At 39.3% G+C, this 72089-nt stretch overlaps 5 protein-coding genes and 1 pseudogene across 6 annotated transcripts; 3 read left to right on the forward strand and 3 right to left on the reverse strand.

Annotated features, from left to right (window-relative positions):
- Positions 1 to 2390: 2390 nt before the first annotated feature.
- Positions 2391 to 2933, reverse strand: LOC143563617 (uncharacterized). The gene has a single exon (XM_077051113.1). The coding sequence runs from the start codon at positions 2931 to 2933 to the stop codon at positions 2391 to 2393; it is 543 nt and encodes a 180-aa protein (XP_076907228.1).
- A 1566-nt stretch (positions 2934 to 4499) lies between these two features.
- Positions 4500 to 7709, reverse strand: LOC143563597 (RING-H2 finger protein ATL52-like). The gene is made up of 3 exons (XM_077051098.1): positions 7048 to 7709; positions 6346 to 6443; positions 4500 to 5014 (listed from the first exon to the last, which is right to left on the reverse strand). The coding sequence occupies exons 1-3, from the start codon at positions 7204 to 7206 to the stop codon at positions 4714 to 4716; spliced, it is 558 nt and encodes a 185-aa protein (XP_076907213.1). The 5' UTR covers positions 7207 to 7709; the 3' UTR covers positions 4500 to 4713.
- A 12980-nt stretch (positions 7710 to 20689) lies between these two features.
- On the forward strand, positions 20690 to 22094 carry LOC143563598 (uncharacterized). The gene has a single exon (XM_077051099.1). It carries the CDS (start codon positions 21016 to 21018, stop codon positions 21817 to 21819), a length of 804 nt encoding a protein of 267 aa, XP_076907214.1. The 5' UTR covers positions 20690 to 21015; the 3' UTR covers positions 21820 to 22094.
- Positions 22095 to 45248: 23154 nt separating this feature from the next.
- Positions 45249 to 49357, forward strand: LOC143563599 (uncharacterized; annotated as a pseudogene). Its single transcript, XR_013140696.1, has 2 exons — positions 45249 to 45318; positions 47600 to 49357. The product of XR_013140696.1 is annotated as an uncharacterized LOC143563599 (transcript).
- Positions 49358 to 60400: 11043 nt separating this feature from the next.
- LOC143563607 (peroxisomal membrane protein 11D-like) lies at positions 60401 to 63055 on the forward strand. The gene is made up of 7 exons (XM_077051105.1): positions 60401 to 60647; positions 60746 to 60820; positions 60910 to 60984; positions 61091 to 61171; positions 61978 to 62052; positions 62561 to 62734; positions 62818 to 63055. The coding sequence occupies exons 1-7, from the start codon at positions 60456 to 60458 to the stop codon at positions 62851 to 62853; spliced, it is 708 nt and encodes a 235-aa protein (XP_076907220.1). The 5' UTR covers positions 60401 to 60455; the 3' UTR covers positions 62854 to 63055.
- Positions 63056 to 63721: 666 nt separating this feature from the next.
- On the reverse strand, positions 63722 to 67557 carry LOC143563606 (F-box protein PP2-A13-like). The gene is made up of 3 exons (XM_077051104.1): positions 67139 to 67557; positions 64961 to 65079; positions 63722 to 64266 (listed from the first exon to the last, which is right to left on the reverse strand). Exons 1-3 carry the CDS (start codon positions 67493 to 67495, stop codon positions 63849 to 63851), a joined length of 894 nt encoding a protein of 297 aa, XP_076907219.1. The 5' UTR covers positions 67496 to 67557; the 3' UTR covers positions 63722 to 63848.
- Positions 67558 to 72089: the final 4532 nt, after the last annotated feature.

Raw genomic sequence — 72089 nt, forward strand, 5'->3', positions numbered from 1 at the left:
GCAGTGGACCGAGTGGCATGAGCCGCAAGCGTTTTCACCTCAGCAGCCGATATCTGGAAACACGGGAAATGCTGGTTCAGATATTTTGAGTGATTTTGCATCATCTGTTGTGCTTCCAGAATATTGTGAACTCGGGGCGATAGCGGACGACATTGGTGGTGTTGATGCAACTGGATTATCTGATTTTGATGCTTCACTCTTTGATAATTAAGAGTTTAATTAAGGGAGTTAAACATGTAAATAGTAAACTATATATATATTTATATACATTATATCATGTTTCCCAACATTTCTTTTTATTAAGTTTGGGGTATGCAGTATGCAGTGAAAAAACTCAAAAAGTATGCAAGTCATAGATTCATAGTAGAATAAAGTTATGAAATTATATATATATAAGGTCTTGAAGGTCAAATGTTTGACCCCTTTGACTTTTCTATGTATGTAGTCAAACTTTAAGTTTGTCCAATTTATCACTTTATCCATCAAAGGTTTATGCTTTCAATCTTTCCTTTAGTTTAGTTTTGTTTTAGAACTATGGTCATTAGTTTTGTTTTACGCACATATAATGTATATATGCGTGGGCCCTCGGGTTGGCAAAAGTGAAATTGCATTAACTTTGATGTTATTTTACTAAATTAGTGAAAATAACGTTAAAAGTGGGGGAAGGTTAATCAGGCATCATGAGGTGGTGTTGATAGCCGAAAGACAAGGGTACATGCACCAATCGGTCGGTGTCCCGATGATTAAGTGTTATGTGTCTTATGTCCAAAGCTTGATGCAAAACTACTATTGAGCCGGGGGACTCACCGAAAGCAGCCTCTCTATTCCTACGGGATAGATGTAAGGCTGTCTACATTTTACCCTCCTCATACCCTACCATAACTTTGTTATTGATGGGATTTACTGAGTACGATAATGATGATGATCACTAGGTTCACAAACCTGGTTACCATTGTTTTGTGTAATATTTTGAAAAAAGGTTTTCATTCAGATTATTCATGAAACCTGTTCTATAAATTTGATTTCTAAGCATTTGCTAAAACAAAAAAGGGTCATGAAGAAAAAAACTTAATGAAATTTCATTATTCACTCATCATATTTTTAGTAGTTTTGTAATGAAATTTGCGAAAAAACACAATGATTGATAGTAATCCATGTTAATAATATGACTACTTATACCGTCCGTAGTGGACGTTTTGTGAAAGGGAAAACGCCCCAAAACTCAGTGGAACCACCCCCTTGGCGTTTTGGTGCCAACGTTAGCTTTCACTTTAGTTGTCAAGGACAACCTCATTATAACATAAATGTAACCTTGTATAACAGTATATTATCATACTTTGAATTACTAAACCAGGCTGAACATTTTTCATTCATTTGCTCAAACTCACAGAGTTTCAAGTGTAGACTAGGGGTGCAAACAAGTTGAGCCGAACCCGAGCTCGATCAACTAGGCGCGAGCTCAGCTCATTTAACTTATACAGAGTTCGAGCTCGAGCTCGGTTTGTTTCGAACTCTATTTCTAAAATTCGAGCTCGGCTGGTGGGTAGTTTTTCTAGCTCGGCTTGGGCTCGACTCGTTTATTATTTTTATACATGTATAAATAGATTAATAGATACGTTTATAAATATGTAATATAAAAAAATAAATTAATGACATGCTTGATTCACGCAATTTGTCTAACAACAATATGGGGTATTTGGAAGGCAACGAATGAGGCTGTCTTTAATGGGAAACCAGTTTACCTAGGTAACGTGGCGGGAGGCATAAAAGCATTGAGTTATTTATGGGTGAGAAATAGATCTAAATCAGAGACGATTACATGAGAAAAATGGCGAACTATCGTTTTATGATAGGGGGATTGCTCCCTTATGTGTTGTTGTATTGTCATTTTGTTTGTTTTATCAATGTATTTTGAATTCGTGGCCCGTGTTAGCAACTTGTCATTTTGTTTGTTTTATCAATGTATTTTGAATTCGTGGCCCGTGTTAGCAACTTGCTACACCGGTTTGGTGTTTTATGAATATTCATTTGTTGTTCAAAAAAATAACATGCTCGTTTAGGCTCACAAGCCGGCTCGAGCTCGATAAGTAGAGCTTGGGCTCGGGCTTGTTCATTAAACAAGCTTATTTTTAGGCTCGAGCTCGGACTCGTTTAAACTCTGTTCAATCAAGCTTTTTCACGAGCCAATCTCGAGCAGCTCGGCTCGTTTAAGCTCGGACTCGTTTAAGTCTTATGTTACATAGTCTCCCGCCAATTACTTCATGTACTCAACTAGCAACACTAGATCTCACATAATTGTGAAAAAATTAACCAAGAACAAGCAGGTGAATTTTACATTATAAATTTTCTAAGAGGCATTTCGTCGAACAGATGGTGGACATTTTGTTAATTCAAGAATGAAACTGATAAATGAGATCTAAAGCTCTCAATCTGTTTACATTACTATTACTACTCTCGTAATTAAACGATTCACTATCATAATCCATCCACCGCATCCTCTCACCTCCGGCTAACGACGTCGGCGATAACGATCGTTTCAACCGCTTATTATTATTATTATTATTATTAGTCTGAATCGAGCAATCCTTCATTCGTTCCTCCACTGTTTCAACCTCATCAGCAATTTGCATCGGTTCATCATCATCATGATGTTGGATGTTGTTATCCGTTTGTTGAGTGAGGAAGAGAGAGAGGTGGCGGTGAGCGGTGCGAAGAGATGCGTAAATGTTTGCGGTGGTGGTTGACGGAAGCTGTTTAGCTAGTACGGTGGCTTCCTCTAACGCCGTTACCAGGCTCGTTAGTTGTTGTTGTAGTTCCGTGTTCATTTTGGATATCTCTGTAACGGCGGTGGTAGTGGTTTGATAACAAAAGGGAAAGCTTGGAAAATTACCTAACTGATTGAGATGTACACGGCTACACGCCCGTTGCGACATGTTAGTTAGTGTTTGGTATGCATGAATTAAACGCATGTCTTGCTGTTTTTTTTTCCATCATGTGTTCATTTTGGATGTGTCTGTGACGGCGGTGGTTGGTTTAAGGGGTTGGCAAGGATCGGCTTGACGACCAAAAAAGATGTAATACTGTGGTACAATAGAATAACCCGATCGTAACGGTAAAATACATGTAAATGTAAAAAATGAATAACACCAAAGAGTGGTAAATTAAAAGTGGTAAAAATGGAGGGGAAACCAATGTTTTAAAAACCGGTTTTTTACTCGTACCAGATTGAGCTAAAAAATGGTACAATCGGTTGAACCGGGTTATATCAGGAGGTTCAACCGGTATAATAGTTTACCTTATAATTTCCTATAAATGCATATTCAACTTCAATAATAACACAAAATTAAATGATTACATAACAAAAAATAATCCATATTAAAAAGTAATAATACAAAAGCCTTCAAATTTATAAAATAGTCATGAAGTTTACACGTTTGAATGCTAATTGTTGGGTTAAAATTAAGTTTGAAAAAATATGGGCCGCAAATATCAAAAAAAATTCGGACTTAAACCGGTTTGCCGGTAAAACCGGTATTTTAGAATAAACCGCCGGTACGATGTTCTAGCAAACCGGCCAAAAATACCGGGCTCAAAATACCGGCCCGTTGTAAAAACTCCGGTTTAACCGGTTCAACCGGCCGGTTTAAACCGGTTTTTAAAACACTGGGGGAAACAATTAAACATAAATAGTTTAACATACAATAACAATTAGACTACTCATAAGTACCATAATATTCTTCTCACAAACGTGTCTAGTCCGCTGTCACATTAAATTTTTCTCATATTTATCAGAAACTCATTTTATTAACGTTACAATACTCATTCTTTCCACGAACATTCTATTATATCTAGTTATCTACACACACAAAAAAAGGAATTTATTAAAGGGATCCATCATATCCGCATTTGAGGAGCCCTTAATGGCATGCGCCGTGCGACTAGTTTGTGAAGATTGAAGTGGAGCCCCAACGCTAAGTCACTAACCTCTTGCATTCTTCCCACAAATGGGGTTGCCACGGTAAACATGCAGGTTTAAAAACACATGTGTTGCGGAAAGCCTTTCTAATAGTAAAAAAAATTAAAATAAAATATTTTAGCGTGAAAATTCAAATATAATATTTTGGTTTTTACTTTTTGTTTACTTCCTATTTCAGTGTTCATTGAGATTCTATACTCTTCGGCCATCAAACATTTGTTATAATAAAGGTACCTATAAGGCTATAATGACACTTGTAATATGATTTCTATAATAGTCACCTGTTACTGACTTGTTATACACTTATACTCTCAATCTTTAATACCTCTATTAGTAAATTATATTCATATATATACATTTACTGTTTTTGTAGTCCTACCAATATGGCAATATGAATAAACAGGTGTTTTTTTAGCAATTTCATACATATCTTTGTTAATATTATATATACTAAAAAGATAGTCAAGACTTAAGAGCAATGGTACCTGCCTATTGCATTGAACAGTTCTCTTTTTATTTATATACAAACTAAAAGAAACTAGAGAACCAGTAATCAACTAATCATGCTGTTCATGATATTAGCAACTGATTACATGCTCCCATAACAAGTATTCATTGTGTTAAATTGGACAAATATAAATATGTCAAGCAATAATATAAAAAAAAAAACAAAAGACAACCATATACACACTCCAACCCAATGCAATCAAGAATGATGATAAACATCACTAAATGTGTCATCTTCCTGCTTGATCTGATCCTGATTCTACACCTCCCATGGCTGAATCTTCTCTTTGACTTTGACTTCGACTACTTCCTTGACCGGGGTGCGGTAGCAGCCACTGGCGGGACTGCCCAATTGAGAGCTCCCTTGAAATCTCGGGGCTGCCTGTGGCCACAACCGATAGACGACACACTGGGCAAGTCGATTGCTTTCTTAGCCATAAATCTATACATGAAAGATGATAACTATGCCCACATTTTGGCATGATTCTTAGCACCTCTTTCTCTTGGTATTCACCTAAACATATTGTGCACCTGAAATTTTTTAAAGACAGAATTACAAATTTTGTCCTTTAAACATATGCAATTTATGGATCAAATCCTTTAAAAAGTTTATTTGCATGTGGTGTCCTTTACATGGCATGTTTGTTTGATTTTCGTCCTTTTGACTAACTGGCATCCAAAACCCCGTTGAGTCTTGACATGCGAGGGTATTTAAGTCTTTTTACGCATACTATATATAGTATTTATAATTAAAAAACAAATCATATTTATTATTAGAAAAAGAAACTAAATAAAATATGTTAAACAAAAACCCCGTTAAGTCTTGGCATGTTTGGATTTAACTGAGTTTTTGGACGACAATTAGTGTAAATGACAAAAAGCAAATGTATTTTGTTATATAAAGGACACCGCATGCAAATAAATTTTTTAAATGACCTGATCCATAAATCGCATATATTTAAAGAACAAAATTTGTAATTTTTGTCTTTTTTAAAAGAAGTTAAAAATGTCACCTTTTGGTGGTCCTAACTTCTAACATCTAAAGATGTTATCCCAATTGTGGGATGTTAACTTGTGATCTCGGCTGGCAGTTATGACACGGGTGGTTTACAATTTACATGACACAACGCAAAACGGAGTTGAACGTGTTAGTGTTTTGGGAAACAGGTTCGGGTCATAAACAGGATGACACGTTAATGACATGTTTAAAAACATGTCTAAACGGGTTCAACCCGCTTAACCTGTTTGTGACACGCATAACACATTTAAGTTATCGTGTTAAGAAAATAGGTAGACACGACACGCTTATGATCCGTTCATCAAAACGACAGTTTTTATAGTTTTATTAACACACAAATATGTTACAAGTTGTGATTTTTGGTAATTTTTATATTATCATGTTAAATGTGCGTTATTATTTCTTATAACAAAGAATCGTGTTAAACCTGTCGGGTTATTGAACTGTTTACCTTTAGTCAGTTTAACCGAGTCGCGTTATTGAGCTGTTACCTTTAATCATGTTAAACGTGTCGTGTTTTTAAACTGTTTACCTTAAATCGTGTTAAATGAGTCATGTAGCCACTAGCCCGTGTCAATGCTTTAACATTGGCACGTACACTTAGTTAAATGTGTTGTGTTCAGGTTCATTAGTTGTGTTAAACGTGTCCTGTTCAACCCGTTTAACACAGCATGACACGTTCGGACGTTCACCATAATATAATTTTTTAAAAGTTTGTTTACACTGCAAATTATTACAGCCTTGGTAACTAACTATTCGCAACTTGAAAATTTAAAAACATATTTTTATACAATGCAATAAAATGAAATTTGGTTGTGCAGTGGGTTATTAGGACCAAACTTACTGGGCATCCTCCATGGAACCGAAGGCTTCGCGGTCAAATTTCATAGTGGGAATGGCTGCAACCACAGCTGGTTCAAGGCCTACAACCCGGTGCTCATGCTGTCATTATATTTCCAAATGGTTAGGTTATAATAAAATCTTAATAACACACAAAATCATTTACAAGTTCCAATAAATGAACCAATCTAAATAAAGAAATCAGTTAGTTATTTATTCTAGTTGGTCAAAAATTCAAATTCTAATTCAAGTAAATAACAAACAACCTCAATAACTTCAAACATCCAAGGTTATTTGGAAGCACATGTTCATTAGTTCATGTGACATATTAAGAAATGTGGGTGAGGTTATTGTACAATAATTGCTTAACATACGATAGGTACGCGACACGCTCAAAGGCAAAAAAACAAAAACGCTCAAAGGCAAAAATACTAAAACGCTCAGCCAAAAACCTAAAACGCTCAAAAATGGTTTTCGTGAAGAAAAGTAAAAAAATTGATCGATTAACGATCCAGAACTGTTTATTTCGGTGAACCAATGATAAATTGGATATGTATTGACGATTTCGAGATCTTGTGATGTGATTTCGTGGATCGAGTTCATGAATATAAGTATTCTTGTACCTAATGTACGTTAAACAATTATTGTATTCTATATTTTCTCTAAGAAATGTGAAGTACAACTTTTTTAAGAACAGAAAGCATACCCTTTCAAGGTCAATCCTCGAGTCAATCTCGAACAACTGGCGTGATTCGTACCGACGAAATCGCCCACAGAACAGTCTAGCACAGACAAATACAATGAAAAGGGCACTCATTGCAAAGCCTATAACTGTAGTGATCAAATTCATGGTTTTACCAAACATCTAATTACTTAAACTTTTTGGTAAATAATTTAATAAAAAAAAAGATTAAGAATTAGCAAAACCCTAATCACGAAATGAGATTCAAGATTAAAACTTTAATTATATTCAATCAAATTCCATTAAAAGAAAATTAATGAAAAATCAAGCCCAGAAAACAAATCAAGATTAAGACTTTAAGATCCAAGAAAATCAAGAATTGCAAAAAAAGATAACATTTTGACAAAAGACATGATTTTTAATACTTTTTATGCAAGAATTCAAGAAACCCAACAATAAAAAAAACTTAAATTTGTTAAATTTGTGACAGATTTAACTGAAAACCCTAAAAAGAATAAAACTTGACCAAATCTGATCAAACCCCAGATCAAGAATCACTAAAAATATGATGAAAGTTTTAGAATTTGAAGGACAAATAACACACAAATATGGAATCAGCTTCTCTTTGGATGGACTCAAAGATAAAGAATGTGATGGCCATTGATTGATTTGAAGAAGGCTTGCTCATATGGACTTGCATCTCATGTGGGGTCCACTTCAATGGCTGTGGGACCCACTGGTGAAGTGTTGCCTGGACTTTTTTTTATCCAAATTTAGAATTATCCAATCAAAGCAAAACAAAAGTACCAAACATGTAGATCAGTAGATACATGTAGCAAAATGGGTTATATAATTACAAATAATAGAAAAGGAAAGTTAAAAACTTAAAATACACTCCATGAGTGAATAAATTCTATAAAGATGCCCCAACATATGAATGACCTGAAAAGTGAATCTATGGCAGCTTTCATTGTTTTTAGGTATTTAATTTTAAGTTTAATCTTAAGAAAATATAATAGACACGGTGTTGCAAAAATCCTGACTGCGTACCGATTAATCACTACTGATAATTTTGGGATAGTCGACCAATTAATTGGTCAATGATCAAATTAAGCCAAAGTCGTGATTAATATGACTAGTTGGCGTTTTATGTTGAGGTTATGGCCAAAATATGTGGTTTTCGAACTGCCAGATTCAACGGTTTCCAATTAGATTATGCCAATTTCTGGTCAAAATGTTTGTGTTTATATATCAATCAATCATATATCAATCATACCCAGTAAAATCCCACCGACAGCAAAGCTATAGGTAGGGTCTGGGGAGGGTGGGATGTAGGCACACCGTACCTCTATCCAAAGGAATAAAGAGGTGGCTTCCAGAGAGACCCTCGGCTCTAAGTACATGTGTATGAAGCAAAATAAAGGAAATCAAAGTTTAACAGTTATATAAAAACTACTACTAATTATAATAATATTAATAATAAGGTCACAGTTTAACAGCAATATAAAAGCTAATAATAATAATAATAATAATAATAATATTATATGTAAGGGAAATACCATTATGGTATGTGACCTAAATAAGTTAAGTCTAAGCCCTAAGTTATTCAATTCTCTCTAAAAATCCTTAACTTTAATTCTACTTCTCCACGAATTCCTATCCTCAACCATGTCCTCGGAGAGGTTTAGGTCTATCAAATCATGCCTAATCCTCTCAACCCAAGTCAATTTAGGTCGTCCTCTACCCCTTCTCCCCTCTATAGTAATGTTTTCTACGGATCTAACAGGATTCGTCGTCTGTCTTCTCTTTACATGTCCAAACCATCTCAATCTCCACTCTCTTATCTTGTCAGCTATGTTCGCCACCCCTAATCTCTCGCGAAACACAACGTTTCTTATTCGGTCTAGCCTTGTGTGCCCACACATCCAACGTAGCATTCTCATTTCTGCTACCTCCATCTTCCGCACTTGTGCCTTCTTGATGGCCCAACAATCTGTTCCATATAGCATTGCAGGTCTAACTGCCACCCTATAGAATTTTCCCTTTAGTTTAGTCGGGAAACTCTTGTCGCACAATATACCTGTGGCTGCCTTCCATCTACACCATCCTACCTGAACTCGGTGGGTCACATCACTGTCTAATTCCCCATCGCTCTGAACAAATGATCCTAAATACTTAAACTTCGTTACCTGCGGGACCACCTGCCCTTCAATTGTGATCTGTGCGTCTTCATTGTCGTTTATCCCACCAAAATCACAGTGTAGGTACTCCGTCTTAGATCGGCTAATCTTTAAACCTTTTGTCTCTAAGGTTGTTCGCCACTCCTCAAGCCTCATGTTTAGATCTTGTTTTTTCTCAGCAAGTAACACAATATCGTCTGCGAACATCATGCACCACGGGAGAGTCCCCTGAATCGACCTTGACAACTCATCCAAGACTACTGCAAAAAGAAACGGGCTCAATGCTGACCCCTGGTGAAGACCTACCTCTACAGGAAAGAAATCAGTCTCCCCCACTGGCGCACGGACACTTGTTTCACTCCTGGTATACATATCCATAATTATCTCTATGTATTTCCTGGGCACTCTTCTACCCTCCAAGCACTCCCAGAGCACCTGCCGTGGCACACTGTCGTAGGCCTTTTCTAGGTCAATAAACACCATATGTAGATCACGCTTCTTCTCCCTATACTTTTCCATTAATCTTCTTAAAAGGTGTATTGCCTCTGTGGTGGAACGCCCCGGCATGAAGCCAAATTACATATATAAAGGTGTATTGTGTATTGCCTCTGTGGTGGAACGCCCCTCTGTGGTGTATTGCCTCTGTTTGTGTTTATATATAAAACTAAAAATTACATATAAAAATGTGTTTGTGTATATAGGAGATTGAAAATTATAAAATAAAGTCCGATCCAATTAATCATGACTAATCGTCAGTCCTCACCCCACCGCCCCACTAGGCTATTTCTACAGCACAGATAACATATTAATTTATAAATTTATGTAAGTCTATATATGTTAAGACTTTACTTATTTTAAAATATTTTGTTAGATGACACGCATTCGGATCGGGTTTAGGGTTAAGACTGGTTTTACCTCTGTCTCTTTACTTAGACAGTAGATACTAGATACAGCCATACAACCAAAGACTTCTCTTTTGATATTATGAAAACATTCTTTAAGAAATATTATTATTATTATTATTATTATTATTAATTAGTTAATGGCAAGATGTCAGTTATAATATTTATATTGAACAGTTGTATTATAAAATTTTATTTAATGTGTATAAAATTGATTGTTGATGTTTTGATGAGGCAAAGGTGGAGACTTTTTAGTGATTCTTGATTCCATCAACATGTTGTATAAAATTTTATTTATCTAGATTGCTCCAAGGTTGTTCCCCAACATGTTGAAAGTCCCTTTAGCTCCAACTTTAATTCAAATCAAGTCCTTAAGTTTGCATCCTCAAAAGTATATATTTCTTACTCATTCTAGACTATATTTTTCAATCTTGTTTGGATGAATCAAACTCTAGACTATATATATTTCACTATATATTTCACATTTTTCATGAAGTTTGATCGGTTCCTTATATATATGAAAAATAATTATTTTATAAGTTTCAGTTCAACCGAATACTCAAATATCAACGGTGCTAGACTAGGTTCACGTTAAAATATTTAACTTATCAATAAAAAATCAGAAAGACAAAAAGGCGTAGACCAAACCAACCGTAAGAGATTAACAATAAACGCGTTAAAATAAAAATTAAATGAATTTTAGATGTTTTTGTAAACCAAGTTCTAAACTTGCAATCAAAGAAAGAAAAATATTCAAAAGCAAAGACAATTATTTTAAGTCAAGATTCTTAACTCATTATCTATACCTTATGACTTGGCCATTGGGGATTCCATCCAAGTGGGACCCATATTTGATTGGAGCCTACTTTAATCAATTGATTTTGGAGGAATTGTATTTATTCAAATTAACATGATGGAGATTGGGAAAAATACAACCAAGCACATACACATGTTTGTTAAACTAATCAACTGATTTTGGAGGTATTAATCAACCACTATTGATATGATGTCATTTGATGGTGAAGGTGATGGTATACACCTATACGAGGGATACGCGTATGCATATCAGCGCTAGGCGCACATATACGAGATAGAATGACTTGCATGACAAAGGGATTACGTATACATTGAGTAAAAACGCCGATGTTGAATAACAAAACCCTTTAAATAAAAACATACAATAGCAACGAAAGCTTGTAAAGCGAAATAAAAATCTGACATGTATAAATAAAGGCATTTATACCAAAAAGAGAACTTTTACATATGAAAAGCTTTACATTTTTCTTTTATGTAGATAGTATATTATAAATTTATTAAAAATTATTCATTACTCGATATTAAAAATCAAATTATAATTCTATTTCCCTCTTGAAGTCCAAAGACGGATACAAAACTTTTGGTGTTTCAGAAATTTTACCTATTATTTGCTCAACAAAAATACAATGTTTTTTTTCTTAAAATTTAGTTAAGTATTAAAACATAACATTTTAATTGGTTGCAAGAATTCTTAAGACAAGTTTTAACGAAAATATTTTTTAAATTACGAACATTTAACTTTCCCATTCTCGCAAACTTTATATTAAATATTTCTTAAAATTATTTACAACAGATTGATTTTATGAAATAATTAAAACTTGCTTTAACATTTTTATATTTTTGTTATTGTGAATGCTTGAATAAAATTTCAATTCCCATATAAAACAAATAAAATGATCCAGTTACAATATAGATGCAGACAAGTGGGCAACAAGCTGCGCCGACACCAATTTTGAATGGCAAAACCGACCCAACTAATAACAAACTTATCGTTCTTCCGCGTCATTGAGTTACTGTGCACAACCCATTAAACTCTTTTTAGAAACGTAGCAACGTCGGGGGTAAGAGACTCAGATGTATCGATAACAAAATGAATGAATGTGTGTTGATTAAAGTTTTTAAACATTGGGCTAATTAAAGTTTTTAAACTGGGCAAAACATGTTTTTGGGCCAAGAAGAAACTGGGCGGAGCCCAGACTAAATCCGGATAGAAACTTATTATACCACACGTCCACACGTAGTTAAATTATTTAATAATTTAAATCATGGGCTGAACACTTGGTGTTTAAATATATTACGTTAACGGGTGTTAGTGTTTGAGCCATGAACAAGTGAACAACTAGTTAAAAGCTTGAATCAAGAATAGATTAAATAAGTTTGTTTAATAAGCGAGCATAAACCCGAGCGGCCAAGCCTCACTTAAATTAATAAAAGATAAAAAAACAAGTTGATAACTATATAATATATACTATGTTACACATACAAGTTTTGTTTTTATTATATTATATGTATATAATAATTAGTTAATATAAAAGTAAAGGAGTCGACTCAAGCTCAGGCTCGCCTTGTTTACTCCTCTACTGAGATCTAAGCATGCTTAGACATGGATCCCTCCTCTTGTTTATGACAAACGTTTAAAGAAGTAGATGGTATTTAAGTCATATATTTCTTATGAACCAAAATTATCTTCTACTTATGGTCGATATGTGGTTTACCCACGATGCTACAAACACATCCAGGGATTCATCGTTCTCAACGAGATTGCCCCGCCATCTATAAACACACATGAGTGGCCCTTATACAACATAATTGGAACCTCGTAACAACCCATATTGATTGTTTACTATTAAAAACACAAAAATTTGTTTCCTGTTATCCCGATAAGAAGTTGTAAGTGGGCCCACGAACTATGTAGATGCTCATAGTCTCAAGAGGGAGGGGGGGGGGGGGGGTATCTGGGCTGATGGTAACCTCAAATACGACTTTAGTGACTGTTTCACCTTCACTCGATAAAACCGTAAAAGTCTCGTACAAACTATTAAACAAAAAAGTTTACTATTAGATTTGTTCCCACAACGGCAAGCATCAAACAAGTTGAGGTGATGAAACTTTAACGTGCTGGATTTCTCTAAGTAATCTAAATAAATACATTTGGATGTTTCCTTTGTGGTAATCTTGTTAATTAAATAATTAATTAGTTATAAGGTCGACTTTAGATGATTATATAAAACAAAAAATATTTTGTTTTGTTGTATTGCCACTTGTTATAAAATAAGTCAATTATTTAAGCAAATATTAATGATGTCATGAAGAGAAGCACACAAAATTCTACTTTATGTACAACAAGTCCATACAATAAATATTTGACTTTAAGCTTAACTAAAGGTTTATGTGAACAGGTATCATGTTACCCTTTTATTAGACAAAACTATTAACTGTTTCTTTGATATTTATGTTGCATGTATATATGGTATGAATCAAAAACCATAACCCTCACTGAACAACTTTAGACATAAGACCGCGATAAGTTAGTTTTACGCGTCTTGTGCTACATGTTTAATCTAGATGATGGTTTGTTCTTGATTTATTCGTTTTGTTTGTTTGTAGTTATTTACAGTACAGATGTAGGCAAATAGTGATGTCGAACAAACAGTAGATACAAATCGTTTTGTATGAACTTGCATAGATTTATCAAAAGAGTTTGTGTACTTAATGTCGTATGTGAACTAACCTTTAGTTATAAGTGAGATTCTAGTTATTATGATAGATAAATAGAATTCTAAGCGTCGTAAACTTGTATTGAGTTTTTTATATCCACTTCAACAGCTCTACTGAAAATGAACTCTCGATCTATCTAGTTTCACTTAGTTTCACTGAAGGTTATTAGCTATGACACGGTGAGTCGAACTTCACTAACAGTTATTAACTATTAATTATTAAACTAATTTATAATTATATTTATATTTAAGAAGTTCTTATAAAAGTTATAAAAAAAAGGAAAATGAAAGGGGATTAAGTGAAAGAATATATTTTGTAACGTGTAACATGTCATTATCATACATACCTCTTGTTACAAAAAAATAAACGTTACCAAACAAAAACCATCATTTCCAAACTAGATGAATGAGAGGCCAAGGAATCTAATGGTCACACTTAAGTGAAACTAACCCTAGATTACTTTATTATTACCAAATTGCCATTTAGATTTGATGATTAAGTATGTCAGTTATTCTGTATAAATGGTTATTGAACACGTATTAGTTGTTATCGGTCATGATTATCTCAAAACCATATGACCAGACTCGGGCGATACCTAAATATAGGTTGTTAAAGTTAAGAAACATCCGAACATCAAAGAAACCGACACATGTAGGATTTTGGGGTTCGTCAGTGCGTAAACGAACCGGGCGTTTTTTCTTTTAAATTAGCGTACGATCAGGAGCAGATGTACTGTAATTTGTTCATTTACGTTCACGGTTCTTTTACAATTGTTTATGTTTATTTATATCCTTAAATGTTTGTTAAATATTTTTTAAACATGAGTAAACTGTAGTTTTCGTCCTTGTTGTTTGTCTAAATCTGTGGTTTTAGTCTAATAGTTTCAAATTTGCGTTTTTCGTCCCTATGACTTCATTTAACTGGCAAATTAACCTCACCACACTAACCCCGTTAAGTCTGGTCGTTAAACCCATGAGGGGGCAGTTTTGTACTTTTTCTCCCCAAATAAAACCCAGCCTTAATTCTCGCAAGCCCTCTCGGGTGAAGGGTTGTGGTTTACTTGGGGAGAATAAGTACAAAACTGCCCCTTCCATGAGGTGCACGCTAGTAGGTTTAACGACCACACTTAACGGGGTTAGCGGGGTCGGGTTTAATTGCTAATAGAATAAAACTACATGGACAATAATCACAAATTTAAAACTATGAGACTAAAACTGCATATTTGAACAAAACACGGAGACGAAAACCACAGTTTACTCTTAAAACGTATTACTGAAACGGTAATAAAGTTCATTTTAATAACATGACTCACTTAGCAAGCTAAATGTTAGTTCCTAGATATTTACATCCGTCTATGTTCTTGAACTGTTTGTTTACAATACAAACAAACAAAAGCTAACGATCGCGGGTCATTTTTCGCTACAAACGAGCACGAAGAAAAACGCGCTCGCTTAATTTTTCTTAGTCATTAGTAGAGTTGTAATCCTCATATTATTTTAGTGATTCATTTGACAATGGGTATTTTGGGAAATAAGGTAGAAACAACACAAGAAACAAGAAGGTAATTAAGAAATAACGTAGGATATTTAAATGGCGACTCAACGTTCCGATTCCGTTAAATCATTTATAAGCCGACAAACAAAGACCGCCTGTTCTTTGTTGGCTTCCTTCTGATCATATTATCTTTGGTTTTTAATCGGCTTACTGGCCTCGGCTCGGCTTGCTCAGTTCAAGCCGTGGAAACTTCGGATCTTTAAACTATAAGTAGTTAAGATGTTTCATTTAATATGTTTTACGAAAAAGCAATTAACATGTTTTTTTTCATTTCAATCTGTAGGGGTATGGTATTAAACCCGGTTTACAATCCTAAATTTATTATATTTGGGTTGTTTTATTATATGGGCTAATACATTTGTTATTGGGCTGAGGAGGTTTGTGGAGGTAGTCCTAATTGGGCTAGGCCCATTAGGGTATCATGATGGTGGCCATGAGACTCTATATAAGGAGGTCTTCACCTCCTTATCATGGGGTCATGCTCAGTAGGTGCCACCACCAGTTTTTGTGTCTGTGAACAAGAGATCTTGAAGATCTCTTAGCGGTCACCTCCACACCCCCAAAACGCCACTGCAGATCGCGAGCAGCCGGAGGAGAGGATCAGCAGACCAGGATGCGGTTCATTCATCTCGAAATCCGTGGAAGCTCCGTCATGAGTCAGGTCAGATTCCATTTCGTGCTTCGACATTGGCGCCATCCGTGGGACGGCAATGAACCTCACTGGCCTCTCTTCTCGGCCCTCCGATCCGTTCATCAAAATCTCAGGAAGAACCACCGAGCTCTTGGGGAAAACCCTTAGATCTATGTTTTCAGATCTGGAAAATACTTCCAGATCTGGAAGATGCAGGAGGAAACCACCAAGCTTTTGGGGAAAATCCTTAGATCTGTGTTTTCAGACCTGGAAAATACCTCCAGATCTGGAAGAAACAGGAAGAAAATGAGCTTTTGAGGAAAACCCTCAGATCTGGGTTTTCAGATCTGGGTTCGTCCGAGCAGCAGCCACACCTCATATTCATAGGTTTATAAACCCTATCAGATCTGTTGGTTTTACATAAAACCTACCTGATGTGGATATTCAAAACCTTTGGGTCGCGCGCGCGCCCAGGCAATTACTCTGCGCCACAGCGCGCGCGCGCGCCCAGGCGATTACTCTGCGCCACAGCGGGTCGCGCGCGCGCCCCCAGACATGAAGGCAGAGCATGCTCAAGCAATAAGCATGCTCAAGCATCAAGCATGCTCAAGCAGCAAGCATGCTCAAGCATCAAGCATGCTCAAGCAATAAGCATGCTCCAGCAGCAAGCATGCTCAAAGCATCAAGCATGCTCAAGCAATAAGCATGCCCAAGCATCAAGCATGCTCGAGCAGCAAGCATGCTCAAGCATCAAGCATGCTCAAGCAATAAGCATGCTCAAGCAGCAAGCATGCTCCAGCAGCAAGCATGCTCAAGCAGCAAGCATGCTCAAGCAATAAGCATGCTCAAGCAATAAGCATGCCCAAGCAATAAGCATGCTCAAGCAGCAAGCATGCTCAAGCATCAAGCATGCTCAAGCAATAAGCATGCCCAAGCATCAAGCATGCTCAAGCAGCAAGCATGCTCAAGCATCAAGCATGCTCAAGCAATAAGCATGCTCCAGCAGCAAGCATGCTCAAGCATCAAGCATGCTCAAGCATCAAGTACGCTATCAGATCTGTTGGTTTTACATAAAACCTACCTGATGTGGATATTCAAAACCTTTGGGTCGCGCGCGCGCCCAGGCAATTACTCTGCGCCTCAGCGGGTCGCGCGCGCGCGCCCAGGCAACTACTCTGCGCCACAGCGGGTCGCGCGCGGGCGCCCAGGCAATTACTCTGCGCCACAGCGGGTCGCGCGCGCGCCCAGGCAAATACTCTGCGCCTCAGCGGGTCGCGCGCGCGCGCCCAGGCAACTACTCTGCGCCACAGCGGGTCGCGCGCGCGCCCAGGCAATTACTCTGCGCCTCAGCGGGTCGCGCGCGCGCGCCCAGGCAACTACTCTGCGCCTCAGCGGGTCGCGCGCGCGCGCCCAGGCAACTACTCTGCGCCTCAGCGGGTCGCGCGCGCGCGCCCAGGCAATTACTCTGCGCCACAGCGGGTCGCGCGCGCGCCCAGGCAATTACTCTGCGCCTCAGCGGGTCGCGCGCGCGCGCCTTAGGCAACTACTCTGCGCCTCAGCGGGTCCCGCGCGCGCGCCCAGGCAATTACTCTGCGCCACAGCGCGCAGCAGTTTTGCATTCGCGCCACCGCATACAAGTTTTCGCATACATGTTTCGCACTTCCTTTTACTAATTTGAGCAATATGACAACATTATATTGACATCAAATTAAAAAGAAAGCGAAGTAAAACATACATGCGTGAGCTCCAAGCTCAAACGCGTTGACGAGTCTTAACTCTAAAACGTCAGGGCCTTAGCCCAAAAATATGAGTCTTAGCTCAAACTTGAAGGCTGGGAATCCTCACAATTTCCCATACGGCTCCGCGCCATAGGCTGGGAATCCTCACAATTTCCCATACGGCTCCGCGCCATACTTAAAGGTTGGGAATCCTCAATTTCCCATACGGCTCCCCGCCATACTTGAAGGTTGGGAATCCTCATAAACCCGTTGGCCACGCGCCAGTTTTTATTATCATTACTTTCATTGCCCGTAAGACGCCCCGCGCGCAGGTTTCCATTATTATTACAGCCCGTAAGACGCCCCGCGCGCAGGTTTACATTATTATTACAACCCGTAAGACGCTTCGCGCGCAGGCTACTGTTATTATTACAGCTTGTAAGTCGCCTCACGCGCCAGCTCAGTTATTATTACAGCTCGTAAGTCGCCTCACGCGCCAGCTCAGTTATTATTACAGCTCGTAAGTCGCCTCACGCGCCAGCTCAGTTATTATTACAGCTCGTAAGTCGCCTCACGCGCCAGCTCAGTTATTACTCTTAGCTCGTAAGACGCCTCTCGCGCGCAGGCTTTATTATTTTCAGCTCGTAAGACGCCTCTCGCGCGCAGGCTTTATTATTTTCAGCTCGTAAGACGCCTCTCGCGCGCAGGCTTTATTATTTTCAGCTCGTAAGACGCCTCTCGCGCGCAGGCTTTATTATTTTCAGCTCGTAAGACGCCTCTCGCGCGCAGGCTTTATTATTTTCAGCTCGTAAGACGCCTCTCGCGCGCAGGCTTTATTATTTTCAGCTCGTAAGACGCCTCTCGCGCGCAGGCTTTATTATTTTTAGCTCGTAAGACGCCTCTCGCGCGCAGGCTTTATTATTCTCATCTCGTAAGACGCCACTCGCGCGCAGGCTTCATTGCTCAGCTTGTAAGACGCCTCTCGCGCGCATGCTTTATTACCCAGCTTGTAAGACGCCTCTCGCGCGCAGGCTTTATTTCTCAGCTCGTAAGACGCCTCTCGCGCGCAAAGCTTTATTATCCTTATAACTCGACACCACCATTATCTTAAGGATCACAACGCGTCACCATCATGGAGAAAATCTCCCAGACTCAAGACAATAAAGATAAGACCGAATAAAAGGGAAAAAACCGCCCTAACACCTTATAAAGTCCAACGCTCCACCTAAGCGCTTGCGCACCCAGGAGCAACGCTGGACTTGGGGGGCTTGTAGGGGTATGGTATTAAACCCGGTTTACAATCCTAAATTTATTATATTTGGGTTGTTTTATTATATGGGCTAATACATTTGTTATTGGGCTGAGGAGGTTTGTGGAGGTAGCCCTAATTGGGCTAGGCCCATTAGGGTATCATGATGGTGGCCATGAGACTCTATATAAGGAGGTCTTCACCTCCTTATCATGGGGTCATGCTCAGTAGGTGCCACCACCAGTTTTTGTGTCTGTGAACAAGAGATCTTGAAGATCTCTTAGCGGTCACCTCCACACCCCCAAAACGCCACTGCAGATCGCGAGCAGCCGGAGGAGAGGATCAGCAGACCAGGATGCGGTTCATTCATCTCGAAATCCGTGGAAGCTCCGTCATGAGTCAGGTCAGATTCCATTTCGTGCTTCGACACAATCATTAACTACTTTAACACAATGACGGATCAAGGAAATTTTTGTTACGGGGTCATTGTCAAAATTGAAATCCAGGATTATAAGAAAAAAAATCAAACGGCATGGCCATGGCCGACCCCTGCTATTTATAACTAGTTTTTTTACCAGGCGCGTTGCGCCGAGACATCTAGAAAAACGCATGCATTGAAACCGGGGTCTTTATATAACCTGAGCGTTACGACGGTGAGCTGATGCAAATTCGGTCGGTATATGTTACATTCGTTATGGTATGGATATCATTAGTAAAATTTTAAAATTAATTCATTAAATTAACATATAAAATAACAAAATATTTAAAAATGTTTATTTAGTCGACAAACTTGGGCTGTAGTAAAACCCAAGCGTTGTGGGTCACGGACATTGAGATGGTAGCTCGACATGAATTCAATCGGTGTTTATAACGTTCGTTACGATTCCAGTACTAAAAAATGAAAAAAAAAATAAAAAATTAAGACAAGGGCTAATTGGGGTGGGGGTGGGTCAGTCTGTAAACTTGCGTGTTTGTAAAACCCGACCGTTGCCGGTCATAGATGTTGACGCATCGATTCTAGACAAATTTGGTTGGTTAAACCCAAACGTTGTCCGTCACGGACGTTGAAGCGGCGATGCTGCGCGAATTTGGTCGGTTTCATTCTGGTTTGTTATGCTATCGAAACTAAAACAACAAAAATAAATTAACGTGTATTCAGGTTCTATTAAGTTTGTTAAGGCAACTGAGCTAAAAACAAAATAAAACACCAACCAATATACTGCCGCCAAGTGCCTAATAGGCCACTTACAACACCCAAGTTCTACTCTATATATAGTAGTAATAGTAATTAGTAAAGTAATTGAATCTTATATATTACATGAAATATTAAGTGGCAAATAATGAAGATTTATGAGATATAATAAAACGATTTCATATAAAATATGATTGTAAAATGGGTTGGTTAGATGGAAATTAGTTATCCTTATTAAACTCAATTTGTTTCAAATCGACATTACGTTTAATTGTATATCACGAAAGATGGAAGGTGAAATAAAATAAACGAGAAAAGTATATAAGCTCATATAAGTGTGATATGTAACATTAGATATTTATTTATTGATTAACTATAGATTACATTGTTTACTTTGTCAAACAAATTGTTAAAGTTGTGCCAAAAATAAGAACATTATAAATTTCTGGTGAGAACTTTTAGGCAAAGTATTTTACTATTATAAATTTCTAAGACAATAGAAAACCTACAAGAAATTAATTACCAGTGATTTAACCTTATTAATTTTATTTTTGAAAATATTGATACTTATGAGCTCGTAAGTTACATTTTCTGTTTGTTTATAATATTTACAAAGTATTGATACATAATTATTCCTTTTGTCACTATTATAAATAGTTTAAATGATTAATTACTACAAGAAATATTCAATATATATTATATTTGTTTACTAATTAATTAGTAATTAATTATGAGTCTTCGATTCGGGTATATAGTATATACCTAGTTGTTGGGAGCCAAGCCAAAAGGTATTCATGCAAGAGGATATAAAATAATGAGGTATAATAAAACAAAAAATTGCAAATAATGGAGGAATATTTATAATGTATATAATATTATTACAAACACCATTTCATCAACGTTTATATATAGTTCTACACACATGCAACCATGAAACTACTTTCTCAACTCCTTCCAAAAACAAACAAATATTTTTTTATATAAAACCAAGTGATACAAGTTTTCTTCTTTTTCTTTTGCATATTTTGTATAATGACAATTGTGGCATCCGAAACTACGAAATCCGCAACCACTGCCACCGCTGTCACCACCAGAACTACCATGAAAACCATGAGAAAATTTGTTGGGGTTCGTCAACGCCCATCTGGAAGATGGGTGGCTGAAATCAAAGACTCGTCTCAAAAGGTGAGGTTATGGCTTGGTACTTATGACACCCCTGAAGAAGCGGCTCAAGCCTATGACAAGGCAGCTCGAGCCTTAAGAGGTGAACACACAAGAACCAACTTTGCACCTATGAGAGGTGCACTTAGCTTTTCTTCATTAAAAGCTAGGCTAAGTAAGAACTTACAAAGCATCATGGCTCGAACCAATGAAAATAAGTCGTCACCAAAAAGCAGGGTTAGCGATCATTTCACGTTCGCTAGTATATTCAACTTCAAAGGCAATTACCAATATCAAAACCAAAACCAAAACCAAAACCAAAATAACGTTGCTAGTGACATAGAAAAATTAGTGCAACCTAGTGTAGTCGTGCCATCACAAGTTGTGTCGGACCATGATGTTGCTACAACGTATAATTCATCATGGGAAAACTCAAGTGTGTCGGATTGTAGCAATGAATGGGCAGGGTTTTCGACTATACAACATGGTTTGGACTCAGATGGGTCTGATATCGGTGAAGGTGGCTATTTTGGAGACCAAATGATTGGAGAATGGATAAGCAGTCCTGATACTAGCGAAGGTGGCTCGAGAAGTAAAAGGTTTAAGGTTTCTTCGTCGGTTTTGGTTCCTCCAAAGTTTAGTAATCCGATTAACGAGCCGCCTTTTCCATGGTGATCGAAATCGAGTTTGAAATGAAACTAATGGGAAAGTCATGGAAATATGTCATGCACCCTTTTGTGTTAGCTTCAACATTTCATATGTTATGTTTGTCTATGTAAAAAGATGAAATGCAATTATGGTTTTTTTTAACCTCTTGATAATATAAATCAAATATTTTAGTATGCTATTTCAAAATTTTAAATTAAAATATATATTGTCAATGTTATAATATAAAGAACTTTGTAATGTTACCTAAAAGTGATTACGTAAACTTTTTTAATATTACTGCCACGTCATTTTTTAAAAAATATCACATTTTTGTCGATGGATTCTAATAAGACAATAATGTATTTTTTTTATATAGGTTGACTGTTAAGTTGTTAACCGGCTTCATCATGAACACTAGCTAACACACGAGATTTAGAGAGAAAAAAAATAATGAACTTTGAAGATGAATATAAGTAGAGTATGAACTTATTCCGGTAAGTTCAACATAAGTCAACAATCGGTTTAGGTAAGAACTAGTTTTTGGGTATGGTCAGGTATTTGACCGGGTTTTCAGTGTTTTTATCGGGTTTGTCAGGTCGGGTCTGTGTTTTGACTGGTAGAGGTGGAACAGGTTCTGGCAGTTCGGGGTCGGTCTAGTCCAAACCGAAGCCTAGTTCATACCTGTGGGTCGGGTGTGACCGGGTCGGGTCTGGAACCGATTTTTTCCCATCTCTAAATAACTCTTCATTAGGGCCGTCCAAACCGCTCGTCGCTCGAACTCGCTCGCCACTTGCTCGGAAAATGCTCGCTCGTTTTTACGCTCGATTGTAAACAAGCCGCTCTGCTCGGTTCGGTTTGCAAATGAGCCAAACAACGAGCAATGGTCTGCTTGGTTCGGTCCGGCTCTAATATTTTTAATTTATTTTATATATAATTATATATGAACAATTATATAAATATTTAGACAAAACACATAAGTATAAGCTTACAATTTTTTTAACCCCTTTAAATTTTTTCTAAACTGTCAATTTTATAATTTTATATGTTCTCTTGAAGTTTTTAAAATACTAAAAGTTTGTGTATATGGTTTTAAACTGAACTTTTTTCAGTTTTATACAAAGTAACTATGTTACTAGACTTGTGGGCTTCTTCGTTTATGGACTTCTGGATCTTTAGGTCGCTATACATGGGCTTGAGAAGTAAAGAACAGATTATTCCTATTCAAATCCATAGAATAGTAACAAATACAATCAATCATTCATTCATTCATTCATTCATTCATTCATTTGTATGGTTCTATACACAATGTTGTTTTGATACTAGCAAATTCCTATTGAGTCATTTTCAAAATCATTTATGATTCCAAATTATATTAGTAAACTTGGTCATATATTTCAAGTACTTTACCATATAGAAAAGACCCAACTCGTTGGGTTTGAATTGGCACGGGAACTTCTTTTCAATATAAATTAATATGACAGTATTTATATAATTATATATTATATTATATAGACAACGTAAGGTGGGTTCTTTTAGGATTGCAAGCTTAATAATGCTCGACGAGCAAAACTTGGGTTCGACTCATCTATATAATGAGTTGACCATACGTTAGAATTTGTTTAAACTCCATATAGTATAAGTTTTCTTAGCATCCGAGTAAATTGCTAGTAGCTCAACTCATTTAGAAACCTCCTATTAAATAAACTTGACTAATCAATATAATCATAGTCGTATTAGTGTTAAAGCCTCATAGGCCTAAGTATTGGACTCAAGTCGGAGCCCATTCCCGATTATTATCAAAATAAAAAATAAATAGTAAAAGTGATTATTTAAAAGTTTATTTATTCATTTAATTTATTAATAAAAATAATTAAAAGTAGTGTCCGTGCAGAGTGCACGGCTTTCAGCCGACATCGTATATGCACCGTCACCCAATATCCGAAGTCCCTAGAAACTCACGTACATTTATAAACCCACGCGCCATCAATATTATTATTATTAGTTCTTGACTTTGTTGTCTTTTTACCTCGTATTAATTAAATAAAAAATACATACGGAAATAAATAAAATGGAAAGTGTAAGACCAGGGCTATATTGAGCTGGTTGTGAAGTGTCGAGAGAGATTTGGTTTTGGTGTTTTATGGATTCATGTTCAGTTTCTATTCCCATCATTTAGTTTTGGTGCTACTATGTGATGAAATGAGACTAGCAAACATGTGATGTTCAATATTTGGATCTTTGAACTGAACGTGTTCTATCTCACCGGACTGTCGTGACTTCGAGGCGAATGTTTACATGTGTTGGCCTTAGGTGAGGGTTTTCCCGGATCGAATGGAAAGCATATCCCGATATGATGAATTTAACAAGTAGTCAATTTGAATGATTCGTTGGGCGTTCAAAAAAAAAATGTAAGAACAAGTGTTGTGGTGTGAATGAGGGTGAGAGTGCCATCTATTGTCCAGCTCAACCAATCTAGACGTCACATCACTTTCAAATTGGAGTAAATCTCTTTTGCTCGTCACTGGAGTAACGGAGAAAGAGGGCGTCAAAGTGATACAATCCAATCCACCCATCCATCCAAGCGGAGAAGAGGGGTATCATCTTTCTCCACAACACTCGATCTAAGAACATACAAACTGCTTTTTAAAAGTGAAAATACAAAATATAGCTACGTCTGTACATAAGGTTTGAAACAACTATTTATAATTTTTGACTTCAAATAACACACTTTAATTTATTCTATATTAATGAAGTTGCGCCTCTTTAAAAAAAAATTAGATTACTTTCTTTCAAAACTAAACTTAATAAAAATATACTAAACATAAATAGTCGACAAATAACGACAGCTAGTACCCAACCACAAACTTTCAAAATCCAAGCAAGACAAAAAATAATAATAAATAAAGCATCTACAAACTCACCCCTCGGTTGATGACATATGTTTCAGAAGAAACAAAGAGATTAATAAATAATATAAATTAAAATTTTAACTCGCTCCATTCATTTGAGTCAACTTGTAGAACACTAGAAAGTTGAATGACAATAGGTCTCTAACACGATTCAAGACAAATACTCTATAGCTACAGTACATGACCATTTAATGGGTCATCAAGAAAACATAAGCATGAAAGTTGAAGGTTGTATAGATGGGGTGTTGGGTTGGATGTGTGACGGACATGGTTAAGGTTGGATCGGATTAGAAATAAAGTTTGTACGGGGAATTTTAGGGATTACACGGTTTTCAGATAAGATAAAAGAGGAGAGATTTAAATGATCTGAACATGCGTTGAGCAGTCAGGTGACCACACCATTAAGAACTATGAAAATTCTCACAATAGATGGGATTAATTCTCAAGACATGCCCAAACTAACACTGTATGAGCATGTTAGACATGATTTGTTAGTTTTAATTCTCTATGTGGACATGTAAAGATTTTTAAGTGGGACTTTAAATTTATTTTAACTTTGTCTTGATATCTTGGCTTTTATGTATATTTTTTACTATGGTGGCTAGTAATATTTTCCTTTTCAATTATTTCTTCTTTCTTTTACTTGTATTACCAATATTACTGTTTGTTATCACTAGATTTGTTATCAATAGTCGAATACTTCAATTAACACCTTTTATGTTTTTCCCGCTTATATACGATGTATGTTATTCACACCTTTATACTATGAATGTTGATGTTTTGTAAACGGTGTGTCATTAAGTAAAGCCTCTTTATTTTCGTGATAAATAAAATATTTACTCATATCTCACTCTTCATGATGGGATCTTATGTATGTTTGCTTGTTTGCAAGTTACAATCAATTTTATTACTAAAAAACTAGTTTGGTAACCGGTCCGACTTAAAAAACATTGAGGACTAATGCTAAGGTGATTGTTACTACCACCATCACAAATTCACAACTACTACTGTTATTGTATTATTTTTAAATTTTCATTTTGTAACAACATACCTAATCGATGGTTTTGGTTTTTATATTTTAGTTTCGATTATTATAATTCTTTATATGCATGTTTGCTAACTATAACAACTTGGACTAGTTATATTGCTTAGAGCATTCACATCGTTTTCTCTATCTCCATGTTCATGATTTAATAAAAAAAACACATCCTATTATTAAATTTATTAATTTTTTTTCACACATTCACAATAATTTATAGAGTTTTGTTATTTTTTTCATATAAACCACTATTTTAGAAATTGGGATGTGAAAGTAAATTAAGTGTTTTTTGTAATTTGAAGATAAATTATTTTTAACAAATGAGACGTGAATGTTTTACATGATAATCTTTTGAGTAGATTACATGAATCTTCTGAGTATTCTATTTTAGATTTTTTTCACATTATGATTGTTATATGAGTCTATTTTAAATGTTTGTATGTATTTTTTATATTTTCAACACATATTTAATATCAACATATGAAAGAATTTTTTTCTTCTTGTTTTTAACATATAAAAGCAGCTAAATAATATAATTTATTAAACATTTAAATACCAGCCTCATTTGAAGGAATTTAAAAGATGTTCTTTTTTTTAACGGACAACTAAGTAATGTCGGGTACCCCGTACGCGGTCACTATTGGCTAAAGGTAGCCCGAGCCGGCCATTAGTTTGGACGAACGGAGCCCCTAGCGGTCCACCTGTTGAGGGATTCACCAGATAAAACCCGACCCCCACGCCCGCCAAACAGCACGACAGCGAGGAGCCGGTAAAACCGGGTGAGATCAGGACTCGAACCCTGGCAAGTCAGGGTCATCCCTCATATCTCCCATATAAGTTGATGGTAGTAAGGTTTAATCCCCTGCCTCTCACTTATAAAGTGAGTGCTCTACCATTGAGTCACAACCAACTTATGAATTTAAAAGATGTTCAAAATAATATTATTTAATAAACATTTAATATTTAAACAATTTTTAAACATTATAAATTAAGTTGAGTGGTCCCTACACCTTGTCATTGACTCAGAGTCTTGGAGGTGAATTTTTTAAAAGTCTCAACTATCACGATTGAACAACAAACTCCAACGGTCTGATCTCCTATTTGTCACTCATTATTGACCGTACGATCATTTTATGAAACACAACTAATTACCAACTACTGTTTACCCCTTCCAACTTTTTTAGAAGTACCCCTAAAAGTTAAAACCTTTTAGGTAAAATCATGTGACTTATTGTTTAATTACATTGTTCAAATAAGAAGTTTTATAAGTGTTAAGTAAATTGAATCATATAATAATAAATGTTACAAAAACTAATTAACAAACATGTAAGAAAAGGTAACCTGGAGTTGGAAGCAGAGGCGCGTGACCAAACTATTGCGCAGGTTAATACTGACAAATCTTTATTGGAGAGTGAGGTTGCGCGCCTGAAGAAAGAGCTCGATGCTGCGCGAGCGGAGAAGAATGAAGCCTTGGCGGCGGCGGCGTCTGACAAAGAAGAGCTAAAACAAGCCAAGGAAACTGTTGAGTTGTTAAACTCTCAGATCCCTGCTCTTGAGACGTCTGTTTCCTCCCTCGCGCAGGACCGTCAATGGCTGATTTCACAGGGTGTGACTCGTTGCGCTTATGCGATGAAATACTCAGACGAGTTTCAGACCCTTGTGATGGATTGTAATGCGGCGTCGCGCTTGGTGGGTCTAGCTGAAGGGTTTAAGGATGGTTATGAATATGGCATGATAAAGAAGAATCCATCCGACTACACTTATCAGCTCGACGTTGTCTGCACTGACATGGCTGAGGTGGGGAAGAAGTACCTGAATTCTCCAATCCCCATCCTTTAGCAGGTATTTTAACCTTAATGAGTTTACTTGACTTATTTTCATAATCTTTTGTACTCATACTGTTCCTTGTGACTTGCAGATAGCCGCGCTTGCTGACCAGCCCGATCTTGGCGCTTTAAAGAAATTACTTAATGAATGCGAAGGGACTGGTGGCAATGATGATGGCGCGGGCAACGCTACCTCTGCCAGCGGCTCTGGCGTGGCCAAAGGACCTACTTCTGACACTATCATAATAGAAGACGACGATACTCAAGGCGAACAGCTTGATTATGGTAAGTTTGGAAATGACGAGGAGCGGGCTGCGCCAGATGCTGAGGGAAGCAGTAATGATGAGGACGATGAAGAGGCTGATATTGATATAGAGACTTGAAAAGCCCCTCTTGTTTTTTTTTTGTATTTGTAGTTTTTACCTCATCATTTGTAAATTTGTAAACTTCTATGTTTTTGGAATGAAATTTTGTTTTTCCCTTATTCGCATCTTGCGCATTCCCAATTCATCTCTTTATATTGCATGTTTGTGCTCGTTGAATATAAGGTATGCTTACACATTGAAACTTGAACAAGGTTGTAAGGAAATTATTTTATTTAATCCTTAACAGTTGTCATATTTCAAGTTATTTTGCAATATTCTGAATATGCTGACACGTGCCTTAGCCTTTCATTGTTCCTCTTTTGCGCGACGTTATCGTGCATTTATTATAGGGAATTATGAATGAGTTTTTTAGCCTTTACGTGTCAGTATGTGTTACTCTGCTTATATCCATTATAATCCCATGCGCGGCCCCGGCCTGAGACCTTAACAACTATGCTTTGGTATGTGCTTTGCCTTAGTTGTGCTTAGGTATTTTTATGGTCCAGCTACGCAATACGTAGGATGGATGCTATGAGTAATTTGAGCTAAGGCTCATATCATTGGGCTAAGGCCCTGAGCTAAGGCTCATATTATTGGGCTAAGGCCCTGACGTTGTAGAGTTAAAACTCGTTAACGCGTTTGAGCTTGAAGCTCGCGCATGTATGTTTTACTTCGTTTTATTTTTAGTTTGATGCCAATACAATGTTGTCATATTGCTCAAAATTAATAAAGGGAAGTGTGAAACATGTATGCAAAAGGTAATAAAACGCAGAAAATAGCGCGTATCATTATTCATAATGGCTTAAAAAGCCTTGATTACAAACTTGACAACTTTTACATGAAACATTTTCTAAGTTGTGTTGCGTTCCATGCGCGCGGGATCTTCTTTCCATTTAAATCTTTTAAAGCGTATGCGCCTTTTCCCAATTCTTCCGAGACTTGATAAGGTCCCTCACAGTTGGGAGACATCTTTCCCGGGGGTATTGCGCGACTAGCTTCATTGTTTCGAAGGACAAAATCATTCTTCTTGAAGTGGCATTCTTTCTCGCGCTGATTGTAATATTTTTCTAGTTTTTTCTTGTATTTGGCTTCACTGATGATAGCCGCCTCTCTGCGCCCTTCAAGTAAATTGAGATCCAATCTCCTTTCTTGCTCATTACCCGTCTTACTCATCATGAGCACTCTGTAGGATGGGCATCCAATTTCTGCTGGAATCATAGCCTCCGTTCCATAGGTTAGGCTGAACGGGGACTCGCCATTGCTGGTTTTACTTAATGTCCTGTGCGCCCACAGGACATTAGGTAACTCCTCGACCCATGCATGGGACTCTCCCTCCAACCTTTTCTTCAGCCCATTCAGCAAGCTCTGGTTCGCGCGTTCCACTTGGCCATTCCCTTGAGGGTGGTTGTGACATCTGCCCGATCCGACCCGACCCAGGTACCCGTTTCTCTGACCCGATCTCTTTCTTTTATGATTTAATATTTATTTATACTTATATTTTACTTTTAATAATAATAATATACTTTTCCTTCCCGCCTCTTTCTCTCTCTTTCTTTCCGCCGTCCCGTCCCTCTCCTTCTCTCTTTCCGCCTTCTTTTCCCTCTTGTCGCCGTCCCGCCCTTACGCCTTGTTTCCCTCTTTTTCTTCTAACTCTTTGCTTGTCCTTTGTTCCTTCCCGCCTAAGGTTGTCTGCGCGGCTCCACGCGCCAGACTCCCTTACAAGGAATCCTGCGTGAAGACCACCTGTTTCAGCGATACGCGAGACGAACTCTTCTCGCAGCGCGCTAAGAATTGTAATTCTTCTCGCAGCGCGCTAAGAACGGTAGTTCTTCCCGCGACGCGCTAAGGATTTGTAATTCTTCTCGCAGCGCGCTAAGAATCGTAATTCATCCCTCGACGCGCGAAGAATTATAGTTCTTCCCGCGGCGCGCTAGGAATTTTAGTTCCTCCCGCGGCGCGCTAAGAAATGTGATTCTTCCCGCGGCGCGCTTAGAAATGTAGTTCTTTCCGCGACGCGTTAAGGTTGGTTCTGTCTGCCTTCGCGCTCGCGCTCTCTTGACCTTCTGTGTCTGCCTGTGCGCTCGAGCTTTCTCGCGCTAAACCCTTTGAGTTTTCTTCTGTTTAATCTAGCCGTTTGCTTTTGTGTTGTCTTATCTTTTGTGCTGTTGACCTAATCTGCTTTATGTCTGAAAAGTTACTTTCGGCGCAGCATGCGCACCAACCCCATTGGTTGGCAGAAAAAGTGACTGACATTATCTTTTGAGATCTGCTTTTTCCATGCTTGACCAGTACCTTTATCTGACCCGCCCATGCTTTTTACTGTTCCCTGTCAGCTTTTCCTTTGCCCCCTGCAGCTGCCATATCTTTCCATATCTTTTGCTTTTGGAATCTTTTGCTTTTTGAGATCTTTTTTTTCCCTTTTCTAGGGATTATGTCTCCTAGGGTTTTCCTATAAATAATAGTATTATTTTTCCTAACACTACACACACAAACACTTACTCTCTCCTATTTTCCTTGCTCTCTGCCGCCTCCCTCTCTTGCCTCCGTTTTCTCCTCTCCTCTGCCCTGTTTTCCGGTAATATATTATATATAATAACTTATTAATTATGCTAACTTATAATCAAGACTTAAATCAGATCATTAAAACAATAATCTTTAATTATAGGTTAACTTGTGCTTGTTTAAAGTTGGTTCTTGCTTTATCTTACACCGCATCGTTTATCAAGTGAGTAATCTCGTACCTAATCCCTTTTTGCTTTTAATGTTTTGGGATGTTCATGTGTTCATACAAACTTGAGTCTTAAACTTGTTTATGAACTTTAGTCGCGCAGTATCCCATGTGTTGAGGACGTTTACTTGGCTGTTTATTTGTATGTGTGTATCATTAACCGCTTTGTTCGGCCTATTCCGAAGTTTTCATGGATCCATTAGATGAACACGGGAGACCTATCGTTTACGGTTTTCTTTGTTTACACTTGCACAGATGTTTTCTCGTTTTTGTGCTCAATTGGGAGCACGGATTGAACTATGAACTATGAGCTATGATCTATCTAGGCTTGATCACAATCTGATTGCACCCTTGTTAAACACCAGACATACACGTGTTGCGCGCAGATTTATTGTTATCTATGTATTGTATTAAACTTGATTTCTCACCAACACGCAAGTGTTTGACGTTTATTTTAACACATGTTCAGGTTTGCAGTAGCTGTTTTGGAGCTTGTGGACACATAGGAAGTTTTCTTTATTTTGGACCTAGATTAAAATGTATCAAGACAAGTTATTGCTGTTCGAATATTATGATTTATAATATATTGATTTATGATGATTTATGTTCTCTTGTTCACCCTGCGCGTGCGCGAATGAATGTATTTATTAAATATTGACACCCAATAGTGTCACGAGTAATGAAACAATATGTGGCGCCCCGATGTATAATCCGCCTTTGGTCGGGGTGTTACAGATTGGTATCAGAGCTCGTTGACTTTAGGATAGGTGGTTAGACGTAACGGCCTAGAATACCTAAGAGTCCCTTCTCGCGCATGAGAGAAATCTCATGTTCGCGCGCTTATTGTTAATTACTCGTTATTTATGAATATGCTCGCACTTGCGCAGTATATGATTTTATGTTTTATTCCGCGATATTTCGATTTTTGTGAATTTCGATTTTTATTGATTTTACTTACATATTCGTTTGTTGGGATTGAAAATCCGAAAAGTCATGGTGATACATGAATAGTTGATTTTCAATTTCCATTTACGATTATGTTCTGAGGTTGGAGACTTGAAAAGTCATGGTGATACATGAATTGTCAACCTCCAATACTCATTTTCTTGTATGTTTTATGTTGAAGATTGAAAAGTCATGGTGATACATGAACCGTCAATCTCCAATACTCGTTTGCTCGTATATTTTAAATTGGGAATTCGGAAAGTCATGGTGATACATGAATTGTCGATTTCTGATTCGAATTTGTTACCTTTATTAAGTCTGCATTTAGGATCATTTATTTTACTTTAACTTTTGACTGTAACTGACTCCGTGAAACCAAGCTTTATAAGATTAAAACTTTGCGCTAAAACCAAGATATTAACTAAAATTAAAATTCTTATAGAATGCCTCCGCTATCTCGCCGATTTCAGAGAAGAGAAGCCTCGCGCATGCGTAGACAGCAACGTTCCCAGGAAATGGCCGCCGCGATAGCCCAAGCCTTGAGCCAAAACAATACCTCCAGTTACAACATTAAATCCTTTAACGCGGGTAACCCTCCAAAGTTCACAGGTCTTGAAGGAGCCACCGTGATGCTCCAGTGGCTTGAGAAGATTGAAAACACTTTCCTCCATACCCAATGCCCCTCAGACAGACGAACCCTATATGCTTCCAGTGTCCTGGAATCCAGAGCGCTTACATGGTGGAATGGAGTAGCTCATGCGCGTGGCGCAGAAGCTGCTTCCAGCATGCTCTGGGAGGAATTTAAGGAAATTCTTACGCGAGAATTCTGCCCTCCCAACGAAGTTAAGCGCCTGGAGGAGGAATTTTGGAACCTGAAGCAATACAGTGGCGAAGCGCGCGAGTACGCGACGCGCTTCCATGAACTAAGTTTGCTTGTCCCTCACCTTGTTACCCCTTCACGCCGAGCAATCGAGAAATTCCTTGGGGGTCTCCCCATGGAAATTCAAGATTCTGTATGGGCCAGAAACCCAGTAACCCTCTCTGACGCCATCGAGTTGGCCGCTGTGCTCAGCGACAACCATGTCAGAGCAGGAACCCTGTTCCTGCGGGGAACTGAGAAGACCAAACTCACCAAGACTGCCCCTGAACCAACAGAAACCAAACCAGAACCCTCAAACCGTAACAACCTCAAGCGCAGGCGCAAGGCCTATGCGCTTACCAACCCGCCCATTGTCCAGCAACCCACCTACCAACCTCCAGTTTACGCGCCTAACCCACTGTCAGCCTACCCAACTCCCCCTGTAGTTCACAACTATGCCCTAACCAATCCAGCACTCCCTGCCCCACCAACTAAGAAACCTTACACAGGAAATCAACCCCTTTGCCCAACCTGTAGACTTCACCACCCAACCCAAACCCCGTGTCGACAATGTAACCGATGTGGCCGCGTTGGTCACTCTGCTGAGTTCTGTAGAGTCCCTCCCGCCAATCCAATTGCGCCAACACCACCAGTTTACCCGCAGAACCCACAACCAACATACCAAAACCCACGACCCAGGTCGTGCTATAACTGCGGTGATCCCAGTCATTTCCGGAACGCGTGCCCGAGACTACAAGTGCAAATCACACAAGCGAATCCGGTGAACCAGATTTCAAACCAAGTGACGCGTGGACGAGCTTTTAACATAACCGCGCACCAAGCGCAAGCGAATAATGACGTAGTTAATGGTACATTTTTGCTTAACGGATTTTATGCTTCTGTACTTTTTGATACTGGCGCCGATCGAAGTTTTATTTCTCGCGCCTTCGAACAGAAGCTTGCGCGACCGCGCGATGACTTAAAAGAAGATTTTTCAGTTGAATTGGCTAATGGTGAAACTGTTTTAATAAACTCAGTGATTAAAGATTGTACGCTTAACCTTAACGAAAACGATTTTCTGATCGACCTCATCCCCATGCCTCTTGGAAGCTTTGATGTTATCATTGGTATGGACTGGCTTACGCATAATCGCGCCGAAGTTATTTGCGCCAAGAAGATGATTCGCATACCTCGAGAAAATGGTGATCTTCACATCTACGGCGAAAAACCCTCCAGTGGTCTTAAGCTTATGTCTTGCGCCGAAGCCCAAAGACTCATGCGGAAGAAGTGTGTTGCATTCTTAGCCCATGTGGTTAAACCTGCTGAAGAGAAGAAGCTTCGCGATATCCCTGTTGTGCGTGATTTCCCTGAAGTTTTTCCTGATGATCTTCCTGGTATCCCTCCCGCTCGTGAAGTCGAGTTCCATATTGATCTTGTCCCTGGTGCTTCCCCCGTAGCTAAATCTCCTTACCGTCTTGCACCCGCTGAGATGCAAGAATTGGCAAGCCAACTTCAAGAGTTGACTGCTAAAGGATTCATTCGCCCTAGCTCTTCGCCCTGGGGTGCTCCGGTGTTGTTCGTTAAAAAGAAAGATGGATCGTTTCGCATGTGTATTGATTACCGCGAGTTGAACAAACTCACCATTAAAAACCGGTATCCCTTACCGCGTATTGACGACCTCTTTGATCAACTCCAAGGTGCCTCTTGTTTCTCGAAGATTGATCTCCGCTCTGGCTATCACCAGTTGCGCATCCGCGATGAAGATGTTCCGAAGACTGCTTTTCGAACTCGTTATGGCCATTTTGAATTCTTGGTCATGTCCTTCGGTCTAACCAACGCACCCGCCGTTTTCATGGATCTAATGAATCGGGTGTGTAGGCCTTTCTTGGATAAATTCGTGATTGTGTTTATCGATGATGTTCTGGTGTATTCTAAGACCAAGGCCGAGCACGAGCAACATCTTCGGTTGGTGTTGCAAAAGCTTAGAGCTGAGCAACTCTATGCTAAGCTTTCCAAGTGTGAATTCTGGTCTGATGAAGTACAGTTTCTTGGTCATGTTGTAAACAAGATGGGTATTCATGTCGACCCATCCAAAATTGAAGCAATCAAGAACTGGATTACGCCATCCTCTCCTTCTGAGATCCGTTCCTTTCTGGGCTTAGCTGGTTATTACCGGCGCTTCATTTCGAACTTCTCGAAGATCGCTTTGCCTTTAACAGCTCTAACGCACAAAGGTAAACCATATATTTGGGGCTCGAAGCAAGAAGAAGCCTTTCTAACGCTCAAGCGTTTGTTGTGTGAAGCTCCTGTTCTTGCGCTACCTGAGGGTAATGATGATTTTGTCGTGTATTGCGATGCATCCAACCAAGGTCTCGGTTGTGTTCTTATGCAACGAGGCAAGGTTATCGCTTATGCATCGAGGCAACTTAAGGTTCACGAAAAGAATTATACAACTCACGACCTCGAACTTGGTGCAGTTGTTTTTGCCTTAAAGATCTGGAGACACTACCTTTATGGTACTAAGTGTATCCTCTACACTGACCATAAAAGCCTTCAGCATATCTTTGATCAGAAGGAACTTAACATGAGACAACGCCGATGGAACGAACTCATCAGCGATTACGATTGTGAGATCCGGTATCATCCTGGTAAGGCTAATGTGGTAGCCGATGCGCTCAGCCGAAAACCCTGCCAGCTTAACTGTATTTTGCCGCGCACGCATCTTCACTTTGCGCCGATTCAAAGCAACCTTGAATCGCGTATTCGTGACGCGCAGCGCGCATCCATCAGTAATGGTAACCTTCGCGCCGAGTTAGCGTGTGGCGCGGAAGCGCATTTTGTCCCTAATCTGAGTGGAATTCTCTGCTATCTCAATCGCATCTGGATTCCCTTTGATGAGAATCTTCGCGCTGATATCTTGAGTGAAGCGCACAAATCTCGGTATTCTATTCATCCTGGCGCTGATAAGATGTACAAGGATTTGCGCATAACTTATTGGTGGCCCGGTATGAAAAAGGATATTGCTGTGTTCGTAGCTAGATGTCTGACTTGTTCTAAAGTGAAAGCTGAACACCAACGCCCATCTGGTTTGCTCGAACAACCAGAAATTCCTACGTGGAAATGGGAATGTGTAGCGATGGACTTTATTACCAAGTTACCTTTGACAGCAAGCAAACATGATAGCATTTGGGTAATAGTGGATCGTTTGACTAAGTCTGCTCACTTTCTGCCCATTCGTGAAAACTACCGTGTTGAGCAACTCGCGCAGCTTTATGTCAAGGAAATTGTCTGCCGCCATGGTACTCCTTTGAGCATCATATCCGATCGCGATGGCCGTTTTATATCTCGCTTTTGGAAATCTCTCCAATCTGCGCTAGGAACTCGCTTGGACATGAGTACGGCATATCATCCTCAGACTGACGGTCAGTCTGAGCGAACTATTCAAACTCTTGAGGATATGCTCCGATCTTGTGTTCTTGATTTTGGAGGTAATTGGGATTCACACCTGCCTTTGATTGAGTTCTCTTATAATAACAGCTATCATTCCAGTATTGGTATGGCCCCATTTGAAGCACTTTACGGTCGTAAGTGCCGCTCCCCGATTTGTTGGAGCGAAGTGGGTGAAACTCAAATCACAGGACCCGAACTTGTTCAAGAGACAACCGATAAAATCGCCAAGATCCGTGATCATCTGCTGACTGCCAGAAGCCGACAGAAGAGTTACGCAGATCGTAGGCGAAAGCCTCTCGAATTTCAAGTTGGTGATCTTGTTCTCCTCAAAGTGTCGCCTTGGAAAGGTGTTGTCCGCTTTGGGAAGAAAGGTAAGCTTGCTCCTCGTTATGTTGGTCCATTCAAGATTCTCGCGCGTGTGGGAAAAGTTGCCTACAGACTTGACCTGCCGCCCGCGCTCAGTAATGTGCATCCAACGTTCCATGTATCCAATCTCAAGAAGTGTTTAGCTGACGAGAACCTTCACATTCCACTTGATGAAGTTCAAGTTGATGAATCTATGCATTTCGTTGAGAAGCCTGTTGAGATTATGGATCGCGAGGTTAAGCAAACCAAGCGCAGTCGTATCCCTATTGTTAAAGTTCGCTGGGAGTCCAAGCGCGGAGCCGAGTTTACATGGGAAAGGGAAGATCAAATGAAGATCAAGTACCCGCACCTGTTCTCTGCGCAACCTACTTCGAGATAAATTTCGGGACGAAATTTCTTAAAGTAGGGGAGACTGTGACATCTGCCCGATCCGACCCGACCCAGGTACCCGTTTCTCTGACCCGATCTCTTTCTTTTATGATTTAATATTTATTTATACTTATATTTTACTTTTAATAATAATAATATACTTTTCCTTCCCGCCTCTTTCTCTCTCTTTCTTTCCGCCGTCCCGTCCCTCTCCTTCTCTCTTTCCGCCTTCTTTTCCCTCTTGTCGCCGTCCCGCCCTTACGCCTTGTTTCCCTCTTTTTCTTCTAACTCTTTGCTTGTCCTTTGTTCCTTCCCGCCTAAGGTTGTCTGCGCGGCTCCACGCGCCAGACTCCCTTACAAGGAATCCTGCGTGAAGACCACCTGTTTCAGCGATACGCGAGACGAACTCTTCTCGCAGCGCGCTAAGAATTGTAATTCTTCTCGCAGCGCGCTAAGAACGGTAGTTCTTCCCGCGACGCGCTAAGGATTTGTAATTCTTCTCGCAGCGCGCTAAGAATCGTAATTCATCCCTCGACGCGCGAAGAATTATAGTTCTTCCCGCGGCGCGCTAGGAATTTTAGTTCCTCCCGCGGCGCGCTAAGAAATGTGATTCTTCCCGTGGCGCGCTTAGAAATGTAGTTCTTTCCGCGACGCGTTAAGGTTGGTTCTGTCTGCCTTCGCGCTCGCGCTCTCTTGACCTTCTGTGTCTGCCTGTGCGCTCGAGCTTTCTCGCGCTAAACCCTTTGAGTTTTCTTCTGTTTAATCTAGCCGTTTGCTTTTGTGTTGTCTTATCTTTTGTGCTGTTGACCTAATCTGCTTTATGTCTGAAAAGTTACTTTCGGCGCAGCATGCGCACCAACCCCATTGGTTGGCAGAAAAAGTGACTGACATTATCTTTTGAGATCTGCTTTTTCCATGCTTGACCAGTACCTTTATCTGACCCGCCCATGCTTTTTACTGTTCCCTGTCAGCTTTTCCTTTGCCCCCTGCAGCTGCCATATCTTTCCATATCTTTTGCTTTTGGAATCTTTTGCTTTTTGAGATCTTTTTTTTCCCTTTTCTAGGGATTATGTCTCCTAGGGTTTTCCTATAAATAATAGTATTATTTTTCCTAACACTACACACACAAACACTTACTCTCTCCTATTTTCCTTGCTCTCTGCCGCCTCCCTCTCTTGCCTCCGTTTTCTCCTCTCCTCTGCCCTGTTTTCCGGTAATATATTATATATAATAACTTATTAATTATGCTAACTTATAATCAAGACTTAAATCAGATCATTAAAACAATAATCTTTAATTATAGGTTAACTTGTGCTTGTTTAAAGTTGGTTCTTGCTTTATCTTACACCGCATCGTTTATCAAGTGAGTAATCTCGTACCTAATCCCTTTTTGCTTTTAATGTTTTGGGATGTTCATGTGTTCATACAAACTTGAGTCTTAAACTTGTTTATGAACTTTAGTCGCGCAGTATCCCATGTGTTGAGGACGTTTACTTGGCTGTTTATTTGTATGTGTGTATCATTAACCGCTTTGTTCGGCCTATTCCGAAGTTTTCATGGATCCATTAGATGAACACGGGAGACCTATCGTTTACGGTTTTCTTTGTTTACACTTGCACAGATGTTTTCTCGTTTTTGTGCTCAATTGGGAGCACGGATTGAACTATGAACTATGAGCTATGATCTATCTAGGCTTGATCACAATCTGATTGCACCCTTGTTAAACACCAGACATACACGTGTTGCGCGCAGATTTATTGTTATCTATGTATTGTATTAAACTTGATTTCTCACCAACACGCAAGTGTTTGACGTTTATTTTAACACATGTTCAGGTTTGCAGTAGCTGTTTTGGAGCTTGTGGACACATAGGAAGTTTTCTTTATTTTGGACCTAGATTAAAATGTATCAAGACAAGTTATTGCTGTTCGAATATTATGATTTATAATATATTGATTTATGATGATTTATGTTCTCTTGTTCACCCTGCGCGTGCGCGAATGAATGTATTTATTAAATATTGACACCCAATAGTGTCACGAGTAATGAAACAATATGTGGCGCCCCGATGTATAATCCGCCTTTGGTCGGGGTGTTACAGTGGTATACTGAAGTGAAGACCTGGTTGATGCGCAATTCCTTGAGCCAACTGGATATCTTCCTGTCGGTGAATTGTTTGCCATTGTCGCTCACGATTTCCATGGGCAGCCCAAAACCGCATACGATGTGGCTCCAAATAAATTGCTTCATTGCCTCGGCTGTGATTTTTGCCAGTGGCTTGGCTTCAACCCATTTTGTGAAATAGTCTACTGCCACTACCAAAAACTTTACTCACCCTGGCGCTTGCGGCAAGGGACCCACAATATCGATTGCCCACTTGTGGAAAGGCCATGCAGAGGTCACCGGAATCAAGTTGTTCTTTGGTCGCATGGTATTTGGCGCATAGCTCTGACACACTTTGCATTTTTGGATCTCTTTTAGCGCGTCCAAGTACATGCCTGGCCAATAGTAACCTGCGTTCATTGCCTTGGCGACCACCATGCGCGGGCCAGTATGTATTCCACAGATTCCTTCGTGTATCTCTCTGATCACATAGCTTGCTTCCTCAGCGTCTAGGCATTTCATGAGTGGTCCAAGATAAGAGCGTCGATATAACGTACCATCGAGCAGTTCGTAGTTCTGCGACTTGTGTCTTATCTTCCTCGCCTGTGCGCGATCGTCTGGTACCTTTCCCTCCTTCAAGAATTCCATTATTGGAGTTATCCATGATGAAGGTGTTGTATGAATTACAAGAACAGACTTCGCTCCCACTTACGGGTTGCTCATTACTTCCACCCTGACATCTTTGCCAAAATGATCGAAGCTGGTTGATGCCATTTTGCTTAGCGCGTCAGCAGACTTATTTTCACTGCGCGGAATGTGTATGATTCTGAAAAAGTCAAATTGTTCGGTGAGTTTCTTCGCCTGCTCTAGATACAGAGGCATGGTGTTCTCCTTGACATCATAAAGGCCATTGACTTGTGCTGCTACCAGGTATGAATCGACATGAGCCTCTAGCTTTTTAACTCCGAACTTGTGCGCGATGCGCAAACCAGCCAGCAGGGCTTCATACTCAGCTTCATTGTTGGTGCTCTTGAAATCCAACCTGATTGCGTAGGTATACTCATGATTTTCTGGATCCACCAAATTTGAGGTCTGCGCCGGACCCTTCGTTGTTTGAAGCTCTATCAGTGAATAATCTCCAAACGTTTTCTTCATTATTGGCTTGCGGGGGGTCTACCTCGCGCTGAGCTTCTTCGACTTTTCCTTCAGGGATTTCTGCGATGAAATCAGCTAAAACTTGTCCCTTGATTGCTGGACGAGGCTTATAGGTGATCGTGTGCTCCCCTAATTCCAGCGCCCATTTTGTCAACCTTCCTGAGAGCGCGGGACGTCGCAAGACTTGCTGGATGTTGTAATCAGTCAGGACTTCAATAGGATGACCATCGAAATATCTGTGAAGCTTGCGCGACGCATGCGTTAGTGATAAAACTAACTTTTCTATGATGGTGTAGCGCGTCTCAGGATCTGTCAGCACCCGACTTACATAATAAATTGGTGTTTGGATTCCCTTGCGATCCACCAATAATACTGCGCCAATGGCGCGCTCTCCTGCTGATAGGTACAACGTTAAAGTTTCACCAGGCAGAGGAGCTGTGAGCGCAGGCAGATTTATCAGACATTTTTTTATCTCACTGAAAGCTTGCTCGGCCTCAGGCGTCCATTTGAATTGGCTTTTCTTTAGGCAATTTCTCAATGTGTTAATGAATGGGGTAGATTTGCTTGCATGGTTTGCTAGGAACCTGTTAATTGATACCAATCTACCATTCAACTTTTGAACTTCCTTCATGGTGGATGGTGAGGGCATGCTGAGGATAGCCTCCACCTTCTCTGGGTTCACCTTGAAACCATCCTTGGTGACCATTACGCTGAGAAATTTCCCTTCTTCCACCCCGAATGTGCATTTGCTCGGGTTGAACTTCATGTTTACTTCCTTTAGGCGCCGAAGGGTTTCTTCGATGTCTTTGAGCATTTGTTTTTCCTCCCTGCTTTTAATCACCAAATCATCCACGTAGACTTCTAAGTTTTTTCCAATCTGCTCGTTGAAAATTGCATCCATGAGTCTTTGGTAAGTGACTCCTGCATTCTTCAAACCAAAGGGCATTTTTGTGTAACAGAAAACACCCTTGTCAGTTCTGAAAGCAGTCTTGTCTTCATCCTGTGGTGCCATTTGAATTTGGTGATAGCCCTTATAGGCATCCAGGAAACATTTGAGCTTAAATGGCGCCACAGAGTCCACCTTCGCGTCAATGTTTGGGAGGGGGGTAACAATCTTTTGGACACGCTTTGTTGAGGTCCTTGAAATCAATGCACATTCTCCATGACCCATTTCTCTTCTTTACCATCACAGGATTGGCTACCCATGTTTGGTATCGTATTGGGCGAATGATATTCGCGCGCAGTAGATCTTCTACTTGCTCATTCATGGCCTTTGCCTTCTCGTCTCCCATGACTCTTTTCTTTTGAGCAATTGGCTCTACAGACTTGAATGTGTTGAGAGAGTGATGCACCAGGTCTCGCGGAACCCCAGTCATATCAGAATGTTGCCACGCGAAAACTGACGTATACGTTGTGAGCAATCTTTTCATTCTCACCCTTGTGTCATCTGATATCGTAGCTCCGATTGTGATTGTTTGTTCTGGGAATTTTGGGTTGAGAATCCATTCCTCTGGCGCGTTGTTTGCCACTGGAAGCTTCATTCTCCCTTCTCGAGGTATACTTGTTACTGCGCATAAATGATCTCGATACACAAATGTTACTCCTGTTGGTGTTGGGAACCCCAACGCGCCATGCGCTGGTGACGGTATGGCGTTGAACTGAGCAATCGTTCCTCTACCCAAGATCATACTATGGCATGAAGTGGTGGGCAATACCAGGAAGTTGACAATTTCAGCTCGCTTGTGCTTCGCATCCCCCATAGTTAGTTCAAATTGTATCTGACCTAGGGGGTGAATAATTTCGTTTGAGACACCCGAGATTGGTGCACTCACAACTTCGAGCCTTGTTTGGTCTTCTGGATCCAATTTCCTGAAACATTGCTCATACATGATGTCTGACTCACTACCGGTGTCCACCAGGACTCTTGACACCTCATAATGAGCGATGTGTGCAGTGATGACTAGAGGACTGCTGATAGACGGGCCTCCTCTGATTCTTGGAAAGATTACTTGTTGCTCGCGCCAATCCCCTTGGATTTGCGCGCTTCTCTTCCTCGATCTTTGCCCCTGCCTTCCTCCTTCAGCTACACAGATTCTTTTGAATTTTTTACTGGCTGAGGCTCCGTCTGGTTGTTCATTCTCTGGTCTTGGGTTTTTTACTAGGTGAGCCAACTTGCCAGATTTCACATCTTTTTCGATCGCATCCTTCAAATGGTGGCATGCATCGGTGTTGTGCCCTGTGGATTTGTGAAACTCACAATATTTGCCACTGTTTGGTGGTCCCTTATGGAGTAATGGCCTGGGGCTTTTAAACTGGACATTCTCTGTGCTTAACACTTGCGAAGGCGTTTTGGTGAGGGGAGTCCATATTTTTGGTAGAGGTCTATTAGGCTCTCTGCCGCCTTCCTTCTTGTCACCCTCTCCACGATTAAGAATGTCTTTTTGGGGCTGGGGTAAACTTTGTTGCGCTTGCTTTTCTGCGGAAGAATAATTGGTTTGTTGCAACCTGGACCATACGGAGTTTTGTTTGCCCCTCCTTTCATTGTTGTGTTGTGCTTCTGTTTGATGCCCTTTATCTCTTGCTCTGTCTAGGGCAATTTGTTTTTCATTTCGCGCGAAGACTCGCGATGCTTCCATAAGCTTAGCCCAAGTGGTTGGCATGCCTTCTCTGCTCACGAGAGCTCTGCGGAGTTGATCACTGCGCGCACCTTGTATAAAGGCCACGCGCAAGAGTTGTTCAGTGATGCCTCCTATTGCAAGAGATTCCTGATTGAAACGAGTTATGTAGTCTTCAATGGTTTCATCGTTCCTGCGTACGCAGTGCATAATGTCATCGGGGTCGCGCGTGTGTCTGCGCTGCTGTACAAAGTGAGCCTGGAACTTTTCCAATAGCTCTTCGAACCCATCGATTTGTCCTGTCGGCAAGCTTTCAAACCAGACGCGCGCTGCGCCCTTGAGGCAGCGAGCAAACATGTGACACCATGTTGGCATCGTCCAGCTTTCTAGGTTTCCAGTGTTATAAAAACCTTGTAAGAAATCATCTGGATCTGTTGTACCATTGTACTTGCCTAAACCACTTGGCATCTTGGTTTTGTGTTGAATGGGAGCCTTCACAATGCGCTCAGTGAATTTTGAATGTTTTACCAAGATGGCTGGCCTATATGGTGTGGTTACGTCCACTTGCGCTTTCGCTTGTGGGTTGTATGGTGTGTATAAATCCATATCAGCTTTGGCCCCAGGTGCTATGTTCATGTGTGCGCGAAGCTGTGAACCTCCTGCATGAGTATCTCGCGTCTTCCTCATGCTGTGCACCTCTTCCTCGTCACTAATATCAGCGTGTTCGGTGTGAACAGAATGACCGTCTTCCGGCGCGCGCGCCTTTTTTGTCGTTCCCTGAATGGTTTGTTTATCAAATGCGAGCCTTTGTGTTAAGTCGGCTAACTTTTTGTGTTTTACCAGCTCATTGTATTTGTCCATTAAACGCCGTTGTTCGTTTATGAGCCATTCTTTAGGGTCATTGGTTTCAACTTCCGGACCTATTGGTCCTTTTTGTTTTGTACCAGTCAGATTTTGGAACGTGAGATCGGCTGGGGGAGTTTCAGTCTGGCTATGAGGTGTTGTGTTGAAGGGATGGTTACTGGTGGTGCGCGCAGCGTCACGCAGCGCCCTCAGAACCTGATGTCCCTCATTAACATCCTCAAGCTCATTATCCTCCAGAACTTGATCATTGTTTCGAACACCGGAAACCATGGTGAAGATTTTCAGAGAAAACTGATGAGACAGTGGTTTTGTTGCCGTTGTCCCACGGATGGCGCCAATGAAGAAGCGTGGATCGACTTACTTGTATTCGATCTACGTTCCTCGGGTATGAGTGTGCTATATCACCGGTGGTTTTCCGAGATACGAGTTCTTCCACCTACAAAACGAACAGCACCGTGAGCTTACCCCTCAGAAAGGGACAGAGGGGTCCTCTTTGGGGTAACCCTCCGGTGTGAGAATAAGATATTGTAGGAGAAGATAAGAATGTAAAAATGAGTAAAGGATTCAGAATGTGTTTTCTTGCTTGACCTCAACTGTGGAGGTGGTGTGGTATTTATAGTATTAGGGTTTCCAATGATTGGGCTCAGACCCAATTAGGGCATTTTTGGCCTCCTCCTATTGCTTCGCGCCACGTGTATTTAGGACACCTGGTGCTTTTTCATTGATTATTTTCTGACCAAGGTATTTTACCTGACCCATGTGCCATCACGTGGTGGCACATGGGTTTTGCTGAGTTGTCCACCCTTCATTGGCAGCTGTCAACATCAGCACATTCCTTATTCCTTAAAAGATACCTTCTGGAAGGTTGTCTGATGAGTACAATCATGGTTGTCCTTATCCTGATTTGGATTAGACTATTGTCTCATTTGTTGTGTTGTCCTTTATGCGCCTATCCCGGGGATGCGCAAGGTCTTCTCTTTATTCTCACGCGCAGATGTTTCATGCGCAGATGTGATATGCGTGAGCATGTGATATGCGTAAGCATATGTAATATGCGTGAGCATGTGATATGCGTAAGCATATGTAATATGCGTGAGCATGTGATATGCGCCACGCGCAGATATGATATGCGTGAGCATATGTGATGCGTGAGCATATGTGATATGCGCCACGCGCATAGGTTTTGGCTTTGTGTCTTCATGACATCCTGATTTCAAGCCTCTTGTCTATATCTTGTGGGTTGACCCGCCCCGCTCGATGTTAAGGCGGGTGCATACCCCTTCAAAACCAGTTTTTTTTTTTTGTTTTTTTTGGGGAATTTTTTTTTTAATTATTAAACACCTAGTGGGCATCTTTCAAAATTTTGTTTTTGAAGAAAATAGTGTTTACTGTATAAAATCTGTAAAATTTTATATTGTTTAGTCTCTGATGGTACTCTGTTAAGTAGAAAAAACTATGTTTTTGAAGCTTAAAAATGGTATTTCTTTAGTACAAAGCTACAATATTCAAATTCTGTTCAAATTATGCATTAAGAACTTGCATATTATTCTGTGGGATATAAGGGCTAACCTTAATCTTTGATGTGTTTTGCATTTTTATGTTTGAAATTGGTAGTTGAATCAAGTTTATGCTTTCTTTATTGGGAAAGTATTGTTTTTTAGCATAAAGTTCAAATTTTTGAGTGAAGATGAGTTTAATAAGCATCTTTTTTATTAAAGATTTGTGCTTGAAGTGTTTCTAGTTCAAGAATCCTCAACAACAACCTCTTACTTTTGCCAAAATAATTTTTTTTTATTTTTTATTTTTTTAATTCATGTTTACCTTAGTTACCTGTTAAATATTAATTAATCATTGATATTATTATTGCAGAATCAATAGCTTTGAATGAATTTTGGAGCATTTGAAATGGTGGTAGAAGACCAGTCACAGTCAGGTAAGCAATTGTTCTTGTATTAATTGTCAAGAAGCTTAATTTTCATTTTATGGGTCCTTTAGTAGTTTAACTTGGCATATATGTTATTAATGAAATTATAATCTAGGACCCATAAAATATATAAAAAGTGGAATAAAAGAATGAGCTTTTAATTGCTTGAAAAATACATTGATAGTTTGGTGACATTTCAATTTATAAAATACTTGTATTGTAGTGAAGGTAGATGAAGACTTCTTTAAGTCATCACGTCAAAGTAAAGTCTCACTTAAATTTCTTCACTTTTAGATAATTCACTTCGAAGATTTACGATTTTAAAACCGTTATAACTATTTGAAAAATTTGCAACTACGTCGAAAAAAACGAGTACTATTTCACAAATGGATATATAATTTTTTGATAATCTTTTGAATAGTTTCAAAGTAAAGTCTCCCTTAAATTTCTTTACTTCTAAGTAATTTACCTAGCATATTTACGATTTTTGAATTGATATAACTATATATATTTTGCATTCCCGTCACACATATTTATAGCGTAATCATCTAACTATGGGCTCGAAATGTTTTAACAAGTTTGAAAAAACGAGTACTATAAGATTTCACAAATACATATCTAGTTGATATAACTATATATTTTACTTCGAAGATTTACGATTTTAAAACCGATATAACGATTTGAATTTCTGCAGCCCGTCGCATTTTATAATATAATAATCAAATTTTGAGCTCGAAATGTTTTTAACGCATTTGAAAAAAACGAGTACTATTTCACTAATGCATATATAACTTTTGGATAATCTTTTGAATAGTTTCTTTACTTCTAAATAATTTATTGCTTCAGATTTAAAATTTCTTTACTTCTAAACATCTAAATAACTATATGAATTTTGCATTCCCGTCACATATTTATAGCGTAATCATCGAATTTTGAGCTCGAAGTGCTCTAACACGTTTAAAAAACGAGTACTATAAGATTTCACAAATACATATATAATTTTTGAATTAACTTTTTGGAAAGAATTTACCCTTTTTTAATTTTTTTTTCACAAAATGAAAAAATTGTCATTCATGATTCATGAATATGTCATTTTCATAATCTAAAAGGTAATAACTTTCTTGATGATAGCCTTAAATGGGCGGCTATTTCATAGCCATTGAAAGGTTTTCTTTCACTTTCATCATCTTTACACTACAACTATCTAAAAATACATAAAAAAAGAACTATGGATGCATATTTTTGTGTATATATTATTATATGTGTATGTATTTTCTGCATATTACTACTTTACCAGCACTTGATGGAGCATTATATACATGTGGGGTTTCCATCTCATTTGTAATAACTTTGTCTCTCTTATATAATCATGCAAGATTCTTCAATGTTTTAAAATCTTGTCCCTTTTTCTTTATTTATTTTATTTAATAAATCAAAGTTGGGTTATGCCAACTTTTCTTTATTTTATTGAAAAAAGTTGGTATTTTTTTAATTTTTAACTTCATTTTAGATAACTTAAGTTGAAGATAATGGCTTCTTAAAGCTTCAAGAATCAAATTTGATTCTGGTTTTGATTTCTTTATTTTTCTTGATCTTGGTCTCATTTTCTTCATATTTATGTTGGTTTCTTTTAACCTTAAAGATCGAGATTTAAACGAAAAAAACACCTATATTGAGTTTTTTTGATCTATAAATATCTTATAAACCGATTCGTGCTTCTTTTTAGTCTTAAAGTTCCAATTTTTATCAATTTCTTTACTCTCTTTAACTTCAAAGTTTTAAACTTGATCTCAGATTAGTCAAATTCTAGTTATTTGATACTTAGATATATTATATATTAATATATCATTCACTTTGATCATTTTAGTCTAAAACCCTTAAAATTTTATTTTAATAAAAAAAGTAGGTATTTTTCAATTTTTAATCTCAACTTAACTTGAAGATAATGGCTTCTTAAAGCTTCAAGAATCAAATTTGATTTTGGTTCTTTATTTTTCTTGATCTTGGTCTCATTTTCTTCATATTTTTGTTGGTTTCTTTAACCTTAAAGATTAAAGATTTAAACGAAAAAAAACGCCTAGATTGAAGTTTTTTGATCTATAAATACCTTATAAATCGATTCATGCATCTTTTTAGTCTTAAAGTTTCAATTTTTATCAATTTGTTTACTCTCTTTAACTTCAAAGTTTTATACTTGATCTCAGATTAGTCAAATTCAAGTTATTATATATATATATATATATTATATATATCATTCACTCTTTGATCATTTTGTTTAATTCTTTTACAGATTAGACTTGTCTGAATTCAAGTTAGTCAAAGAGTTTGGTCAAAACTAGAAAAAAGTCAATGGCTGACTTCCAAACAGCTGAAGAATGGCTTTCATCCGCCAAAGATCTCGTTCCAGTAGCGTTATCAAAGGCCCGAGAGGTTAAAGAGTTCCCAGGAAGATGGAAAATGATTAGAACAAATCCCGTCTCGCTTATCCGACCTCTCAACCCACCCGTGCTTCTCAAAGAACACGCTATGCACCGAGCAGTTAGAAGCGATTTGTAGAACGTTAAACGAGTCGATAAAGTTATCGGAAATATGTTCAAAAGGATCTCGATTCGTTATCGGGAAAAATAGATTTGGTTTTAAGAGATTGCGGGCTGTTGATCAAAACCGGGGTTCACGGTGAGGTTACGATGTCGTCGGATGTCGAAGGTTCGAGTCATCGAGGTAGTGATATTCGGGCGCCTGCAAATCGGTATTTGGAAAGTAAACATAAAGCTCTTGACACACTCGTTGATGTAATGAAAGAAGACGAAAAGACGGTTTTGTCGATAGTCGGACGGAGTAATATCGGGGCGTTGGTTTACGGCCACCTCTCCGAAAATCCCGGAAAAAACCGTAACGTTAATATGTTCTTTAGCCGAATCCGGTGGCTGCGAAAGTTGGCTTGTGTCCGAAGGCGTTCTTCCACCGTTAATTCGGTTACTTGAATCCGGAAGCTCGGTCGGTCGGGAAAAATCCGCGATTACGCTCCAACGACTATCGATGTCAGAAGAAACCGCGCGGTCGATAGCGGGCCACGGCGGCGTGCCGCCGCTAATCGAGATTTGTCGGGTGGGTGACTCGGTTTCTCAAGCTTCCGCCACTTGTACGTTGAAAAACTTATCGGTTATTCCCGAGCTTCGACAAACGCTAGCCGAAGAAGGGGTTGTGAAAGTCATGATTAATGTACTCGATAGCGGGATATTATTGGGGTCGAAAGAGTACGCGGCCGAATGCTTGCAAAATATGACGTCGAGTAATGACGAACTTAAACGGGTTGTGATTAACGAAGGCGGGGTTTGAAGTCTTTTAAATTATCTCGATGGACCGTTACCGCAAGAGCCTGCGGTCGCAGCGTTACGTAATTTAGTCGGGTTGGTATCGGTTGAAACATTGGTCTCGCTCGGGTTACTCCCGAGATTAGTTCATGTATTAAAGTTTGGATCACTCGGGGCGCAAAAGGCCGCCACGTCATCGATATGTCGTATATGCAACACGGTGGAAGTTAAAAAGCTCGTGGGTGAAAGCGGGTGTATCCCGCTATTAATTAAATTACTTGAAGCTCAGTCGAATAATGTGCGTGAGGTGGCGGCTCAAGCCGTTGCGAGTTTAATGACGGTTCAACATAACCGTCGGGTGGTTAGAAAGGACGATAAGAGTGTCCCGAACTTGGTTCAGTTGCTTGACCCGAGCCCACAAAACACGGGTAAGAAATATGCGATTTCGTGTTTGGGTTTGCTGTCATCGAGCAAACAGTGTAGGAAACTGATGGTTTCCTACGGGGCGATTGGGTATCTCAAGAAGCTCACGGAGTCCGAGATACCTGGTTCGGGTAAGTTGTTAGAGAAGTTGGAAAGAGGGAGGTTGAAAAGTTTGTTTGGGAAAAAATAGATTGTAATTGTAATGTTTCATTGTCTTGTATGAAACAGAAGTTGTTAAATGTATGAATGTATTAACTTTGGATGTTTTCATAAATTTCTAAAAAATAAATAATTTTTACTTTTTTTTTAAATCGTGTCGGGTTAAAAACGAGTCTAATTGGAGATCGATAAAAAACTTGAAAGGGGTGAAAATGAAGCCGAGTCTGTCAGTCTGAGCCTCAAATGAAAGCTCGTTTGGTTATAGTCTGAGCTCGAGTGCTGTATTGTAAGAACAATTAAGAGCCTACTATATTTTTTTTAAATTTAAGTTATTTGGGGATTCTATGTATTAACTTCATACTACATAGTTGATCTCGAGCTAAGTTTTTGCTCGTTTAAGGTAGTGGACGCGAGCTCGGGTTGATGAGCTTAGCCTTGATTATGGGTTTTCTAAAAATAGTATAAAAGTAATTAAAGTGTATGTAGATTAGTAAATAATAAACGAGCCAAGCCTATCCCGAATTTGAAAAAGTGATTAAAAATGAGTCGAATAAGAGATCGATAAAATCTTGAAAGGGGTGAAAAACAAGTTGAGCGGCTTGAAAGGAGTCGAGCCCGAGCATCAAATAAAATCTTGTTGATGTATAAAGTTTAAGCTTGAGTTTTGTATTGTAAGATCGTTTAACGAGCCTACTATATCATTTGGGGATTCTATGTATTAATTTCAGACTGCTTAGCCGAACTCGAGACTAACTTAGCTCGTTTGAGTTAGTGCACACGAGCTTGTGCTCGTTTGAGTTAGTGCACACGAGCTTTTGCCCTCGCCATAGGGCAAAAGGGAAGCGTAAGGAAACGGACTCCCAACCGAGAAGGCGTTTTGGGGAAGCCTTCAAACCAAAAAACCCAGGTGGAAGCCCACGTGACTTCTCCAAAACATTTAGACCAACTGTTGCAAATGCGGGAACGTCCAAATTTGCAAGGGACATTGCGGAAGCAATTGCCCAAAAAGTGCCAAACAAATGTCCAACATAGGCACATATGATGGTATATCTGATCCAGACGATTATTTGAACAGGTTCATAGCGGGGGCAACCGTCAGCAATTGGACGGAACGTACGTGGTGTTACATGTTCCAAATGACGCTTGTTGGGCCAGCTAGAGCGTGGTTCGATCGTCTACCGGTCAACCACATCTACGACTGGGCAGACTTCCAACAGAAGTTTAGCCAACACTTCAGCCAACAACGAAAGTATACCGAAGAGCAATGGACAATCCTCAAATGCATTCGAGAGGAAGATGAATCTTTGCCAGACTTCATCACTCGCTTCAACTCAAAGAAGCTAAGTCTGGGTAACATTAGCGAAGATCTTGTTCGCGCTGCTTTTATTCAGGGCGCGAACGACCCAGAGCTCATCCGCACCTTAACGGGTAAAGATGGCATGCCATCCACATGGGATGCCATCATGACAGTAGCTAAACGCTTCGCGGAAACTGAGAGGCAACTGGGTAGAGATCTCCCACAGAGAACAAACCTCTACACCCAGAAAACAAGAGAAGACAACGTCCTTACCGCCTGATTAAACAAAAAGCGGAAGCTAGGCATTTGGCAGTCAAGGGTAAACTTTGACACCTCATCCGGCTTGCAACATCGGTTAGGCGGAAGGGATAACGTACGGTCGAACCAGAACTCCAGATGGACGCCACTCACCAAAAGCGTCACCGAGATATTCACCACTGAGGAGCTCCCATGGCCAAAGGCTCCAATAATCCGACATCGTCCCAACGCTGATCGGAGCAAATACTGTGACTTTCACAGGACAAAAGGCCACAACACTGAAGAATGCACAGACGTAAAGGATATGGTCGAAGCATTTGTCAGAGATGGGACGCTCGCGCACCTCGTGGCGCAATGAACGCTGAGCAGGCTGATGCGTGTAGAACCCCAGTTGGGGAAAACACGAATAAAATTACAGCTTCAATGTTGGAGACTACATACTGCGCAAACAACGAGATCCCGAACCAGGTGCATATCGGCTCGATGGCACTCCCATCCCAACAACATGGAAGGGAGCTCAATTACACAGTTTGCATGTAGATCAATTCCAAATTTGTAAAGAAAAGGCCCAGAGCCACTTCTAATGGAAATGATTCTCCTTAGAACATCGACGCTGATGATTTCACATTTATACTTTTATGAACTTTCAACACTGATGCCGGTTTTCACCGCATACATAAGTGTGAAAGTCGTTGCGTGGGGAAGGCGGCAAAACCCGCATAAACCCAAAAAACGGCAAACCTTCACGCAGGTCAGTTGAAGGGTAAAGTTCAGTCATCCCACTAAATGAAAGTGCCGGTCTATCCGCATGAATCATGATAGAGGAAACTGAACACTAACCTATTAACAACCGCGCGTCGAACGGTTAATTTATTCAACACGGATATGCCGGTTTTCACCGCATAATTACGTGGAAAGTCGTTGCGTGGGGAAGGCGGCAAAACCCGCATAAACCCAAAAAACGGCAAACCTTCACGCAGGTCAGTCATAGGTAAACTTTGGTCAACTAAATGAAAGTGCCGGTCCTAACCGCACAAATCATGAGAGGAAACCGAACCTATTGACAACCGCGCGTCGAACGGTTAACTTATTCAAAACAGAGAATTTCTAACAAAAGGATGAGGAAAACCTACACGCAGGTTAGATGTAGGTAAAGTTTAGCCATCCTACTAAGTGCAAGTGACGGTCCTACCCGCACAATCACGAAAGAGGAAGCAAAACTTCAACCTATTATCTACCACGTTCAAAGGTTAACTTATTCTAAACACTTAGAAATTTCAAAAAGGATGAGGAAAACCTACACGCAGGTCAGATGTAGGTAAAGTTTAGCCATCCTACTACGTGCAAGTGACGGTCCCACCAGCACAATCACGAAAGAGGAAGCAAAACTTCAACCTATTATCTACCACGTTCAAATGTTAACTTATTCTAAACACTTAGAAATTTCAAAAAGGATGAGGAAAACCTACACGCAGGTTAGATGTAGGTAAAGTTTAGTCATCCTACTAAGTGCAAGTGACGGTCCTACCCGCACAATCACGAAAGAGGAAGCAAAACTTCAACCTATTATCTACCACGTTCAAAGGTTAACTTATTCTAAACACTTAGAAATTTCAAAAAGGATGAGGAAAACCTACACGCAGGTCAGATGTAGGTAAAGTTTAGCCATCCTACTACGTGCAAGTGACGGTCCCACCAGCACAATCACGAAAGAGGAAGCAAAACTTCAACCTATTATCTACCACGTTCAAATGTTAACTTATTCTAAACACTTAGAAATTTCAAAAAGGATGAGGAAAACCTACACGCAGGTTAGATGTAGGTAAAGTTTAGTCATCCTACTAAGTGCAAGTGACGGTCCTACCCGCACAATCACGAAAGGAAGCAAAACTTCAACCTATTATCTACCACGTTCAAAGGTTAACTTATTCTAAACACTTGGAAAATTGCTAATTTAAACTAAAGTATGCAAGTCATATAACGTTTATAAAGCAAGGAATCCAGTAAAAGAAGCGGTCTTACCCGCACAAAGATTTATATTTCATAATATTCATTACAAGAATGGCCGGGTAACTACCCGCCTACAAGAATATAAATCTATACAAGCTAAATCTATCCTAGCAGTGGGAAGGGATCTTCAGGATCAAGCTTCAGGGCCACTTCCACTTGGACCAGCACCATCAGTAGAGCGTGGCAGTTCAAGGAAAGCTTTAAGGATAGCTAGCCCATCATCAGCAGCAACAACTTCGTTTACCTTCTCCACCACCGGATGCGGGAAGGCGGCATACTGATTCACTGCTTGGTCGTATACAGCTTCAGTATCTACATCAAATAAAGGGAAGTTGGAAGGCGGGATGCCTTTCTCAACGAACCCTAGACCAAGCAGGAAACCGGCCTTTTCCCCATCCTCATGAGAAGCGTTGAGGGCTGCGCTCATAGCATCGTCATAAGACGTCTCCGTGAAGACTCGATGCACAACCTACAAAAAAAAATATATATATACAAGTATCCGAACCTTTTCTATTTACAAAGAAAAGCGTAAAGACATGAAAAGCATACCTGAGACAACGCTTCTCGAAGAAGCCATTCCTTGGCAACCAGAGCCTCCTGGAGGGCAGCTTGAGCTTCGTTACGGGCGCGTTCGGCTTCACTCTTGTCAAGGTTGGCAAGCAACACTTCTTTAGCCGCAGCCTCTTCGACGCCCTTTAGCTTCCGCTCAGTGTGGTCAAGCACCCCCCTCTGGTCCAAGATCTCTTGGAGCTTTTTGGCGTCTTCCATCGCCAAGGCATCATGAGCCTGCTGGAGAGCCTCTAATTTGGCTTTAAGCTCCTCATTCTCCACGCGTAGAGGCTCAGCAACAGCTTCAGCCTTGGTGGCCCTCTCGGTTGCGTTCATTGCCGTTTCCTTAGCCAGCCGAAGCTGTTCGTTAACAGCTTGGGCAGCCTTGGAACGGGCCTCGAGTCGGGCCTGAACTTCAACCTCGAGGGCCTTGAAGGCCTTCTCCTTTTCCGCAGCCACTGCGGTAAGCTTTACGTTCTCCTCCCGGACAGCCCGCGCCCGAGCTACTTCTTGAATGCGAGCTGCTTTTAACTTGTCGTTTTCACGACAAAGCAGCTCGACGCGCGGCTGCATCCGGGCCAGGAGAACCCGAAGCTCATTGGTTAGCCTACCCTCCTGTTAGCTAGCCATGGCTTCCCCCAACGCACCACTGGAGCTGCGTGACGAGCCCACTCCACGCACTCCACAGGTGTGCGAAGGGTTGTTCCTCGGCGGATGTTCCATCGTGGAACATACACTTCATTGGAATCCGACACTGCAAAAAACATAAAGCAGTTAGGAAAAGATGATAAAAATACGAAAAGGGCCAAAAGAACCCTACGCACCTGTAGGGTCAACAATAGGCCGATAGCCCCCAAACCCATCACCTGAACCCAAGGGAAATCCATCCAAGAGGTCAGGTAGATGGGAAGGAGGCAGAGGTTGGCGATAAGCCCCATGCATACCTGAAGGATCGGCCGTCGTTGCCGATGACGGAGGAGGCATGGTAACAGCCGCGGCGGTCGCCGCTGAGGAATCCGCAGCAAAAGTAACCGCCGGCTCAGTGAAAGATGCGGTAAAAATGGCACTGACAGCCGGCGGTGATGTCATCACAGCTGGAACAGTTGGCTCAACGGAGTGAGCAACTGAACCAGCGGAAGCAGGCGCAGGCGCTGCCGCCTGGGTCGTCGCCTCAGGTAGGCTGACCAAGCCTACCGTCATGGGCGGAGGGGTACTCCTCTGCGCTCCACCCTGGAATGCGTCAACATCCACGCCTGCACAAAGAAGATAAGTGTTAATGATGGAAAGCTATGAAGTTAAAAATAAAGTTTGTACTTACGGGTTTTCTTGAGCCTAAAAGTGCGGACAGGCGGGGATAAACCCGAAGGAGCCGGCCTCTTCACGCCGCTCACCGTCGTCATCCGGGGCTCTCCGGAGGTGACAGTCGCAGCCTCCGGAGCGGTGGTCTTATCACCACCGGGGTTCCCCGCCACCTCCTCGCTCTCGGCCTCTGAGTCAGACCGAGGCACCGGATCGGCAGTGGAGGCCACCTTCTCCTTCCCCTTCCCGCCGGCAGCCTTCTTCTTCCGCACCAACGGAGGACCATCTGCGGATTCCTCATCAGAACATACGATTAGAGGAATTCCAGCAGAGGTTTCAACATTGAGGGGTCGAGGGTTGAATAGCGCCTTACCTGGCCGCCTGGCGCTCAGGATCTCGTGGCCTAGCGGGTAGACCTCCACGAACCGATCCGCCGTTTGTTCTAGGATAGGCAACTCGTTCTCGTCTAGAGCGCGAGTACCCATCCGAGCGGGACTGTCAGCCTCCCGCGGGTACATGAGCGACTGCAAGTCGTTCCCCTCTGAAATAAACAGGAAAAAAGTTAGAAGAGATTCTAAATCAACAAAAAGAAACAGAGCATACCGTAAGAACAGAGTTCGAACCTTAATCAAGGACGATTGGGATCTTTTGCGCATCTACATCCTTCCACACCCGGCTCATCCCGAGCATCACCATCCCGGACTCCGCAAACCGGTAAACCGGAGATTGGACTCGGGATATCTTCGAGAACCATTCCGCCTCCTGGTAGTTGGAGGCGTGAAGGCTGGGAAGTGCTTGCCCATTCTTGAATTTCATGGCAAGGGGGATGGCGCGAGCGGAGATGTAGAAGAACTCCCGCTTCCACGAGCGAAGACTGCGCTCGGTTGCGCAAATCTTCAAACCCTTAATCCGGGTTATCAGCGTATACCACCCCTGGATGCACCTCCAAGAGTAGAAGGTCATCAGGCGGTCGACATAGGGCTCAATGCCCAGAATCCGGCACACCCACTCGAAGTGGCGAATCTTCGCGATCGCCATCGGGTGCACCTCGGTCAGGTGCACACCGTGCCTTTCCAGGACACGGTACACAAACTTTGTCAATGGGAACCTAAGATTCCCATAAACAAAGAATGCAGCATATACCCCGATCTTGCCTCTGGGGGCATCATACACCGTCTGATTGTGTTCAGGAAACTCAGGCTCGAGAGACTCGAGCATGAACTTCCTGACGACGTACTGATACAGATCGACAGGCAGAGCACACTGGCACTCGCCAGCAGTACTCTTGTCATCGGCGAACACCCCAGCCTCCTGGGCTGTAGATTCGAGATCACGAGAAGACATCTTGCAGATGAAAGAAGAAAACGATTTCAAGAGAATGCTTGCCTGAAAAGGTGAGTATTCGCCGGAAATAGTTTTGAAGATGAAAAGAAAAGTGAAAGTGTGGATTACAAAGAACCCTCTCCCCCTTTATATACTAATCGCAATTAATGCGATGAATTTAATGCGGAAGAGAGAGAAATCGAAGGTGCAATGAAACTATGACACGTGGCAAAAAGCAAGCTGGCAACAGCTGTTGAAAGGACGCGTACCATTAATTTCGCGGCCACGCGCCCGAAAAATCGCGTCCACGCGCCTGAAAAAGCGTCTGGAATGACCATGTACTGTCACGTCACCATAACTTCCTGCACGTCCTGACACAGTCAGAAGAAACCGTCGCACGACGTTTCAGAGGTTTGGACTGTTCTTATCCTTTCACCAACTCTTCGAATTTCAAAAAAATTCAAAAAGATTCAAAAGTAAGCGGGAAAATACCCCTTACCTTGGCAACCAAGTAACCATAAGACGGGTGCGGGTACAGTGTTAAGGCAAAACCCTTCACATACTTAGCACCTGCAGGGAATTGAAGCCAAGAATACCTCGGCAACCAAGTAACTATAAGACGGGTGCGGGTACAGTGTTAAGGCAAAACCCTTCACATACCTAGCACCCGCAGGGAATTGACGCCATGAATACCTTGGAAGTAAAGTAACCATAAGACGAGCGCGGGTACAGTGTTAAGGCAAAACCCTTCACATACCTAGCGCTCCGCAGGGAATTGAAACCAAGAAGGATCTTCTGGGCAATGCTTGCGGAAATCGAAATAACATCCCCGCATAGCGGGAACGTCGAGAACTACATTGTTCAAAGCTCCAGGATGGAATTGGTGGTTTTAACATAATTGATCACTATGTTCAAAACTACCAAAACCTCATGGAGAATCCACACAAGTGGGACTCAACGCTCCTGACTTGCGAGGAGGTTACAGACCTACCCGCATCATACCCAAAGATCAAGCAGGAAAGTCGGGAATTTCTGCAAGTGACAAAGGACTTCCGCGGGAAGAATCCCCATGGAAAACCTTAAAAACTAAACCCTTTTCAAAACCCTTTGCTTAAGTCCAAAAGTTCACCTCACTTTATTAAACATTCATGAGAAGAACATTGGACTGGGGGGACTTGAAGAGGTAGGTCCCAGCAGAGCCCAGTTGGACCCGCAAGACTCACCTTGAAGAGAAACGTCTGCGCAGAAACCAACTGGATCCGCAGGACCCACCATGCTCAGAGACGTGACGTCCTTACGCGCAGTACGCAAGCTGTTCCCGCAGGAAATGCCTCCCAATGGTGAAGGACTCTGCCTGTTCCCGCAGCTGCGGATACAAGCCATCAGGGAAGGCCACCCGCGCAGCAAGGCTACACGCACAAGGCACTTAGCTCTCATTCAGTTGTCACCTGAAGGAATGAGCAAAGCCGGGAACAATCCCGCACAAAGGCGGGAGGGGGAATACTCCCGCCCAAAAGCCAGTCCGTACGATACGGGAAGATCTTCTGTACTGTACCTGACGAGGTATGGGCAAAAGATCTGACCAAAGATACGACAGCTTATTGACAACAGTATGGCGAGCAGCATGCTCTTGTACTGTATGTCACTATTAGCCGCTGCCTACTCACCAACTCCTGTCATACCACGTGCATAGCCGGCAGTTGGTGGAAAAGGAATAGTACACAGCAGGCCTGGTCACTGTCAGCCGCTGCCTACCCACCAACTACCAGCAGGGCACGTGCGTAGGCCACAGTTGGTAGAACAGGAATACTATTCAGCCGGCCACACCTCCTTGGAAACCTACCTTCGGCTATAAATACCCCAAATGGTATGATCATCTCATCTTATCATATACTACATATTATACCTGATATCTGCTCTAGCAATCTCTTAATATACATTTATATTTAAAGAGCAATCTAGTCTGATTCTCACGCCGAAGGGTGGCCACAAGGAGGAACCCCCCCCCCCCCTTCTCAGTGACGAGCTCACGGTGTCTGTTTTGCAGGTTATCAGAAGAACCATCTTTGTCGGGTCTAACCCCTCGTGGGAAACATCTATCTAACCCCCAGGTTATCTGTAATCTGCCCGGGGTCCGGTTAGTGTTTCTTCAAGTTGTTTAAGGAAGTGTCGAAACGAGGGTATTTTTTAAAATAAGCCGGTCAAGATAAATAATGTGATTCAAAATATAAGATTTTGAGTTTCGTGTGAATTAAAAAATAGGGTAACTAGTTTAAACTTATAGTGGAATAGTTACAAATTTTTGGCCATGCAACTTGTTTCTTGTATATTCTTTGTTTCCGGCCCTTGTTATCCGCCCGGTAGGTAGGGTTCGGTTCGCTTTAATAAAAGGTTGTTGTAAAAAAAAACGCATGTCGTAATATTTAAACACTCAACCTTTAGAATAAAGAGAAGACACGTTACCAGCACACCAAAAGACCAATTTGATTCGGTTTTGTTAATTAAAAGCATAACCTTTTCGAAAATCCCAATTAGCGTTTAATAATGAAAGTATGTTACGAATCTGAAAACTCGGGGTGAACATAAACCGGGTAAAACCCGGTTCACCCGGACCGCTAAGACCCAACTATATTACAATAAGGTTGGTCCCAAGGTCCTGAGAATACCATTAACCAGGTCCGGGTCAGATATGAAAGGTAAGATCCACATTCCACAAGACCCGGTACACCCGGTTATGTCGGGTAAGATTCCAACATGGTCAGTTTACGTGTCGTGAAAATAACATTAACCGAGTCCATGTCAGGTATGTTTGACATGTCATGTAAACCCGTTCGCGACTTCGGTCAACCAACCAAAACTTTTTTTCACATTTGCTAAATTTATCTATTTATTTGTTGTATAGAAAATGGAGGACCAAACACGACCTTATCATCTCTCTCTTTTTTTTCTATTACATAAAAAAATAATATTAATAAATAACAAAAAGAAAAAAATCCTTTTTTTTTATAATTATTTTGTAACTTTTATGATGTAACGTTACAAGGATAAACGTCTAGGCACAGTCGCCAATACAAATACTCTTTCACACACTGACTGTGTGCTCTTTTTAACGGCGATGATATTTTGATTTTGATTCATAATAATATTAATAATAATAATAAACCTTCAGCCTGTGCTCTTCATTAACCTTACAAGTAAGTAATTTAATTTAATTTAATTCAATTCAATTCAATTCAATTCCTATACTATAACTTTTAATTTCATGTTCCTATTATGAATTATTATTATTGTTGTTGTTATGGTGTAATTACTTGTTAGTGTTAAGTTTGATGTAATTATGCTGTTAGGTATAACTAGTGAATATGTTTATACGTGTTATACTATTCGATTTGAATTCATTTATTGATTTGATGTGATGTTCGAGTGTTGATTAAGAAGTTGTTTATCATGTGTTGACTTTAGTTTGTTCAATTTTGACTTTGATTAATTGTATTGATTTTGGATGAAATCCTAGCTGGCAAGTGACATGTGCAATTTTAGGGGTGTGAGCAAGCCAAGCCTGAGCTCGGTTCGGTTTAACTTACGAGAGCTCTTTCTTAAAGCTTGAGCTAGGCTCGGTGAGCCATCTTTTTTAAGCTCAAGCTCGGCTCAGGCTCAGGCTCAACTCGTTAAACAATTACTAGTTAATTTATATGCATTCGAGCTCGTGTACAGTACCTTAGACGTGCCATAGCTCGGCTCGTGTCAATGCCTTTTTTAAAGTTCGGGCCCGGATTGTTTTGGTGTTTTTCTTAAAGCAGATGCTAGGCTCGAGCTCGGCTCATTTTTTATTTACTAATTAGTTTATGTACATTTATATTATTTATATATTTTGAAAAACAAACCTTAAACAAGCCTAAGCTTGGTTCGAGCTTGTGTTTAGTGCCTTAAATGAGCCAAAGCTCGGCTCGAGCTCGGCTCGTTTCGATGTCTTTTTTTAGAGTTTAAAGCTGAAGTGGTTCGTGAGTCGCGATTTCAAGCTCGAGCTCGGCTCGGGCTTGGCTCATTTGTCATTTACTAATTAGTGTATATACATTTTAAGTATATATATTTGAAAAAAAGAAAAAGAAAACCTTAAATGAGCCCAAACGAGCCCAAACTCAGTTTGAGCTCGTGTGCAGTACCTTAAACGAAGCAAAGTTCGGTTTGTGATCGGTTGTGCAGTGTGGAACTAATACATAGAAGTTCAAAAGAGGTCAAACTTAAAAATACAGCAGGCTTGTTATCTTCATATACAAGGCTCGGGCTCGACTCATTTTGAGCGTTTTATCGATCCAATCTCGAGTACCTCCCGAGCGGTTCAGCTCATTTGCACCCCTACTGTGCATATTGTTACTTCCTGTGTTTGATTTTTACATTATTATTGGATTATCATAGTTACACTTGAATATATAAGTAGTATATTTGTGAACCAAAGCCTTGTTATCTTATTTGATTGATGATTTGATTTACGGGAACAATACAGAATACAAAAAATGAGTACACTAGATGTTGCCCGAACCGAACTGGCTCTAGCTGTCCTGTATTTGAACAAAGCCGAAGCCAGGGACAAGATATGCAGAGCAATACAATACGGGTCCAAGTTCGTGAGTAATGGCGAGCCAGGCACCGCTTCAAATGTTGACAAGTCAACAAGTTTGGCTAGGAAAGTTTTCCGTCTTTTCAAGGTGTCACTTTTGTTTTTGTAAAAAGTTTTTATAAATATAATCAAATTTTCTGCATATAATGAAATGAATTTGATTTTAGTTTCGAATCGTATTTGCAGTTTGTCAATGATTTGCATGCTCTTATCAGCCCAACTGCTCCAGGAACTCCCCTTTCAATTGTTTTACTCGGGAAGGTATTTTTTTTGTAATTAATAAACGTTAACTAATACGTCAACTTTATATTTTCATTTCAAAATTTACTGATCTCGGTATTTTGTCACAGTCGAAAAATGCATTATTGTCGACTTTCTTGTTTCTTGACCAAATAGTTTGGCTTCATAGATCAGGCATCTACAAGGTATGTGCATGAGTGCATCATTTGTGTCAAGATTTTATTCATTTGCCTACAAAATGTAAAACGATTAAGAACGAATAAAATATTAATTTTATTTTGGTTTCTTTAGAACAAAGAGCGTGCAGAAATAATTGGCAGGGTGTCGCTCTTCTGCTGGATGGGCTCTTCAATATGCACTACTTTAGTTGAGGTACATACTTGATGACTCGGGTGTTGAATGTATACATAGGGGCGCGCAAATGAGCCGAGCCGCTCGCAAACTACTCAAGCTCGAGCTGAGCTTTTTCGAGCTTGATCTGAGCGTGAGCCTCAAATAAAGTTCGTTCGGTTAACGAGCCCGAGCTCGAACCATGTATGGGAAGCTCGTTTAGGCTCGTCGAGCCTTAAAGAGCCTTGTGTATTTTTAAGTTTTACCTCTTTTGGACTTCTATATATTAATTTACACTTCATAGCCGAGGTGTGACATGTTTAAGACTTTAAGGTATACTACACGAGCTTGGACCGAGCTTAGGCTCGTTTAAGGTTTTTCTCAAAGTATATAAAAATAATTAATAATGTATAAATATTAATTAATAAATACTCCCTACGTCCCATTATAAGTGTCCTAGTTTGAAAAACACAAAGTTTAAGGTGTATTGAATGAATACCTTTTTTTCTTATTAAATGACAATAATGCCCTTGGAAAGTGGGTCCATCAATATTGTTTGTTAATGTTAGTTGTGTGTGTTTAACGGTAATTATGGAAATTGGCTAATAAATTTTAAAAGTGGACATTTGTAATGGGGCAAACAAAAAAGAGAATATGGACACTTTTAATGGGACGGAGGGAGTAATATACAAGCCAGGCCCGAGCTTGAAAATACATCTCACAAGCCGAGCACGAGCTTTAGAAAAGATCTCGAAATGAGCCGAGCTCTGCCTAAAGCTCAGGCTCGGCTCGACTAGTTTACACACCTACATATACACATGGCTGATCATTAAATTTGTGTTGTTCAGATAGGAGAACTTGGAAGGCTTTCAAAATCAATTAAGAAATTGGATAAGGAGCTCAAGGGTAGTGATAAATACAAGGTTAGTGTACAACTGCACATGATCAACCTTTTTTAAACAAGTTTATAATTTGTTTATCATCATTATCATCATCATCATCATCATCATCGTACTCAGTATATCCCACCAATAGCAATGCTATGGTAGGGTCTGAGGAGGGTAAGATGTAGACAGTCTTACCTCTATCCCATAGGGATAGAGAGGCTGCTTCCGGTGAGACCCCCGGCTCGATAGTAGTTTTGCATCAAGCCTTGGACATAAGGCACATAGCACTCAATCATCAGGGACACCGGCTGATTGGTGCATGTGCCCTTGTCTTTCGGCTATCAACGCCACCACATGATGCCTGATTAACCTTCCGCCACTTTTAATGTTATTTTCACGAGATTAGTAAAATAACGTCAAAATTAGTGCACTTTTACTTTTGCCCACCCGAGGGTTCACACATATATACACATATATACATTATATACATTTATAATTTGTTTATGTTAGTATTTATTCGGTTATTTGATTCTTTCGATTGCAGAATGAACAATATCGTGCTAAACTTAAAACATCAAACGAGAGGTCATTGGCTTTGATCAAATCCGCCATGGATGTAGTCGTTGCAGTCGGGCTGCTTCAGTTGGCACCCAAAAAGGTCACTCCTCGCGTTACAGGAGCCTTTGGATTCACCACCTCACTCGTATCTTGTTATCAGGTGCATTCGGTTACCACTGTCTTAATTTTTTATCTTCAAAAATCATTCTTACAGTAAAATAATGTTTGATTTGTTTCTTGCAGTTGCTTCCATCAGCACCCAAGTCAAAAACATCTTGAAGCCGATGGTGCCGGTTACTACACGATCTAGCTTTCGATTTCGTTAAATAAGTATTAAGATATATTAATATATTATGTTTACATACGTTGTCGGTTGTTCGTCTATGATTTTTTATTCGCAGTAAACAATTGCAGTAATGTATGCACCGAACGCTTTGGTTTTAATAGATGTTATGTATGTCTCAATTATGTTTTGTGTTTCGGTTTTGCCTGTTTACACATTTAGATTATTAGGTTGTTTTCGTGCGTATGTTCGTTCATGTCACACAGTTGTTAAACGAGCTCACTTTTATGCTCAAACCCATTTAAGCTCGACTCGATCAAGCTTTTTCACTAGAGCCGAGTCGTTCATGAGCTAACCGTGATCGGATCAATAAAAACCTCGAATGAGCCGATCCTTAACGGGCTCGGGCCCAATCCTAAAAAACTCATTTGTTAATCGAACTTGAGCCCGAGCCCATTATATGTTTAACAACTATGAATAATCCGGGCCCGGGCCCAATCCTAACAAAACTCATTTACTAATCAAACTTGAGCCTGAGCCCATTATATATTTAACAACTATGAATAATCTGGAGACCCCTGATTATTCATACTCATAGGGGTTTTTGGGGAAGGTTGATTTTTTGACTTAAATAAGTCATAAGTTACAAATTTGACTTTTTATCAGTCAACATAACAAATTGAAAGATCAACAAATTAACAGTATACTAATCATAATCAAATCAAACCTTGCTTATATGGTTGTTAGCATTCTGTTTATGATCCGCAACTGTTTATGAACGCAGTCCAATTTTAGTAACATCAAATCTACAAAACATGTACCCAAAACGACAAGATTGTAACTTGTTGATCAACATCAAAACACGTCTTTTGGTCAAAACTCGACTCAGGTATCTTACAGCGATTACTACATCAAACAACACCATTGTGGCAATGCTTACACTACAAACTACTGCTTTCACTAAGATCTAAAATCACACAAATTATGCCTCTCATAACAAAGCTTTAAAATCTTTAACCAAGTTACTAGGACATATAAGAACCGAATCAACGCTCAGACCACCTTTCGTGTGCGTACAATCGATCTGTGTCAAAGAGTACTTAACATTAGTCGGTACGGACGAATCATCAACCACGAAATCTCCCACATGGTGATATTCCCATATCCCATTTTTCTCCAAGAAACACTTTGAAACAGCGTGTTGACCTTCGGGTGTGCTGAGCTGGAACTGGACCGGTTTTATGTCCCACCCATGAACATGGTTAGACAACCGACGGTTAGAGGTCTTTGTGAACCTCCCGAGCCGAAGCTTGAATAATAAGGAATATGTCCCGGCTGGAAAGCGAAACTCTACGTCTCCTTCCACCTCAAGCCACCATATTTGATGAAGGTACGCGATTGTACGAAATCTAGTCGAAATTAAGAAATTATTAATCATCTAAAAATGTCAAAAACACTAATGATCTAGGGATATGCATAAAACCGAAAAAACCAAATCGAAACCGAACAACTCAAACAAACCTAACCGAAAAAATCAAACCGAATTAGAAACCGGCGGTTCGGTTTTGAACTTTAGCAAAAACCGAAATATTGGTTTTGGTTCGGTTTGTATATTGTTAAGAACCGAAAAAACCGAACCGCATCAAAATAACAAAAAAAGATTAAAATAACCATAATATCTTAACCGTAACCATTAAAACAAAATCTATCGATGACTATTTATTTAGTTTTAACATATGGTTAATAACCAAGAATACTGGTATTTTTAGTTTTGATTTTAAATGTCTTTCATTAGACTTTAATATTTGAAGTCCAAATATTCAATATTCTACTAATTATTAGTTTAAAGAAAAAAAAAATATCATGCCCAATTTCAATATCTTGGGTCAACTTTTTTTTATACCCAAAAAGTTTTGACTCGAGTAGCAAAACCGAACCGAAACCCAAAAACCTAAAACCGAAACCGAAGGGTTTTAAAAAATTTTAAAACCGAAAGTTTGGTTTTCGGTTCGGTTTTAGTCAAAAACCGCATCGAACCGCACCACGCACACCCCTATAATGATCCATAGTGACCAAATAGCGCAATTGTTAAAAGAAGTTTACCTCGATTCGTTGGTCCGGATAATATTCCAGTATCTCCGGTCATCGATTCCGGTGATATTCATTGCCATGGAAGAAATTGACAAACACATCCCACCTGTTCTTTTATCCAGCCAAAATTCCTGTAATAAAATGCCTCAAGATTAGGGGTGCAAATAGGAGTGTAGGCGGGCTCGGATCATTTAATTTACACAAAGCTCGAGCCCGGCTTGTTTCAAGCTTTGTTTTTAAAGCTCGAGATTGGCTCATGACTCGAGTAGTTTTTCAAGCTCGAGCTCGGCTCATTTAACTTACATAGAGCTTGAGCCCGGCTTGTTTAACTTACACAGAGCTCGAGCACGGCTCGTTTAAACCTCTATTTCTTAAGCTCGAGCTCAGCTCGTGAGGAGTTTTTCGAGCTCAAACTCATTTACTATTAATTAAATAATTTTTATATATTTAAAAATAGAGTTAAGTGCCATTTTAGTACCTGTGGTTTTATCAATTACGCAACTTTAGTACTTTTTTTTGAATTTTTTGCAATTGGCTACTCCATGTTTCAAAAACTGGCCATTTTAGTACTTTTTCGTAACCCCGTCTATTTACACCGTTAAGTCAGGGGTAAACTGGTAATTTCTTTTTCATTTATTTTTTTCTTTTTTCTTTAATTACCTAACCCCTTTGTATCTTCAAACCATAAATCTAAACATCACCAGTCACCACCACCCCCTCTCCACATCCCTAAACCGGCCGTCGATCCACCGAAACCCGTAATCCTAAGCTCGATTTGTGTTCTCAGATCTGACATAACCTGAACCGGCCGTCGATCCACCGAAACCCGTAATCCTAAGCTCGATTTTTGTTCTCAGATCTGACATAGCCTGATCATAATTTGACTTACCCGGTGAGAAAAAAATTCAGTTAAATCTCCAAGAACCCTAAAAAACCTCAAACTCCACCCAAATCAATGGCTTTGGAACGAAAGCATATGCACCTTCATCAACACTATAAAGCCCTAATTTCGGTGAATTTGAGTTACCGTGATGAAGAGGAGCAATAGGGGAAGACGAAGAGAAGGGGAGGGATGTCGTGGTGGCCGAGTTTCGTTATGTCGGATTTGAGATGGGAGGGGTGTGGTGGTGTCGGGCCTGCCGGCGGTTGTGGTGGTTAAATGGTGGTGGTAATTGCGGCGTGGTGCAGTGGTGGTTAACTGGTGGTAGTTCAATGGAGGTGATTCATGAATAACAATTGTGGTGGTGGTTTGCAATGACTATATTTGTGGGTGGAGAGAAAGAAGATGGATCTTGTGTGTTCATGGTGGTCAAGTGATGTTGGTGTATGGGTGTACAGAGAGAGAAAGATAATATTGAAAGATAAATTGATTAAAAGAAAATAAAAAAAATAAGAAAAATAACAAATTTACCGGTTTACCCTTGACTTAACAGACAAATTAAACGGAGTTACGAAAAAGTACTAAAATGGCACGTTTTAGAAACATGGAGTAGCCAGTTGCAAAAAATTCAAAAAAGGTACTAAAATTGCGTAGTTGATCAAACCACATGTACTAAAATAACATTTAACTCTTTAAAAATATTTATTTACACATTTTTCAATAATAAATTTATGTCTGACATAATAATATTATTTAGCTATTTTTCTCATAACTTTGGAAAACAATAATAATTATTAAAAAGATAAGCAATAATAAAAAATTATATAAATAAAAAGTTCGAGTTCAATATCTGACGCTCCGGCTCAGACCTGTTTAAGCTCAACTAAATCAAGTTTTTTCACTAAAGCCGAGTCACTCATGACCTACTCAAGATCGAATCAATAAAAACCTCGAGATCAGATCAATAAACCTCGAACGAGCCGATCCTTAAGGGACCCAGGACCAATCCTAAAAAAAAGCTCATTTACTAATTGAGCCCGAGCCTAAAAAAAGCTCATTTATTAATCGAGATTTGAGCCTAAAAAAAAGCTCATTTACTAATCGAGCCCGAGCCTAAAAAAACTCATTTACTAATCGAGCCCGGGCCTAAAAAAAGCTCATTTACTAATCAAGCCCGAACCCGAGCCCGAGCCTATTATTAATTTAACAACTGTTCTGGAGACTCTAGATTATTATTCATAGTTACAATTTTGACTTTTTATCAGTCAACAAAACGAATTCAAAGATCAACAATCATAATCAAATCAAACCTTATTTCCATGGTCAAATCGAACCGGCTTGGTCAACCGTGAATAAATTTCACTTTTACCCAACTTACTACAACACCCACTACGGTTGTTATTATTATTATTATTATTATTAATCAAATACCCATCAACCAAACACCGGTAATTAACCGGCAATTTATCTTCCCATATGAAATCAGCCGATGAAGCCGCTCGAAATGACCGATTTAGCCTCGCCAGTTTACAAATCTCCGGCGGATCTAAATACGATAACACCAGAGCGATACAGGATTCTGGGATGTCGCCCAGTTTCAGCTTTGATGGGTGGGTTGACCCGTCTGAGGATTCGGGTGATAATATGAGTGATGAGCTGGCACCCATACGGTGGTGGTTGTACGGTGGTGTTTGGATATGGATATAGAGAGAGTGAGAGAGATGATATTGTTTGGATGAGAGGATGATATGTGTTATCTGGTTATATTGAAATGGTGACGTGGATATTTTTATAGTTTTAATATTTTATAATGCTATTTGGGGTTTGGTGGTGGAAAGAAAGTGTGTGAGGTTGACGCGCGTCTTTGAGTTTTATGGTTTTGGTCCTTGAGAATATTTGTTGTTTTAAATTTATCTTAACCTTAAATAACATATTTTAGATCATACGTCAAATATTAGAGTGTGTCTTCCTGAGATGAGATGAAATGTTCATCCGGATTTTGTAGTTCGAAACCACTATTGTGAATACCATCAATGAGGATACCCATTATCGTGGAACAACACACTCGGATGGTTGGATATTAAGGGTAGTTTCAAAAGTTGTCGTGTTAATGAGTGTTCGTCTAAACTCTTCAAATTATTGAGTTAATTGAGTAAATTAAATGTCTCTAACCCTAGATAACAAAGTTTGGATTATAAACTAAATTATGCTATTCCATGTTAAGAACCTTGTTTGTGCTATCTAGTGGTGTTGGTTCTCGGTTTCATAATTCAACGACTCCTTTATTTTGGTTTGGTCAAAATCGAATGAACAATTCATGGCTGAACCGTTCAACGATAGATTATTGATTATTATGGAGTTTGTAAAACGTAATATACTATTGTGATGCCCTAACAAGTTTGATAGGGTTACCAGATATGTTTTATTATGTGCTAGGATGGACGTTACAAATTATATCCAAAATATCATGTGGTGTAAGTAGTTTTTATGCTCACTTTTTACATTGTAGAATCATTTGTTTATTGTTGAAAATTGTTTATATTTTTGGAATCTATGCAACAATTTTAGCATCCTCTTAATAAAACCGTATGCTTTAGTAATCTAAATATGTTTTATTTATTGACCGGCCGTGATTTGAAACTATTATATAACTTATCTACTTTTTGCTGATAAGTCTAAGCATGAAATATCGTTAGAAGTTAGACCATATCACTTATTTGATCAATGATGATATCGACTTTACAATTTGGCAATAACTCAAAATTGCATTCCACATATTCAAATATAGAAATAAGAACAAGAAATAATAAATATTGTGACATAGTAAAAGGGTCATTATGCAATTATAAATATCTAAAATGAAAGAAAAAGTGCTCCACGCGCACTTTTGACAACATTTGGATAAAGTGATGAAAATATCAAGATTTTTGATATTTTGTTTCATTTATTTATTTAAGTATCATTTCTCATTTAATTATGTAGTTTATATTATCCCTAATGATCCATTGCTTAAACGGTTGAGACGAGACATTCAAAAAAATTCAGTTGATAAAGGTGAAGTATTGGGTTTTGGGTCATGGAGTTTCCTCGCCTATGATGATTTCCCTCCCGAGAAAATAAGGGTGGTCTTTGATACTCGTTAAATGGAGATGATATGATGGACCAGTAGTCTGTTAGTGATCCAAAATAATCGTTGAAAAAATATAGTTTATATTACCTTATCTTCATTTTCACTCAATCTTCGTAGCATAAGTTGCAATAACTTAAAAATTAGCTATTTTCTTCTACAAATGGTCTTTGTTTCATATAAAGAGATATATCATGTTTGTTGACTAAACTCTTTCTAATATAATACAACTAATCAATGTCGTAAACTATTAAGTAGCAAATAAACAACTAAACAAGTGTGTAATTGCTACAAAAAATTGGGCCATAATTGTGTTAACATAATCGGTCAACTTCTACTTGGCACTTGGCCTTAAGAAAAATAAACAAAAAAAGTCACTACATAGGGCGTTAGGATAATCTTTTTCAAAGAAAATAAAATATTTCAAGAGGTTATTTAAAAAGATAAATTATATAGTACTCAATCCCAATAACGAGCCCTTAATTTTCAGTTGTCAAAAAAAAAATTGTATGTTTGAAAGACTCAACTCATTTCTAACATGATCATTGGATTTATAATAATACGTAACTTACAAGATTTTCGAGTATCTTTGCCCTCGAAAATAACAAAAAATATGTCTAGTAATAAGTAGGAAACAAGATCATATATGGGTGAGAATGGAGACGTAATCTTAGAATACGTTTGGTATGCAATAATGACACGGGGAATTGAATTAGTCATTATGAAAGAATGAAAAAACGTGTTCTTTATTGGTTGATGGAATAGAATCAAGTCATCAACGATTATATAAGGAATCTCATTCTTTCAAAAGATTTCTATTCACCTCCATTTTTTTCTTCATTATGTTCCTCTTTCACCATACTCTTTTGCAAAACATGACAACCAACACAACTTGACCACAACTTGACCGCCACCGCCGCTGCCACCACTTGACCACCGGCGCACAACCAACGCTATTTCGAGATAAATTATACATCAGTCGACTCGTATAATTCTTCTAATCAAAAGCCTAAAACATCGGTTTGAAATTCGAAAAAAAAAACTTAATAACTTAAAGTGTTTTTTAACGAATGTTCATTAAGAGAAAAATAGTTGGACTTCTGGTAGATTTTATAGATGGGATTATTATCGGTCATATACAAAAGATGAGATTATATATTTTCAATTTGCCTTTACAGTGTTAAAAGAAGCATTAGCAGTAACATTCATTATTGAAAGATATTTTAGAGAAAAATTATTACAAATGTTAACCTTTTGAATAACAAGTTCTTGTTTTCTAAATAATTTACTAGTAAAATGTAGGAACTTTTAGTTTAATATTAACATAATATTGGTGAAATAGTAAAATTCATTTAAATAAAATAGATACGCCCAAAATTCATAGATTTTATTTCGTGAAAAAGTACGACTTTAATCATGAGAGAGCACTAGATCCATATGTCCATGACTACGAAACATAATCTAATATTATTACTTTTTAATTGTTTATTGTATTTTTAAACATTTTAATTGCAGACCTCGCTTTTGTGTCCCTTTTGACACTTTTACTTATAAAAAAATATTTGTTTTCATTCAATTAATTTATATATCTTTACCTTTTCTGACCAACCCGTTTATAGTTAATACATAAACTATAAACAATAGATAAAATAAAAATGATTGGTAATTTAAAGTTAATAATACGTGGAGTGTTTGTTTCTTTCTAATTTTAATAATTATGTTTGACAATAATTTGTTTTCTGATGTTATTATGAAAATATATATTTTCGGACAACCCAATAAGCAACATGTTTCTAAAATATTAAAAGGTATGTCATCGTGCATGTGTACAAAATTTTAGCATGTATACAAAGAGATGCTATGTGATTTGGATCTTTTGGGTTAAACGTGTCAATTTGAGGTTGATCGTTGATGGGTTTCTGGATTAGAGGTTTGCGGTTTAATTTGTTCAACCCAAATTTGACCTATATATTTATTGACGCCATGTCAAACACACTTAAAATCTTGTCATGTTTGAAATGTGATCCGGGTTAATCCTTTTAAGACAAAATTGCAAAGTTGAGTAATATGACTAATATCTTGAGCAATTTAAACAACCGATTATTTCGTCTCAAATACACCTTTATGTAATTGGTATCCTTTTAATTGTTTTTGCTATATTCTCCCTTATTCTCAATTAGCACAACTGTTTTTGTGTATTTAGTTTGAGATTAGAGTAAATAAATGAAAATAGTTATAAAATGGATCGTTAAAATAATGATTGAAATTAGAAATTAAGAGTTGAAAATAATTTTACTTTTCAAAGTTCATAATTGTAACATCCCCAAAATTTGGGTCCAAATTTAACAACTTAGTGAAGTTGAAGGATCAAAATTATTCTATAAAATATGTAATGAGAAAAAAAAACAAAAAAAAATAAAATATTTTATAAGGAAATAAAATATTTCATAAAGGAAGTCATCTCATGTTAAAGATATAAGATAAATAAATTCCATCTCAGATGAAAATATGAAAGAAAATGGAATTATTTCACTTGAGTATAAACTCATCCTTACATGAGAAATGAGTATCAAATACGAAATAATATTTCTCGGAATATGAACAATATGCCTTTGAGCTATTGTTACTTGAGTATTTAGCAAGAAGAAACGAGCGTTTAATATTAAAACAAACATTGTTGAAAGAAAAATAAAATAATGTAACATTATATATATAAAATACTATATTAGTACTCTCGATATATATGCATATTAACAAAATTAGTTTAATAATATTACATGTTGTGTATTATAATATATTTAATAGTAATATGAACTAGATATAGTAAAACAAAATGAATGCTAACAATAAGAATGTACATATATCATGCTTAATGCCACAAAACGGTGATTTTGAGTTTACACGTTTCTTACTAATTGCCACAAATAATTAAACTTGACACGTACCTATTAAGTTTAACCGACTAGCATATAAATATATATATACCTCAATCTCAATCTCAATCTCAATCTCAATCTCAATCTCAATCTCAATCTCTTGATTTACATAAGATCAGTTTTGTATAATATATATATAACTCAAGAGAATTCACACAAGAGCTCAGTTGTTTATATATATTCAAATTGAGAGGAACA

Source organism: Bidens hawaiensis, unplaced genomic scaffold, assembly GCF_021521415.1.
Source record: "Bidens hawaiensis isolate Kalapana, Puna unplaced genomic scaffold, B.hawaiensis_p1.1 tig00021501_1, whole genome shotgun sequence".
NCBI lineage: Eukaryota > Viridiplantae > Streptophyta > Magnoliopsida > Asterales > Asteraceae > Bidens > Bidens hawaiensis.

Excerpts from the sequence above, each read along its gene's own strand:
- LOC143563598 (XM_077051099.1), top strand. The coding sequence starts at position 21,016 with ATGACAATTGTGGCATCCGAAACTACGAAATCCGCAACCACTGCCACC.
- LOC143563607 (XM_077051105.1), top strand. The coding sequence starts at position 60,456 with ATGAGTACACTAGATGTTGCCCGAACCGAACTGGCTCTAGCTGTCCTG. Across the intron at positions 60,985-61,090 it reads ATAGATCAGGCATCTACAAG|AACAAAGAGCGTGCAGAAAT; the intron begins GTATGTGCATGA and ends TGGTTTCTTTAG. Across the intron at positions 62,735-62,817 it reads CACTCGTATCTTGTTATCAG|TTGCTTCCATCAGCACCCAA; the intron begins GTGCATTCGGTT and ends TGTTTCTTGCAG.
- LOC143563597 (XM_077051098.1), bottom strand. The coding sequence starts at position 7,206 with ATGTTTGGTAAAACCATGAATTTGATCACTACAGTTATAGGCTTTGCA. Across the intron at positions 6,444-7,047 it reads CGAGGATTGACCTTGAAAGG|CATGAGCACCGGGTTGTAGG; the intron begins GTATGCTTTCTG and ends ATATAATGACAG. Across the intron at positions 5,015-6,345 it reads GGTTCCATGGAGGATGCCCA|GTGCACAATATGTTTAGGTG; the intron begins GTAAGTTTGGTC and ends AAAAAATTTCAG.
- LOC143563617 (XM_077051113.1), bottom strand. The coding sequence starts at position 2,933 with ATGTCGCAACGGGCGTGTAGCCGTGTACATCTCAATCAGTTAGGTAAT.
- LOC143563606 (XM_077051104.1), bottom strand. The coding sequence starts at position 67,495 with ATGGGTGCCAGCTCATCACTCATATTATCACCCGAATCCTCAGACGGG. Across the intron at positions 65,080-67,138 it reads GATTTGACCATGGAAATAAG|GAATTTTGGCTGGATAAAAG; the intron begins GTTTGATTTGAT and ends ATTTTATTACAG. Across the intron at positions 64,267-64,960 it reads ATCCGGACCAACGAATCGAG|ATTTCGTACAATCGCGTACC; the intron begins GTAAACTTCTTT and ends AATTTCGACTAG.